This window comes from Cynocephalus volans, chromosome X (assembly GCF_027409185.1).
Source record: "Cynocephalus volans isolate mCynVol1 chromosome X, mCynVol1.pri, whole genome shotgun sequence".
Classification (NCBI taxonomy): Eukaryota; Metazoa; Chordata; class Mammalia; order Dermoptera; family Cynocephalidae; genus Cynocephalus; species Cynocephalus volans.
In genome coordinates, this window is record NC_084478.1 from 83422324 (window position 1) to 83494412 (window position 72089).

Sequence of the window (72089 nt, forward strand, 5' to 3'; positions counted from 1 at the left end):
AGGACAAATGTAAAAGGCCTTGCAGCTAATAGATTTTGGGATGTGACCTACTTGCCAATCCATAATTCTCTACCACCCCTCCATTTCAGGGCTATGCTGGCAGTTCATGTTAATTTTTCAGTGGGATCAAAGGGTGTGCAGAGTGGTGGTGACTGGAGAGCATGGGTGCTATAAATCACAGTATGTTTTCTCGAGGGTCCCACGGTGCCTCTTTGGAAGTTATGGGTAGATATTTGAGTCACCCACAAAGTTGTCAGAGTCAGGAATCTAGCCCACTCAAGTCTCTAAGCTCTGATTTATCAACTGACATTTTTACTATCTTTTTTTTTTTTCTTCTGGGGGGCTAGCCGGTGCAGGGATTCAAAGTCTTGACCTCGGTGTTCTAACACCACGCTCTAACCAACTGAGCTATAAACTGACATTTTAAAACTGGTAATAAGGCCTAAGCCAGGCCTAGTTAGTATATGAGTATGCTGGACAGTTAATTTATAAGGTATTCAAAAATAAAACATACCAATAATATATACTGAAGGGAATACCTTGGGGTGGGATGGAGGGAAAGAAAAAGAAGGGTCTCTCCAGCTTTATTTTTTTTTCCACGTTTTGACCTCAGTCTTAACAAAAAGGACAGAAAAAGGGCTTAGTCAGTGCCCACATCTGTACAAGGCCTACTAAATAGCATCTATACTAAAATGAAGCTTGGAATGTATTTCTATTTAGATTAGACTGAATGATTTTCCTGTTTAAATATGTAGATGCTACGGGTCCCCAAACTTGGAGAAAAGGGATTAACTCAGATGGTGGAGATAATAGCTTAATTATTAGGGGAAGGTTTCTTTTCCATCAGAGCAATAGGGCAGAATTTGGGATTAGTTGCCGAGTTGGTCTCTCCTTCCTAGTAACAATCCTGTACCTTCATGCTATCAGTGCATCAACACTGTTCCATTCTTTTCCTTCTCCCAGAAAAGGATAGGACAAAGGCAAAACAAAATGAATGAATAAATTTTCCTGAATTTTCACCTTTAATCTACAGGGGCTACACCCAAGAATCTGAAAAAAAATATGGGTGATGTGCTCCTCTGACTTCTTACAAGCAAGCAATCAGATTCACATGCTAGAGATAGCGTGGAGTCACCCACACTAGAAACCAATATTTGTCCTCTATTCCTAAATTGGTTTTTAGATTCTTAAATTAAAAGGCCACAGAAAATGTTACTTTACATTCACACAGAAAATACAAGTAAAGCCAAGCAAAATGAATCAGCTTTTCCCAAAACCTCAATTCCAAGGCTCTTTCTTCACAGGACTGTTAATATTTCACTCTATGTTGCCAAACAAAACAAACTTTCAGCAATGGCATCAGAGAGACCTGGTGTTGGGAAATACTTGCTTTCATGGGCTGATATCTGATCTGGTACCCTTTATTCTCATGTGGTCAACTTTTCCCCTTCAGCCCTAGGAAACTCAAATACACATATTATTGCTTACTATCTAGCTGCAAAGTGGAAACAGATTGTAAATTCAGGTTAGCCATTTCTAACAAATACCCACAATATTCAAATACAGCTATATCAGATGAACCGCTTGCCAATTAGTTATTTGTATTATTTTAACATATCAGGAACTGAATTGAGAGGCTCTATGTAAAATTTTGGGTGTTTGTTTCTGCAATAAATAAATATAGCAACTGCCATTTACTAGCTGCTACATAATGCTGCAGTTGTGATGGGCTTCCCTAACTTTTAAATCATGAGATCCTCAACCAGGTCTTTTCCTAATTCTTAAGAGACTTCAAGCATTGGTAGGGAGCATATTCTTTTAACCTCAAAAGGGGAGGAAAATCTGTTAGTTTTGTAAGCTTTGATAGACACCGTAAACCACAGCTTTGATGCACAGTTAAAAGAATGAGGCTTATTTAGTTCTGGAGTAGTGTAGATAAGCGGATAAGGTGTGCTTATGCATATCCACAGGCAAACTTGAAACTCGTCACCATTTGCATCCTACCCACTTTAGTCACTCTCCCCCATATTGTTCAGAACTGCAGTGGCCTAATACGGTAGCCACTAGCCACTTGTGGTTATTGAGAATCTGGAATGTGCCCTGTCCAAAGTGAGATGTATTGTAAGTGTAAAATATACACCAAATTTTGAAAACTCACTATATAAAAAAAACCAATGTAAATATCTAATAACTTTTATATTGATTACATGTTGAAATGATATTTACTGTGTTAAAGTATTAAGATTAATTTCTTTACACATTACCTTTTGTAATGCAGCTGATAGAAAATTAGAAATTTCATGTGACTTGCATTATATTTCTAATGGGCAGCTCTATTCTAGAACATCTGGTTCATATAATCAATGGTGAATTTTTTTAAAAAGTAGGTATACAATTCACCAGTCAACTGAGAAATTTAGCAGTATTTCACAGGCTTCAGATCGCCATCTTGCCAAAAACTAAAGGGAAGAGGAACCTTGAACTAGCACAATGCCTAGATGTAGTAGGAGCACAATACACATTTATCTCCTATTAGCTGAGGAAACAAATTCCTAATTCACATGAGCCATTGTTCACCCCATTACCCTTCACTGCTCCCCTCAAACATAACACTAGCTCTAGAAATTATGATGTATTTGAATGGAGATGGATAATTATAGTACGTACACCTCTTATGCTTTGGTAGTATTATCTATTTACAACCCCCACCACCCCAAAATGCCTGCTCCTTGTGGGTGGGGATTGTATCTTTCTCTCTGTGCTTCAAATGAGGCATGATAATCTTTTCAAATACTCACCACCAGCAGCCACTTACTTATTCTAATATGGAAATGTCTTGCTTGCGATTGCCTTTAGAGTGCATAGTACATTCTTGAATATGCTTAAGGGTGGCAAATTTACATCCACTGAGAAAAAGATAATTCTTGGAAACAGCCAAGACTCATCTCAAAGGTGGTAAATAAAATGAACAAACTGAATAGAGTTGATTCTCTCAGTGGCTCATAAAAAAAATTGTTTCTAAAAGCTATTTAAATAAGTTCCAAGTATCTTCTGAGCAATGATAACATTCTTGGAATGCCCAAGGCTACTAACTTTAAAGGGCATTCATTTGGATGCCAGTGAGCTGGCTGGCATACTAAAAGAAAAAAGGTCAAGCTGCAATTCTTTCTAGTCATTTTATAGTTCAAATCAAGTCATAATTGGGGCCAAGAGCACATGTAATAAGGGGCTTTAACCATTAAACATTAAAGATTCCCAAAACTTTTATTCCAGCCTACTTCCAGAAATTTTGGAAATAAAACACCTTGATGCTTTTGCCCTAGGGTTAATTACAAGATATTCTTAACCTTCTAAAACGAAGGTTCACATTTTTCATATGGCATATTTGGTAATGCCTGAAGTGATTTACTGAATTTACTATACATGACCTTTAATACTTCTCAGAAGAAATAATTTGCCCTTTTAAGTTTTTCTTGGCGAATCAGACCAAACTGATGTTTATTCTAAGAAATGATACCTTGTAAGCAATCTAGTCAGGTCACATAGCAACGGGACTAAGGGAAGTAAGATAAACTCTGTAATCAAAGATCTGAGTGGAAATACTCTACCAGTTACTATGTGACTCTGGGCAAATTGCTTAACGCCTATATCTCAGCTGTGTAACTTATAAAATGAGGTGCTAATACTTCCACCTCACGCTCACTGTGTAGATTAAATCATTTATATAGAGTACTTAATACAAAGCCTGACAGCAATCAGAAAAGTTTAGTTATTTTTAATATAGTCATTAGTAACACATTTGCAAGGTCTTAGATTTAAATCTTGCCTGAATAAGACCTAAATAAACTGGACCCTTTCATATTTTTTAAAATGACTGTTAAGAGTGCAGTTTACTATCCACCCAGATAAGTCATCTTATCCAGGTATGTTGGGTACTTTTCACCAATTTACACCCAAAAAGATGCCTGTGCATTGGCTTACATTGTCTAGAGCGCAAACTTTCCAGTGGTGGTGTTGAGTTTCAAAGAACAGAATCATGAACGACACTAAAATTAAAACACGGGGAAGGTTGTGAGGTGAAGAGCTGACCTCGCCAAAACCATCCCAAGAAACTGAGTTCCAACACCAATGATAGAAAGCTCTGCAGGCACCAGAGGAAATGGAACTATAATAAAATTCACCAGGAGCTAAATGAATATCAAGGGCAAGTCCCATCTAGGTATCCGAATATAACAGTCTATTTGAAACAGGGACATCTTAGTGGCTTAGGCAACATGTCTAAGAGGCTGGAGGAAGGGATGGAAGACAAAAGCTGCACAAGCACACATGCACACCTACAAAGGCTTTTGTGTATATATAGATGTCAAGTAAGGGAGTGGTCAGGGCAATGGTGAGAATACAAGAAACAGCAAAGATGCACCTATTTAAAATGTCATTTACATAAACATTCCCAGGATTCTTGTAATGGAATATACTTTAATTTTACCAAAGATTAAGCCATTCAACTACACAACACAGATAAAATGGAAGTTATATCACATAAACCAGTACCTGCCCACACTCCTATCAGTGAGAGGAATCAGTAAAGGTTGCAGTGTAATTCCACTTGATTCTAAAAATCAAGTCATTTGACACTGGTTTGAAGCAAAAAATTCTTTATCAGATTCCCCTTTTTAAAGAAAAACCCAACAAGAGATGATCAGACACAAATGTTCATTTCATGCATTTTATTGATAGTCTATATTTTAAATCTGCAGTTATGACATCTTACATAGGGAAAAAGCTTCTTCCTAAAAGATAACAATAACCAAACCAGCTTTAATATGACTGACCTTTCAAGGTCTTGTTTTGCATTAAACAACTTTTAGCAGATGTAAAGCACTGTACAAAAAAAGAAAAAGAAAGAAAAAGAAAACTGGGTACATTCTCAAAATTTAATAAAGGGCTTCCCAACCAGGAGTCTGCTGGATAGATACTGGATAAGGATATTATATTCAAGTTTAAACTGAAAGAAAATGAGAAACCAGATAAAGCAAGCCAAACAAATTCACTTCACTTTGTGCTCCTCTCTGCTTTTTTGCATCTCTCCCAGAGGTCAGGAAGCCCTGGTATAACAATCACTTAAGTCTTTACAGAACATACTTTTATGTGCTTCATGTTCAAAGATATAAAGGCAGCCTTTGTTATTGTTCCCCCTCCAAATCTCTTCAGGTTCTTATAGGCTTCAGAAGCTTTCCAAGATTGCTGCCCAGTTCTTTATATGAATCCAAGTAAACATCTATACCAAAGCAGCTCTTCCTGGGAGAAGATAAAACAGGCACAGATACATAACCAGGTCAACTGCATACCTATTCAACTTGATACCTGATCACATGGCCCTACATCTTTAAAAGCAGCACCAGGGACAAATGGAACTATCAAGAGGTAAAATCCAAACATTGGACAGTTAATACACATACAAATCAATCAGTTACAAGAATGTTAGTAGTGGAGCACTAGATACAGAGTTAAGGCTGGGCAGCTGGTTCAACCACACCTCGGTATTAGAATAAATCTGCAATATGAGGAACTGATATAAAAACCTTGAAATAACGAGGCACAGTGGTATGATGGGGTTCATTTTCACTGCATGTCTTTGACATATCTACCACTCAACCCAACTGACTACAGAGCAGCTTGTGGAACCTCAGTAAACAAATCCTAATCAAGAAAATATCACTATAATTTTAAGAGTGCTGGAGAATGTGCCTATTTCCTTCGGCTTTGAATCAAAACACCTAAACAGACATGAAAAGAATCATAAAACTGACACAACCTGTTCTGTTATTACTCTTTGAGAGTGCTAACACCCCAATAACAGCTCTATTCTATGCTGCAGACTTTTAGATTCAAACTTTTAGATACAAACTAAATGTGATCACTCACTTGGAGTATTAGATAATATTTTATAACTGTTCCAGTTAAGCATTCTTAATTTCAGAGTGCTAAAATTTTTAAAGGGCGGATACTGAACTCACAGCTGTTTTTAATTGCTTACTAAAAATCTGATTTAGAAATAAGTGAAATACTAGTTCCTCGAACCTTGCACTTTAACTTTCCAAATGAAGCATGTTATGTCAATTTACATTTTCAAATGTTTTTTTCAAAAGCACACAATTTACTAGTTAACTCAATGAATTACAACACTGTTACTGAATATTAAACATACTGAAGAATTATACTATACTTAAAAAAAAAGACAACTGACACAAACTTGTGTCTTATCAATCTCTTGCATTACTAAGATACAGAATACTTCAGAAAGTGGGAGTCAGCATAGTCTTATAAGACTAGAAAAGAATAAAAGTGCCCTGCGAACGTGGCTTCTGTGTACTTTAACATTGGTAAAACATTTGACAGGGAAGCCAGTAAGGTAAAACATAAAAAAAAAAAAAAAAAAAAAAAAAATCAAATAAGGCAGACTACAATTTTTTTCGTTCACAAAAGAACAAAGGAGAAAAGAGGGGATAATAAAAATATCCACCATTTTTAAAAGAAAAATAACAACCACCACAAGGTGCCACTGTATTCTAGCAAGCTGTAAAAATGGCCTTTTAAGAGGCATTTTGCAACATTTACCTCCCTATCACATGGGTATTTTGGGAACTGACTGAAAGTCACAGGCTAATGCTTCACCCATTTCATGTCATGGACACTTGGGAAGCAGGTGATTAAATACAAAGCATATTAAGTGATAACTCTTCATAAATATAATTTGAGACACTGACACTAGGAGAAAATAGTTGGCACGGATAGGGCGTGTTGGGGAGGAGGGGGGAAATATGACATTACTTGAGGTAACAAACATAGCTAACCAGTTTCCTAATCCTCAAGTATGGATGAACTCCAATAATCATGTTCTTAAAGATTTTGTATTTATCCTGGCGCTAAAGGTTTTCTGACAAACTGTATAATTATCTACATTCCAACACTAACGTGAACACTTTTCTCAATCCCCATCTCCATTAACACCACTGAAGTATAACTAATGTGGTCTTTTTAGAGCAAACGTTCCAAATTAACATGGTTCATCTTCTACTGTTGCTACAAATAAAGCCTGCAAACTTTTGACCCAACTTGTTCAATTTTGTTTCTAGTACTAATAAAGCTCAACCTTGCCAGCTGCTTGGAGTTGAACAACAAAACACTTAAAACATTTCAATCTAGTAAGCAAATTTTAAAAACTATCTGAAATATTTAAGGAAGTTCAGGTCTTAGTACTTTTCCCTATGTTTTGAACAATGTAATCTCCCAACATTGTTTTTTCCTTGTTTCTATTACCGCATGAAGTTCAAACCAGGTCTTAAAGACAGAACTTTTCTGTAATAAAGAAAAAGTGCAAAGATACAAATTAAACGTCAAGTCTTTTGCAAGAGAATGCTCTCTTAAGAGTAGGTGTATGGATGCTGGTGGGGAAAAAAAAGATATTTGTTCTCCATTGTACATCTGACACCTACAAATGATCTTGTCTTCAGTGTCCACAACACTAGTAAGTATATATTAGTCATGGACTTCCCAAAATAAAAACTTAAGTAGCAAATTCTTGTATTCATTCTACACAAACCAATGGAAATTAATGAGTGCTACTGAAGGTGTCCACATGCACATATCCAATATGTGCATGCTACTGAAGGCTAAAAACTTAAAATACTATTTCCAGTGTTTATGAATAGCTTCAATATCTACATTCATAACCAGCATTCTGCTTGAGTTACCTCTCATTTTAATACTTCACAAATGAGTAATACACCTTGGGAGATTAGGGAGGTACCTGTTGTCAATAGCTTTCTTTTATGCTTAGAATATGCTGCAGTTGTTTTTAAAGTATTTAAAATGAACACCTCTATACTAAGAGGAAAATGGATTTGTTTTTAGCCAATCAGGAGTACCCTGCAAATCTGAAAACCATAGATTACACTCTTAGGAAAGGAGACAAGGAGGCTCACAAATATAAAGGAATCCTGACTTTTACATGGACAATTTTTTAAAAAGATAAAATGTATTACATAAGCGCCATAAACAGTGAAATCTGCTTATATTAAAAAAAATAAGTGAAGCTTTGTTTGGACATTATTTCCTTGCAAGAGCAGTACATATCCTTAGTAAACAACTACCATATTTACAAGTTAACTTCCTTGATATTTAGGTAGGACTGAAAGCCAGAAGAAAACATGACAGAATGAGCTTTGAAATAATCTTTACAGCTAAGTTGATAACAGTGAAGGTAGCCAGATAATTCCTAATGCAGACTTCCTTATTTTGTAGAGTATTTGACTATGTCAGGGTAGTTAGCTCACTACGTTAAAGGCCAAGGATGTGTTCTATCACTCTTTTGGCCTGTCAGCTTTTCCCAGAAAAACAAATACCTGCTCCACAGTCAGACTAACCCTAACCCCAACTGGCCTCATAAGAATACTGGGGTTATCATGAATCTATTCTTACTACTAAGAAAACAACATAAAGTGCATGTCCACAGAAATGAATCAGCAGTCTTATCTTCAAATATGGGCAGCACAATTAAAATTTGAATTTCAAATAACCCAACATGGCTCACTTTCAACAAAGGATAAAAATCCCTTAATTCTTCAACTGGTCTTTAAATGTGAGATGTTAGGTCTGTTAGAGAGACAGTAATAAAATATTAACAAGTGTGCACTGGTACCTCAAATGTCAAATCTCGAAAACAACACGAATTCGAGACTGTCCTAGTAGCACACATATCTGTACCAACTGCAATTCTTATACTAAAAGTGATTTACAGTCTCTTTACTCCACCTTTTTTTTTTTTTTTTTTTTTTTTTGAGGAACAGAGTTGTAAAAACATCAATTTAACTTGTGCTAGGTGGTAGTGGTTTGTTTTTCTTAAAACAAAGCTCTGCCAAATTTGCTGACCTTCTGCTTCATCTACTCAAGTAGAATACCGGGTCACACTGCTGCTGCTCTCACTATGAAACCAGTTCATGTCTGCATTATTACTGTCTTCATGAAAACTGAACTCTTCAGAGCACTTTTCTTTATTCCTTCCATCTTTCACTTCCTGCCTAAATCCAAGTTAAAATACACAATTTCCATTGGTCTTTAATGCAGTTTGACACTGCACTGTCCTTTTCTTTGTATGTCACAGTAGCTGTTCACATACATTAAATATTATAGATATGTTCTGCTCTTGACATCTACACACTTACAAAAGCAGCTTTGTACTTTGTTTGGTGTGTTTTTTACTATGCTGGCTCACAAAAAGCAGTTTGCTCATTTCTAAGCATGGTACTTTACAATTTTTAATGCATTAATATAACAGTGCATTTGAAAAGTACTGAGCCTCTATAAAATAGCTTTACATTTTTAAACAAATGAATGTGATTTTTTCACTTACACAAGCATAGGCTTTTTATTATTTCCACAAGATAAATATCTCAATTAAACTATGAGCTCACTCTATAGTGTGCCACAGTGATGGGCTTAGGAGACAGTTACACACTTATAAGATCCTAACCTTAGTGTTATTTACACTGACATGTCCAGTATCACCTAGTCTGAAAGGTGAACAAACAATATTCAGAATGTGACTGAATTTGTGTCAACTAATAACTGGAACAGTATAGCTTTAAGTAATCACTTATGAAACACATACTATAACTTAGTCTAAACTGGGAATTTCCTTCGCCCCTCTCCTATGGAGTGGAAAATTTTAAAGATCAACATGGAACAGATAGGAGCCATTGCTAAGGCAGATCTTTTAAGATAACAAATGAGAAACTGACAAGTGTACATGATTTCAGTAACAGAGATGCTATCAATCCAACTGGTACTGAAATCAGATTTTTAGGTCCTAAAATGTTGCTTTTAAAATATTTCCTTTTATTCTGGGACAGATACTGCAGAAAGGACAATGATTCCCTCAGAAAGCAATGACTCAGTTCAGTTTTTACTTTACATTTAAGCACCACTCAAAAAGTGGACATAAAGCAAGTGATTCCTGTTTGCCCATCACTATACCAGCTACATAGCTGAGAGTTCAGATCTCAATTACACAACACTTTCTCTGTTACCAGAAGCTAAGACTGCTCTGCGACAAATAGGACAGGTAGAATTCTCAGATAACCAGCGATCGATGCAGTGGACATGGTACTCATGGGAACAAGGTAATTTACGAAGTTTGTTGCCTTCTGTATATTCTGTAATGCAAACACTACAGGTTTTTAATGCATCATTTTCACCAAAACTTCTCATTGCCAAGTTGTCAATCTGTTCTTTGGTGAGTCCTCTAGGTTGGTCATCATCATCCTCATTTAAGAGGAAAAACTGAGCCAGACTAAGGAAGGGCAAAGAGCCACTTTCATCAAATGTGACTGGGGCCCTGTGTCGACCCTCTCGCCTGGCACCTGATGAGCCTGATGATGAGCTTCCTTCATTACTGCCTTCAAACACCTCTGAGCTAGTTTCTGAACTTTCACCACTGGAACTGGAACTAGGACTCGAACTGGAACTAGGACTCGAACTGGAACCAGAACTGCTACTACCACTAGAACCCCCTCTTCCATTTCGTGACTCTGCCCTTTCCATATTTCGACTAGGAACTGAGCCACTAGGCTCTGAATCGCTATCACTGTACATAAAGTAGCTTAACTCACCAAAACCTGTCATTATCTGCCTTAACATGGTCTGAATTGCAACAGATGTAGTCTCACTTAAACCAGTATTTAAGATTCTACGAATAGGAATTCTGATGGTACTGACATAGGTTCTCACACCTGCCCGCTCAGAACGTGAAAATGTACGCCTAAAACCTCCTCGTTCACTTTCATAAGTGACAGTGTTGTTTGGCGTCTGAGACCTTGACCGAGTTCTGCTAGCTATGCTATCTCTCTGCCGATATTCTCCAGGACGAACTCTTCTCACTTGAAGATCAAGGACTATGGTTGGAGGTCTCTGTCCTGATCCTGTAGATTCACCACTGCCAGTTGTGTCTGAAGAACCTGCTCCTTGAGAGACATTTCTTGTTCCAGAAGCTGCAAAAAGACCTCTACTTAGTAACTCAGGTCCAGATATTTGCTGTCTCAATGTCACATGGTGCCGGGTTCTAGAACTTCCCTCAGTCTCACTTACCAAAGGATGCTCAAAAGTCTGAGATGAGATACTATGATGAGATCTTCGTGGAATTTCGCTCATTGGATGCAGAGGTGACCTACTTCTTTCAGCTCTTGCTCTGGTTCTCCGGTGATCTGGGCTCCTGCTTCTTGCCCTCCTCTGACCTCTGGTAGGTGGTACTTCTCCTGTAAGTGCTTCAGTTGAATTTCGTTCTGATCTAGATGGCCTTGCAGATGTCGATTCAGAACGTGGATTTTCCACTTGCCTTTGGCTATTGTTTTCCATATTCTCTCCACTAGGACGTCTTACAGATGGCTCATTCTCATTCTCTGGATTTTGGCTTCCATTATTGCGGTTAACATTTATCTCTAAACTGAATCTGAAATCACCACTGTTTGGATTAGTCCGGCTCACTGCTCTCCAAGACTGATTACCTCTTTGCCCACTTCTTGTCGTATTTCCAGTTTGTCTGACAGAGTTAAGCCAGTCTATTATAGAGTCACCATTAGACACATCATCTGAAGAGTCTCCACCTATTTAAAACAGAGGGGGGGAGGGGAGAGACAAAAAGGAACTACTAAAATTAGAACAATCATAAAATAGTGCTCTGAAACTTTGTATTAAACGTAAGAACTTAAAAATTCTGAGCAGATTTCATATTTACAGATTCTTGCAAACTACACTACAGACATTTGTAAAAGCAGGAAAATTTTAATTCCATTTGAAAAGAGGAAATTAATCCTAGAGAATTATTTTATTTTTAAAGGGAATCCGGAGAAGGTCTATTTTCAGTATCTCATCATATACAGAACCTAGCATACCAATGTGGGACTGTCAAAATACAACATTTTTTCTTTTTTTTTTTTTTTCGTGACCGGCACTCAGCTGGTGAGTACGCCGGTCAGTCCTATATAGGATCCGAACCCGCGGCGGGAGCGTCGCCGCGCTGCCAGCGCAGCACTCTACCAAGTGCGCCACGGGCTCGGCCCAAAATACAACATTTTTTCAATCCACTGCCAAAACACTAACATAATCAAACTAGGCAAACACTAGTTAAGGGACAGTGCTAGTACTCTAGTTCAAATTGCATTTCTGTCAAATTTTCGTTAGTCTACATCATAACTTCTTCTAGGCTTACGTGCCTCTGATAACACATGAGATTGTTTTAAAATAAAATACAAGACTATTATAGCCATAGCAAAAATATAAACAAGGTCTATAAATTTAAAAGCATTTGAATATTTTTTAACATTACCAAGATTTTAAAATGGCATGAAATTGAAGATTAAATCAAATGAATAGTCTGAATTTAGCATTGTACATATAATGGCAGGTTCAACCAAACTATTATTATAGTCTCTTAGGTTACACAAGGCCCCTACTTCACATTGGGAGGGAAACACCAGACCTGAAGTTAGAATAGGATTTCTCAACAGCTGTACTACTGACATTTTGAGCCAGTTACTTCTTTGTCATGAGGGCTGTGCTGAACATTATAGCATGTCGAGGTGTTTAGCAGTATCCCTGCCCTCTATCTACTAGATGTCAGTATCAAACCCCCAGTCATGTCAACCAAAAATGTCTCCAGACATTGCCAATGCCCCCTAGGGGGCAAAACTATACCCTACTGGGAACAACTGGGTTAGAGAATACAGCATTTCTTTTTGCTGGTGAAGAAGTCACATGTTTATAAAGAAAGAATTAAGTAGGAGGAAATTCCAATGGAGGTGAAAAACCAAGGGAAGAAAGTCACATTTAAATAGGCCATTTCTCACTGTGTCCCAATTAACATAAACAACCCAAAGGTGAGAGAAAAAACATGCTGACATTCTCACCAATTATCAAGAAAATGTCAGTTTTCTTTTTATGAGCAGTTACTTAGCACCAGATTATTTTGTGGCATTTCTGAATAATCACTAACTGACATTTACTATTACAAAGTTCCTATCATTCCATCCTCCACTCCCTCAGACCATTCCCCTGCTGCCAAAGCAAAATATACCTCTATTTTCATCTGAGTTTTGTGGTGGTGGGCCCTCTTTAATTTGTTGTAGCCGTCTCAGCAACTCTTCCTCAGTACTTTCACCTGAAAGTTAAAAAACGTTTGCCAAATTACAAATGATAACCAGTAACACAACACACACACACACCATGGGGCAAAGATGAAGTTAGGGGCATGACAATCAAATACTTTATCAATGACCCAAAGTGACTTGACACGTAATGATTAGGGAAAAAATATATTTTTAAAATAGTTTATAGTTAAGAACAAAATTTTTTAAAAACTGCCTTGGGTTGAACGTCCCCCCAAAACTTAGTCACCACTGTGACAGGGTAAAGAGGGTGGGAAATCCTATTATGGTAATTGAAAGGCTGAGCCTCGAAGACATGATTAGACTGTAGGACCATGCTGTAGTGATTGGATTAATAATGGCAGTGAGGGGCGTGGTTCCGGGGGTTTTAAAAGAAGAGCACATGACAGGTTAGTCTTTCTCTTGTCTGCCATTCTTGCCATGTGACATCCTGCACTGCTGTAGAATCACTTCCCTCACCAGATGTGTTCCCTGGACTTTGGACTTTCTAGCCCCTGAAACTGTAAGCAATAAATTTATTTTCTTATAAATCACCCAGTTCCAGGTATTTTGTTGTAAGCGACAGAAATGGACTAATGCAAAAACAAATTTTAAAAAAAGAAAACCAGTACCCTTTGAGATTAAAGCCAAGGAGTGAGTAAAATTCACTTCTTCGGGAACATAACATTACAACATATTTATAAAAGTATCCTTCTAATTTAGAAAGTACTTTTGTAATATGTAATATTTAAAAATTGCAACTCTGGGAGGTACTTATTGTTATATGCATTTTAAAATGAGGAAATGAGTGAGAGACTTACTTGTTAGAAGCTACACTGAATAACAGCTGGGCCAGAACTAAAGATTCAAGTCTGGTGCTATTGGCTCAAAATGTGCTCCCCCTCTCTTAAAAGTCATGCTAAAACCTTACCTTTTAAAATTTCGGTAATCACCCAAAGGTTCGTGAATTAAATATAAATGAGGAAGACAAATACTGAGTTTTAACTAGGATCAAACAGAACTTAGTAGGGTAAAAGAGAATAACTAAGCACAAAATTCTAATCGCCATTTTACCCAAGGCTAGCTCTGGAGGATTACAGTGGGGATAAATTCAGAAAATCAGAGATGACAAAATAGAATAAATATGCCTTAGGAACTGAAGTTCACATTAGCTGTTCCACTCTTGGATCCATGTCTCATAAATTAAGTAAAGTTAACTAAGAACAAAAAGATCGTTCAGCTCCATTCTTTTCAATTCAGTTTACTAAAATTTCATAACTCAATCATCTCTGAGACAGGATAATTCCAAATATGAGTGAAAAGAATCAGGTAATAAGTACAGCAGCAAATGGCATTCTATATACACTGTATTAAATAATCATATTACATAATGGCTAAAGAAACACGATTTTTAAAAGTTTTTTTTTGTTTTGTTTTGTTTTTAAAGCCCAACAAATTACATATATAAATCCTTGAATTACATGTAGCATACCTGGGGTGCCTAACAAATTGTTATCTCTCATAAGTCTATAATCTTCTTCACTCAGGTTATTTACAAATTGATAGAAAGCTTCTTCCCGATCCAATCGGTCCATCTGACTTCTGCGCTGTGCTGCAGACTGATCACCACTTCCTTTATCATTAGAATCTGAGTTTTCCATCTTGATGAACAAGTGGAAAGTTACCTAAAAGAAGAAAGGAGACCAATCTTGAAAAGAAATTCACTACATGTTCTACACAAGTTTTAATTATGTGAAAATCCAGAATGCAGGTTAAGATGTGGATTTTAAGACCTCAAATGAATGAAATTTTGAAACAGAAAAACTCCTAAAAAGCACTGTTATATTAGGAAAAGTCTATTTCAGGGGCTGACAAACTACAGCCCTGTTGTCTGCTTTTATTCTTTTTGCAATTTAATAATGGTTTTTATACTTTTAAAAGGTTAAAGAGAATATTTTGTTAAGTGTGAAATCATATGAAATTCACATTTCAGTGCTGATAAAGTTTTATTAAGACACAGCCATACACATTCATTTACATATCATCTATGACTGCTTTCATGCTATAATGGCAGAGTTGAGCAGTTGTGATAGACTGTATGTGGCACTCTCACTGCTTTGCACTGCTCCTCTACATACTGTAAACTGCAGTGATGCAGTTATAACTCAACAATATTTCAAGTGCCATGTGTATCACCATACTGTGACATTCTCTTAAATTACCGGTAGACACTCATCATGTCAAACAAAGAGAAAAGCAGACTTTGAATGTCACACTTAAAGGCACAGCAGAGGATAGATTTTTGTTATCAGTCAGATTTGATGGCAAAGATTGCATTTATTATGCAAAGACATTATAACTGTGTATACACTGACATTATTAGACTAGACACTAGTCACAATACTCCCAATTCACAAGAAAGCTAGTCTGAAAAACTAGAAAATTTAAAATAAAATACATCACAAAATATTTCTTCACACACAAAAAATGAAAATGAGGCTTCAACTAAAGTTTCCAAGTGGTTCACTTGTTGGCTAAGCAAGGAAAGCCATTTCTCAATTGTGAGTTAGTAAATTGTGTTTGAGTACAGAAGCTGAAGAAATATAGAGAGAGAAAATAGACTTGTTTAAGAACATTGGCCGTTTGGTGACTACAGTTGTAGAAAAAGTTGAGGATACTGGAAGCAATGTCACTAATCAATTGAAAAACATGGCAAATGATGGAGTGGTTTTCCCCTTGGCGCTGGATGAGTCCACAAATGTAAATGACACTATTCAGTTGTTGTTTATTCAAAGAGCCAAGTGTTGATTATTCAAGGAGCTTGAACTAACTGCAGGCATAGCCTCTACAGATAGTCTGCATGAAACAACCACAGATGAGAATATTTTCAAAGAATCTGAGACATTACTAATTCAGCACAACCCAAAGCAGAATCTGCTAAGATGTGTCACAACTGAAATGTTAAAAATGTGTGGAGTGGAAAAAGTCCTAATTAGACAAATTTATAAAGCTTATGAAAATGAGGTATTTAAAGTCTATGGTTATTCATTATATTATTCATCAGCAAGTACTTTGCAGAAAATATTTGAATCTATCATATTATTGAACCAGTATGTCAATGGTAAATGTCACTCATGGACTTTAACCATCATTAGTTCTATGAATTTTTGTTACAAATCCCGAATTTCTACCACACAGCATTTTGATGGCTTAACATTGGTACGGTTTTATTATGATCTGTTGTACTCAAGGCAAAGATGAAAGTTTTTTTCTGAGTGAGAAAAACTACCCTCAATCACTACTGTCAAACAATTAATGGCTTGGGAAATTAGCTTTTGCTGCAGACTTGATAAAGTTTCTCTTAATGAATCTAACCTAAAATAAGGCACATGATGCTTATATGTAAAACTTAAACTGTGGTAAAGTCATTTCAACAATAACACTAGTATTACAAATAATGTCAAGCTGCTTTATGCACTTCTTGTGCTATCAAAGGAATGAGAGCTCCATTCCCACACAAATTTGCAGCTCCATTCACACAAATTTGCAGCAGATATATTTTCTGAGCTCAAACTATAATTCCAGAAGCATTTTTTTGGACCCCAATGTAAGTGGCAAAGGAAATTTCCTAATTTCAAAATCCATTTAACTGTGCAACTGAGGAGCTTCCATGTAATGCTCAAATGGAAGTGATAACTCTACAGTATAATAATATGCTAAAAGGTAAATAGTAAGAGAAGAATCTAACAAAATTCTATAAATACCCTCTAAGGAATGAACATGCTTCATTAAAATCATATGCTTGGGGATTGCTTAAGACAGCAGTATCGATATGCATGAAAAGACATTTTCAAAGTAGAAATATATAAAATTTCACTACAAACCCGCAACAATAGATGAACAATTTGCAAATGACTGGTAAGGAACACTAACTTTGAAACCCAATTAAGCAAAATGTTACCCACCCCCCCAAAAGAATGTCATTCTTCTCATTAGTAAACCTATGTTACAAAACATTGTACTCGATTATTATCATCATTACATTTTGAGTTTTATCAAAAAAAACTTTGTGGAAATTTAGCTTCTCTCTTTTTATATAAGTAGTTACATAGTATGCTCAGATTTGCTTTTTGATCTGCAAAGCCTAAAATATTTACTATCTGGCCTTTTACAGAAAAAGTATACCAACCCCTGTTCTAGGTAATACATAATCTTAGCCAAAAATTCTTATTTACCATTATTTGTATAAACTTAAGGAATTAAAATATTGGCAGATTTCCACACACTCTCAACCACACTAATGAAGAACAATGGTAGTAAAGAAACATAAATAAATATCCAAACAAAAATTTTTATTCTCTAATTCTTTTCCTTCCAACCCCAGATTTACTTTAAGTTCACACTGACAAAACAAAATTTAATTCCATGAACGTATGACTATGTCTGTATCCCCCCAAAAAGTCACATGTTGAAATACTAACCCCTAAAATGATGGTATTAGGAGTTGGGGCCTTTGGAAAGCGATTAGGTCATGAGAGTGGAGTTCTCATGAATGGGATTAGTGCCCTTATAAAACAGTCTCCAGAGAGCTCATTTGCCCCTTCTGCCATGTGAGGTTGCAGTGAGAAGACAGCTCAGCTATTTATGAGGAATCAGACCCTCACAAGACACCATAACTGCTGGCACCTAGATCTTGAGTTTCCCAATCTCCAGAACTGTGAAAAATAAATTTTATTTTATAAGTCACTCAGTTTATGATATTCCATTATAGCTGCCCAAACAGACTAGGACAACATGAAAATTTGATTTGTGGAAAAAAGGTAGTTTATATTGATACTAAGATTTAACCCCACACACAACATATGAAGTACCAGAATGTTCACAATCAATCCTAAAGAGAAAAATAAAAACAAACCCTATTCCAGATATAAAAACACAAAGAAGCCTACCTTGCAAACTCTGCCTGCTTGCTGAGCCTAAATAAATTTTAATCTACACAAGAGCACATCTAGATCTCCATTCTGTTTTCCTTAAATTATTGTTCTTAGAACTATCCTATCATTGTTTAAACAAATATGATGAGCATGTTAAGGAAGGGGAGAGAGGAAGATAATATTTTCAGAAAGAGTTTTCTAATCTCATATTATTAAGATTCCTTAATCTTGGTAAGACTATAGAAGTTTCTGACAAATGCTGTTTTTATATATAATAACTTGAAACTATGAGAAGACTAGAAATCAGCAGCTTAAATAAAACACCCATAAAAGTTATATGAGCCAGGCCCCTTAAAAACAACAACAAAAGGAAGCCAAATTTTTCCACACACATCTCAAGTAATATAATTTGGTATTAGAAATTGTAAAAGCTTTCCTTCTCTAGGGAGGAAGGAAAAAAAAAAAAAGAAAAAGAAATGGTAAAAGCAGCTGATTTAAAAAAATACAGAAAAGCACAAAGGAAAAAGAAACTTCAGCCATAATTTCTCAAACCAAGGAAAACCACCAGTAACATCTGACTTATGTTTTTAAAGTAGTTAATAAAGCTTGAGCATCCCTAATCGGAAAATCTGAAATGCTTCCAAAATCTGAAACTTTTCGAGTACCAACATGATATTCAAAGGAAATCTCATTGGAGCATTTCAGATTTTCCGATTAGGGATGCTCAATAGGTATGTATTCTGAAAATATTCAAAAATCTGAGAAAATCCAAAACACTTCTGGTCCCAAGCATTTCGAGGAAAGAATACTCAACCTGTACTTTGAACAATAACATGAATGTTAGGACAAAATCCACTTCTGGAAGATCAGTAAATAGTTCTGAAAAAACTGTAGGGTTAAAAAGCTTTAAAAATATAAAGCTTCCAAAGAAGACAAAAATATCTGATAAGTTCTGAGATTTGAAGGACATGAACCAAAAATAATAGAAACTGGCAAAAATATGCTTAAGATTTAAAAAACAGAATCTAAAACAATAAAGTGGTCTTGTACCAAGTATATGGGGGGGTGGGGTTTGGTATACTAACAGAAGACAGAAGGTAGTCAGTCACTCAACGTCTATTTTGTTTCTTAATTATTCAACGAGAACCACCTTCCAACTGGCAAGAGTGGAAAAAACAAACTTTGCAGAGAGAATCAAAAGCCAAGACCGCACAACTTCTAACGATAATCTTTGAGATATCACAGAGAACAGGAGAGATGCGAATACACTGGATTTAAAGAATGATCTGATCTTTTTAAAAAATGAGGTCTACAAACTATACAACAGTAAAATCTGACAATAAACCTAAGGGAAAATTCTACAATAGACTGTCAGATATACTGCAAACATATAGAAGAAAATAAGATTGCCAGAAGTAGGGCTCACTGCCAAAGTAATCTTATTTGCTTTACATAGGGAGGTTCTCAACCTTGGCTTGCACATTAGAATCGCCTGGGGAGCCTTCTCTGGGGTTGACCAGACATGGATATTTTTAAAATTCCACAGGTAATTCTACTGTGTAGTCAGTGTTGAGAACTTTTTTGAAAGGGACATCAGAAAAACACTGCTGACTTACTTGGTTCCTGCACAGGATCTGAAGTTTCTCTTCTTATCCTGGAGACATGTAGGCTAGATAAGTGCTTCTCAAACACACGAACCATCTGGAAATCTTATTAAAACGCAGACTGATTCAGTAGGTTGTAGGTGGGGCCTGAGATTCTGCACTTTTAATAAGCCTCCAGGTGATACTGATGAACCCAGTATCACACTTTGAGCAGTAAGGAGCTTGATGACAACACAGTTTAATAGATTCAGTTGTTGAATACCACCCTCAAAGATTATGGAACAATGTTTACCTGCTAACAGTCCTATAAACTTAAGCATTTTAAAAGTGAACATGCAGAGGGAGAGAACATATCTAGGGATACAAAGGGGAGTGGGGAAAGGGGGATGGAGAGGGAGGTCGGGGATAATTGAAGGGATAATTGGGTGGGTGACACGGGGTATAATAACAATTTGTGGTAATGGACATGCTGCCAGTATGGATCTGGCCACCACACCTTAGGCACGAGTGGTGACAATTTGCTTTGTACGCCATGAATATTCATAACCAACAAAAACAAAACAAAACATTAAAAAAAAAAGTGAGCTATTTGGATGAATTTGCCAAAGACATGCTATTCAGACATCTCAATACAGACAACTCAAAGCTGGGAGTTAGTATAGAAAATGTATATAATAAATAATATTCTGAATTCTCAGTGGACTGTGAAGATAGGCTGAAATAAAAATGACAAATGTGCTACCTTGCACTTTATTAAGGGCTATCAAGGTAAAATAACCCATAGTAAAAGTACAGGGTAGGGGAAAAACCTGTCTTGGCAGTTCACATGAAAAAGACTTCAAGTTTTTAGCTAACGCGGCTCAGTTAAAAAGCCTGTTTGACTTGGCTGCTAAGAAACCTAACAAAATCACATGTTGCTTTCATAGACAACAGAGTTCAAATAAAAGCAGGTAACAGCCCCACTGAAGCCTGCTGTTAAGAATACATGTAGATTATTTGAAACATTTTTAAATACCTCCAAAAGGATACTGAGAAAGGATCTAGAATGACCAAAACAGTGAGAAGCCTGGGAACATCATAGAAGAAATGGTTGAATTACCTGCAGATATTTAGCCTGAAGAATGACTGAAAGTGGACACCTTCAAATATTTAGATATAACATGAATGAGAGCACAACCATTCGGTCAAATTAGAGCCAACAGTTAGAGAAACATGGAAGCACATAATTCTTCCTTTTAAGACAACAGTCTAACAAAATTGTTCAAAAATGGAGATGCAAGCTACCATTCGAAGCGAGCAAATATTAGAGAAGCTGAATATTAAAGAGGGGGAGTTGGAACAGACTGATTTCAAAAGCCCCTTTGGACTAAAATGTCATTAAGGATAGTTAAGTCTCTTGGTCTTCTATTCTGGGCCTATGGTCATATTAATCTACATATTCCAGTAACACAAAATGATAACACATCTTTGGCAAGACCGATCCACTCACATTGCCTCACCCCCACTCTCCAACACACCTTGTGCTTTACTACCTTTACTTTAAATGCTGTTCCTTCAGCCCCTTCTTAGTCTCTCCCTATTTCACTCACCCTTCAAGGTTCAATGAAAACCTAACTCCAGCTATTACTATCTCAGCTGGCAACATTTCCATCCATCTCTCCATATAGTGGCACTTGTCTGTGCCACTAGAGTGGCACTACCTGCCTTCCACGATGTTTTATATTTTTGAAGTGCATGTGTCTTCTCTTTCCAAGTAGTTTTTCTTTAGGGAAAAAAACAGAATTATTGTCCCTTTAACCCCTCCCCCATACTGACCAGCCACCAAACAAACAAAAAAACTCCCCCAAACGACACTAGCACAATGCCTTGCACAGTGTAGATATTTAAATGACTGAACAAAATCCAATGTGAATATTGAGTTCACTTCCCTTAATAATCTGTCCGAAGCAGCACTGTCCAAAAGAAACACAATGCAAACCACACACGTAATTTTTAAATTTCAAGTAGCTGAATGAAAAAAGTAACAGGTGAAATAAATACCTTATTTACCCAACATAACCAAAATATCACCATTTCAACATGTCATCAATATAAAAAAAGCATAGAAATGTTTTATATTCTTTTTTTAAAAAAAATATTAACTATTTGAAATCTGGTGTGGATTTTACACTTAACAGCACATATCAAGTTGGATGTTAAATTTTCAAGGGTTAAAGTAGAATGTAGTCTTACCCAAACAAAGTTGTATTTAGTGAAAAAATATTTTACAACTTTTTTTAACTTAAATTAAAATGAAAGAAAATCAAAACTTCAGTTCCATAGTTACACTAGCCACATTTCAAGCGTCCAACAGCCACATGTGGTTAAATTGTTACCATACTGGACAGCACAGCTTTGATACATTTCTTTGTAAGGTAGAGAAATCCCATATGGAAAGAGTTTCAAATGTCCCCAATATATTGTTCATGCTCTATAAACCCACTATTTATATATCCCCTTTATGTTTTTCAAAAATAAAGTAATACTGAATACTCTACAAATACACATGGCATAGATAATTCTTTCCTATGTTTATCAGTTTCAAGATTCACTCTTGACCTTTCAGAATTTCTACAATTTCCTACAGGGAAACTAGAGACAAAACAATATACATCTATTCAAAATTCTCCTGACACTGATTTTAGAGATTGTTGAATCCTAAACAGCTCCTGCCTGATGAGCTTAGATTCTATTTCCATGCAAGAGGAATTTTTATTTTGGCTTCATTTTAATTCAAAAGTTTAACGAGACACACTCACAAAACAACATACGAACAAATCCAAATTACTATTAATTCCATAATAACATGCTGCTCTCCTTTCCTCCTAACCTCCCATATATACGCCAGAAAAAATCAGGGAAAATATTTTCCCCACATATTCCTGCAACACAGAAAAATCTGATTTGCTTCCTTACTTTTGCCTAGAGCCTCTATCCTTTCTGCCTTAATTCTGCATTTCCCCTGGGCTGGGTGGGAGTGGGGGTCAAGAGATTTCAGTACTGGCAAGGTACCTCCACCCTACAGACAGTTAAGTGGTAAGTTATGGCTGCAACACCCGCAGAGGTCCCCCGCAATAGAGGGAATTATATTTTTAAAGAAAAGGAAATCCTGAATGCAAGCAATGCTCTCAGAAGTGCCTTGTAGGGCCGAGCCCGTGGTGCACTCGGGAGAGTGCGGCGCTGGGAGCACGGCGACACTCCCACCGCAGGCTCGGATCCTATATGGGAATGGCTGGTGCACTCACTGGCTGAGTGCCAGTCACGAAAAAGACAAAAAAAAAAAAAAAAAAAAAGAAGTGCCTTGTAAATTAATCTTACTCTCACACACCCAATGAGCCTGGTCTCATTTTTATCGGTCCTTTTTTTTTTTTTTTTTTGCGGCTGGCCAGTACAGGAATCGAACCCTGGACCTTGGTGTTATCAGCACCACGCTCTAACCAACTGAGTTAACTGGTCAGCCCTAGTCCTTCACTATTTAGGTGGCATAAAATGAAGAAGTATAATAAATCTAAACCACAAGGTCTGCCCCTGGTAGATGTAATGTCACTATTGTTTGGTAAATGAAAAAGAACATTTTAAAGGTTAAAGCATGGGGCCGGCCTGTGGCTCACTCGGGAGAGTATGGTGCTGATAACACCAAGTCAAGGGTTAAGATCCCCTTACCGGTCATCTTTTAAAAATAAATAAATAAATAAAAAATAAAGGTTAAAGCATGCCAAAGATGACAGGGAACCATAGTTCAAATGATCACATACAGATCTTTCTCCATTTGGGTATAAAAATATTAGTGAAGAATTATGTTAACAAAATGGGTCTTCAGATTCTACTTTATGGTGAACAACACTGAGGTACATCTTCAGTTTAACTAGTAACAGAAAACAAGAATCCCTACACACCCCTGGGCTCCCTCAATATCTCATAAAAGAGAGGATCTTAAATCAATTTATTTAGTTATCTCACTCTTCATGAGCATAAGTCAAATTCTGGCTTGAGCATATGATTATCATCAGCTATTTTTAAATTCAGATATTTCGATGAAGAAACTATCAATAAATGGGCCGGCCCGTGGCTCACTCGGTAGAGTGCGGTGCTGATAACACCAAGGCCACGGGTTCGGATCCTACATAGGGATGGCCGGTTTGCTCACTGGCTGAGCGTGGTGCTGACAACACCAAGCCAAGGGTTGAGATCCCCTTACCGGTCATCTTTTTTTTAAAAAAAAAAAAAGAAACTATCAATAAAACAGTAATTTAGAGAACAAAATATAATTGTTTTTAAATCTCTTGGGTCTCTCCCTGGTTATAAGCAATACTCATCACTCCATATTTATACAGCCTTTTCACCTATATTTCATTTAATCCTCAGCACAATCCCATGAAGTAGGAATCACCGCTTCTACTTCACAGGTGAGAAACGCAAGCCCAGAGAGGAAGTGTTTTACCAAACACCACATGACTTTTAAGTGGAAAGAGCCAGTAAATTAAATTCAGGTCTCTGGAATCCAAATCCAGTCAACTTTTCACTAAACGACAATGTCAATCTCATTATGAGCTTCTTATACCACATTCACTCTTTGTATGAAAACTTCCAAAATGACAAAACACCTTTTATAAGCAGCATGAACCCAGCAGGACTTATTGTTAAATAAGTCAACTTTTAGTGTTTTTGTTCTAAATGCAGTTGCCCCTTAGATAAATAACACTTTATTAACTATTTCTTCCAGAGCATTATGTGCCAACATATCCAATTCCATTCCTGGAAACAGGCAGTCAAATTAGAAATTTTGCCCTGTTGTTTCAAAAAACTACTTGTTTGGTCACTGAATATATATGACTGTATCAGATAAATCTAATTCTGGGGAGGAAAAGCTAGCCAGAAAACCAAACCCGAGACTTATAAAGTAATTAGCTAATTTAAAACAGATTTTATTCACCTTGAGAATTTAAAAGCATTGTTAATAATCTCAACTTCTCCTATAGTCATTATCACAATAATATAAATTATGCAAATTACTATATTTCTGGCCACTGCTAAAAGTAGCATCTCATTTAATTCTCCTAATTCATGCATACCAATCTTCTAAAAATTTAATTTTGTTATGATATTAGGGCAAAGTCACTTAAAACATATTGTTTAGTACTAATGGCTCAGGAGACCTAATGCTAAGTTTAAACACACACCTGTTATATTCGATGGACACATTACATCACAGTACCAATAATTTACTGCACATGATCAAATGTCCTCATCACAAGTGATTACTGTAATGATGAATATGCTAATTACCCTGATCTCATCATCACTCATTGTATACATGTATTGATATTCAACTCTGTACCCCACAAATATGTATAATCAATATGCTTCAATAAAAATAATTTGAAGGAAAAAAAAATTAATTTTGTTATGACATTAGGGCAAAAAGTCACTTAAAAGATATTGTTTAGTACTAATGGATCAAGAGACCTAGTGCTAAGTATAAATACACAGCTATTATATTTGATGGACACACTACATCATACATAGTACCTAGTAAAGGAGATAAGGCATCAAAAAACACTGTTAACAAAACAGACTTTCAAAACTAAATTCTGAAACATCAAGTCAAATCCTTGTGTAAATATCAATTAAAAAAAAGCCATATCAAATTTTTTTTAAAAAGCCATATCTATTGTCTGGAAGAAATTACCTTTTTAAAAACAAAGGGGAATGGGTGGGAGGAAGTAGTGTAATCTAATATCAAGCAACAACTAACGTATGTTGAGCATTTTCACCTTTTGCATACATGTTCATTTAAGCTCCATAGAACTCAATCAAGTTCTAAAGCAGGACATGCCAATTTTTAAAAAAATCATGGGTATCAACACAAAAATGTGTCACAATGGGCTGGCCAGTCAGCTCAGATGATTACAGTGCAAGCTTTTAACACCAAGGTCACGGGTTGGATCCCCATACCAGCCAGCCATCAAAAAAACCCCCAAAACAAAGAAGTGTCACACTGAAAAGAGAAGGGACAGCATCATTTTGTTTGCAACGGAGCTTCATAAAGAACTTCATAAAAGATGCCTAGCCACTGTAACTTAAAAAACAAAACAAAAACGCTCATAAAAGATATGAAAATTAATGTCATGTGATCCTTGTCGATAAAGAAAATGTTAGCTCAATAATACCATCACCAAAATAAAAATACTTTATTCTATTATAAAAAAGTTAAATCACGAAGAACTGTTGGATTTGAGGTCAGGATATAAAGTACCATCATATATGTAGACACCAAGTGTTGGAAATTCTTCATATATAGAATGTTTAATTAAAATTTTATGACATTTGTAACAGACAAATAAATGGTTGATAAAAACCAGATAGCTTTTTTACTCTATACATGGGTAGCAAGGTGGAATTTAGCTCTGTGAAAGGAAAAAAGATACTTAATTCTCATCTTGGCTATAACTTGGCTATGTGAATTTAGCCAATTCATTTAATGTCTTATCTCAGAATCTCCATCAATATTAAAGTACTAGATTAAGATTTTTTGGGGGGGGGGGGCTGGCCGGTACAGGGATCAAACCCTAGACCTTGGTATTATCAGCACCAGGCTCTAACCAACTGAGCCAAATGGACAGTCCCTTAGATTAAGATACTAATCTTATGTCTACCCAATCTTATATTAATCAATCCAGTATAAGAGTACTAAAAAAGTACTGTATTAAGAGTACCTTGCAGATAGTCTACATCTTCCAGTTCTATGAATCTGTCATTGTGAATAAGATATAATCTAGGTCACATGACAGTATTAAGTCAGAAAAATAAAGCTTAAGAAACAACATGAATAACTAAGATGTAGGCTTAGAAGCTGTGGTTTTCTCACTGCCATTTTGCCCATTATGCACTTCAATCTCTCTTTACGTGACTATCTTATTTTGAAAAGAAACATAAACCATTAAGAAAAAACAGAGCAGGGCTGATGTTTCACTGCCTTTACTTATTGCATGATACCTCTCACCAACCACACAACTTGTAGATAACTTCCAATAGCAGGCTGATGGAGGACAGACACAATCAAGGTATTCAGCACTGCTCGTAACAACTATAGCAATAACAGATTATAAAATACTATCCAAATGGCAGTGTTAACTTAGCCTTGCGTATATTCTTCTATCTTTACCACTTGAAAAGGACAGCAGAAAAAAAAACAAAAGGACTCAGAAGTATCTCTCATGTGCCTACTGACTTGCAGCTCACAATTTTGACTACAACCTTCTAAAACAGTTAAATCCAAAGAGTTCTAAGAGCTTCAGTAAATCAGACAGAAGACCATGCCAAATGCTGCCAATTTATAGGATCAAGTTAGTTTAGAAAGGAAACCATTATGATGACATTTCATCTCACTCAAGTACTTTAATTTAGACAGTGAATTTAATCTTCAATTACCCATTTCACATTCTTTTATTATCGAGCTATGTCACAAAATTAGAATTTGGTCTTATCCATAAACTCAATTTTGACTTACTTCTCTCATTATGCACAAGAAGTTAAAAAACAAAACAAAAAGACTCAAAACCCCAAAAGGTTTTTGTTTAAAAACCTTTAAAAAGTGTTTATTTAAAAAATAGTTATTATTGCAAAATAACCGATTACTGGCAATGCTGGTGTTCATCAGTAACTAAAGTACTATTTTAAGGACATGAGATTTTTCCATTAAAAAAATCAACTTTATAAAAAGAGTGAAGTCGGGCCGGCCCGTGGCTCACTCGGGAGAGTGCGGTGCTGATAACACCAAGGCCACGGGTTCGGATCCCATATACGGATGGCCGGTTCGCTCACTGGCTGAGCGTGGTGCTGACAACACCAAATCAAGGGTTAAGATCCCCTTACCGGTCATCTTTAAAAAAAAAAAAATAATAAATAAATAAAAAGAGTGAAGCCAATTTTTTAAATTAAAATCACCTGACCAAAAAAGAAAATATTATCTACACCAATCACTATTATAAATTATTTGAGGAAAACAATTTTCTATTTAAGACCAGATAAGCTAACAACTGTCCTTCTTGAACTAGTGTTCCTACACAGAAATATCACTGGGTCACCATATATCCCTGGTTGATCCATAAGAGTGATGGTTTAAACTTGTTGTGGAGTTAATTATTAATATGGCCCCCTTTCATTCTCAAAAGTGTCCCAGTTTGGATAATGTATACTGTCACCTTAGTTATAATTGACATTAAAGGGAACTATGGTCAATAAATGAAAACGGCAGTTAACTCCTTTCTTCCTACAGTCAAGCGGAGATCAGAAGGAACCTTTTCTCATGCTAGAAAAAAATGTAAAACATTAAACAAATAGCTCCCTTCTCCCCAAAAAGTATCATGTTCATCACCATGCAAACACCATTAGACTGTCAACCATTATAACAGCAGCCCAACCTGTAGTTGTAAAACTAATGCAAGAGGTCCACAAACCTACATACACGCCAAGCAGTGTCTTCAGATATTTCTATCACACATATGTAGGTGCTATTACGACTAATGAAATTAAAATCTTGGGTTGTAACATTAAAATATGAGAAAATCTAGAGCAAAAATACCAACTATATATTTCAGGAGGAAAACCACAGGTTTATAAATATGTTCCAAAAACTGAGGTATATTTAAAAATACCTCAATTGATGAAAGGAAAAATGAACTGCTTGATTATCTTGTAAACTTCCATATTCAGGGTTGAGAAGAAAATTATGAAGAAAAAAATGGACACAGAAGTATTATTGCTTTCTTACACTGGTTACCAAAACTTCAAAGTATTATATAAACTAGACACTTTTTGAAATCAATGGGCAATAAGGTTTTGGAAATCTTTGTGTTACACAAAAATGTTACAAAAGAAAAACTTGTCCCCATCCTGGGCAGTGGCCCAAAATTCTAGCACTTGATTGGTCTGGGTTTGACAGAAGACTTTTTACTTTCTAATTTGTTATCCACTCTATGGTAAATCAAGGGAACAGGAGGCAGGTCAGTGATTTGCTCTATTTCGCAATCCACAAGGGCTATGGAAAAAGTAACATACACATAATATAATTCCATAAATGCAGATGCCCCATTTGACCTACTGTATTATTTAAGGCCTCACTACATGTTCACTAACCTGAAAGACAGCCAACCAGTCCAACATTCCTAGATATTACTTCATGATTAAGCTATTTCTTAAAAACCATTTCTGATTTTAAATTAAGTTTATCAAATCATACCAACAGCACTAATAGCTGAAACAGCAACTGTAACAAAAAAGGCGGGGGGAGGATTGCTAGATAAGCCTCACTTGCTTTATAAAGCAGACTACCACTAAGTGCTAACAAAATTTTTTGATGAAACATGACCTATGGGTTTTTAATTACAACATTTCATTTTCATTGCATTTCCTATCTAATTAGACAGCAATCAAGTCTAGAGGGATTAAAGTTTAGTGACTTCAATGTCAGACAGACCTAGGATAAAATGAGGACTCCCCACCACTTACTAGCTATTCAACTGGGGACAAATTACTTAACCTCATCTCTGAGTCTCAGTTTCCTCTGTAAAACAGTTAACATTCTCATGAGGCTGTGCTGCAAAGATGATAAAATAATGCATGTAAAGTACAGGACCCAGCACATAAGCCTTCAACAGAAGTTAGTTATGAATCTAGACTAACTATCCATCCCACTTTGCCTGGGACAATCCAGGTTTGTACCTGTTGCCCAGGAATAATTATTAATAATGTCCCTTTTGCTCTTGAAAGTGTCCTGGTTAGGGCAATAAATAATGATGATGATGATGATGATGATAATGAGAGGAGTTAATATCAATTAGAGTATTATATATCAATTATGACTTTTTGAATCCTGAAGGGGAAAAAAATCAAACACCACACAAAATAATATAAGATTATATTCTTGTAAGATATTCTACTGATATTTCATTTATTCAATGAATATTTAAATGCTATTTTATTTATTTATATCCATGTCACTCTAACAATGATTTAAGATAGCAATTTTTTTTCCTTTCTATTCTACACAGGTATTGGTAAACTTCAGACATTATTTTAGAAGAGTAAAATTTACAGATAAAGCACTGGTGAGTTCCAAGTACTCAGAAATATCACCCTTTGAACTCCCAGTAAAAAGTACCCATTCTCATCATGAAGAATGCCTAACACCAACTAACATCTGTTAATGAGCCCATCCAATTACAGAGCCTGCAAAATAGAACAATAAATATTTGCAAACATGCATTCTACATATCAATCATCAGGAGACGCAACAAAAAATAAATTACCTGACAGTTATGACATAGTATTGAAATACATTAAACTGGATTTTAGTTTTCTTCACTCTCTGCTCTAGAAAAAAAAAGAATCCATTATTCTTCCTCTTTTATAAGATACGCATTTTCTTTGAAACAGACACATCTAAAAAAAAAATACACACTCTGGTATTTCAGTTACACACACACACCATAACCCACCACCCAAATTCGGTATTAGTTGTAAAGATATTTGGGTAGACCAAGAAGGTCAGAGGGATTTCCTTTAAAGGCTGACAACCAATCTACTCTTTAATATAAGCTTGCTTAAAATAGGCCTTTCCTTATCAGACCAGTAATTATTTTCGGATTCTGATAGGCACTTTCAAGGACTTATTTGGCACATTAACAAGCCTAAGGAAACTCAAATATTAAAAATCATCAGAACATCTTAAGCTAAAGAACTTTCGTAACATTTTTCAGTAAGAGGAACGTGTCCTAAAATCATATTTTAAAAAGTGGTTGGATTGTTTTTTCTGGGTACTTAACGTATATTTTTACAGTCTGGAAAACTGATGAGAGGAGGCTATAATTGTGCCTGCCTGCTCTCAAGTCCTCCAGGACGCACATAATGTATCTGATGTGGTGATATGGTTAGTTATTTTGTATATAATCCAGAACAGCTAAAGAAACGATTAGTATTAGTACATTTATTATTTTCTTCTCCCTTCAATCAGCCCAAAGAACTGCAGTTAATTCAAGAAATGCAGGTTCCTTGTTTTCAGCAAAAAAACTATTGGGGCCTTCCAAATGGAGGATGACAATCTGATATAAATGTTTCCTCTTGTCCCAAAATGAATAAATGACCTAAATAACAAGTCTGCTAGGCCTCTGATCCCCGGACTAACCTGTGGAATAAGTATGGTGAAACTGTTTAAGGAAGGAACGTGGATGTCTCCTCCATCTTGAAATTAATCAGCATAAGCGAAAAAGGGGCCGAGTATTCAGGAAACAGAAGCCCAACCGGTTAATACTAGTTACTAAACTGTGACGTTTACGTGGCAGGTACCGCCCGCAGAAGCCGAGACCCTTAGGCTTTTGGGGGTGAGGGGGCAGGGGTTGGGTTGTTGGCGGATTGAACGGAAATTAACTTGAAAATAATTTGGCCCAATACCCACCCTTACCCAAGGAAAAACAACAAACACGCAACGGCTTTTCCCTCCCTTTTGTGGGAATCCTTCCAGTGTTATCTGGCAAAGGATATGCCAGGGTTATTCAAGCAAGGCAGTAAACCACATTCGCCTCAGATCCTCAGGAAAGATGTCATCGCGGCCCCAGGGGGCGCCTAATTGGTAATGCCCTGCAGAAGGGTCTCTAAATGGGCGTTTGCAAATCCTGGGAAATCTAAAGGCCTAAGAGTTCCCAGCATCTGACTTAGAGCACCCTGATTTTTCTCCCTTTTCCCAAACCTAAGCCCGCCACGTAAAACGCAGGGAGGCGAGGGAAGCCTCCTGAGAACAGAGGAGAGAAAAACCTGAGACGCTCTAAGATTCTCACGCCTGAGGCCAAAACTCGAAAACCGCCTACCCCGAATACCTAAGGCTCTGCAGGGCCCTGACTGAGGCTCGCGCGGCCACGGAGAGGAAGTACTACCCACGTCCTTCCCCTTCTTCAAAGACCTGTCGACTGTACCACCCGAGTAAAATGGCAGCGGCGACTACGCCACAGAGCCCCCCGCAGCAACGGGCCTGGGGTCCGGGGGCGGCGCTGAGTCTCGGCCACGACGCGTCACTCGGGCCGTGTTGAGTTCTCACGGCACCAGCAGCTCTGCTGTCTCCCTCTCGCTCTACATCCATTTCTTAGGATTCCCAAGTCTTCACTTACTTGCTTTTAGACTCAGGATACTCCTCGGTCGGCTTGGCCGCCGCCGCTTCTCCCGCCTCCCCTACCGCTGCTCTGAAGCCCGCCTCCGATGAGTCGCTGGTTGAGACCCGCCTCTAACCAAGCGCCTGCTTGGAGACGTTGCTCAGGCAGCCATTATCTTCCCCATTGTTACCAAGCAGCGACCGGAAGCGACTGCCCACAACAGGAAGTGATGATGCCGCGACCCGACCCCGCAGCTCTGCTCCCAACCTGTTAACCAATCCCACTCGAGTCCTCGAAAAGGCTCGGTGGGAGGAGGAGGGGGACGGCAGACGACGCGACAAGGCGGGCGGCGGTTTGGAACAGGAGAGCTGCTATGACGCCAACCATGTGACAGGCCCCACCCTCCTCCGCCATTTTGAATTGTGGCGAGAAATTCGCATTCGGAGGATTGTGGGAACCTTCGGTTTCCCAGCTGAAGTACGTCACCGTGTGACTGCTTGAAGCCTTTTTCAGAGAGCGAGAAATGAGGTATTGGTCTAGCCTGGCATCTATTCATACAGTCAGTTCTGACCTGTCCACACAGCATCCTACGTTTTATCCAACATATACTTACTGAGCGCCAACTGTCAAGAACCGTTGTACACGCTAAGGAAATTAAAATAGATCAAAATTAAGACATAACAAATTAAATAAGAAATTAAAATAGACCAAAATCCCAGTTCTCATGGCGCTTTATAATCTATTGGGGGGGGGAATAAACTTAAAAAAATAATAAACATTATGACGTTGTTGATAAGTGCAAGGAGAAAAAGCGGGCAAGGGGGTAAGGGTGAGTATGCTGTAAAGGCAAACGGGAATTGCGATATTTGAAACAGCGGTAAGAGATGGTCTCTTTAAGGTAGTAACTCTCTGAAGTACTTGAAAAAGAGCGGTGATTGTAAAAGGGTGGGAAAATCTGATAGCGTTGGAATTTGTAAAAGGACGGCTAAGAAAAACCTTTCTTAAGTGGTAATGCCTGAAGGAATCGAGGGAATGCGCCACACAGCAGCCAACTCCCAGTGTCACAGATAAAGAAAAACAGCCTTACGCAAGTTTTTAGAGCTTTTCTGGTTTCTTTTCCCATTTTTTCTGTTTTCCAATAACACGCCAGCTAGGCTGGCTGGCATTCTTAGGATTTTTCCAGCAATGCTAACTTGTTCCCACTTCAACTACTTTACTACGCTGGAAGATTTTCCTTTCATATCTTTGTTTTCATCATCCAAGCCTCATAATTATCACCTCCCCCCAAAAGCCTTACCCGACCTCCTTATCAAAAGTAACGATTTCTCCCATCCCCTTACTCGCTTAATTTTCTGTAAAGCACTTAATCTGAAAGTATGCTATTTGTTTACCCCACCCTTAAAAAGCAGTAAAAATCTGTTTTGTTCCTTTTTATATCCCCTGCGATCACCGCATACTAGACCCTCAAATACGATTATATTTCGAGAGAATTGCCCCCTCAGCTTGATGAACGTTATATCAGCCTGGAATATAAGTAAAGTATTTTACTTCAAGCAGTTAAAACAATATCCCTCATGCTTACCTGCTCAACTTCCCAGCAGGCTTGATATTGCTATTTTTGACAGTGTGATATATGAATTAGATGCTGCGTCTCAGTTTTTCTTATTTTACATAATCATATACTAGAATGTCTACCTAAAACAAGTAAAATGAATTCTTCATGGCCTACAACTGCCATTAAACCTGATATTCAGGTCATGGCAATAACATTGGCCACTCCTTGACATATTCTTTTTTTTTTTTTTTTTTTTTTTTTTAAAGATGACCGGTAAGGGGATCTTAACCCTTGACTTGGTGTTGTCAGCACCACGCTCAGCCAGTGAGCGAACCCGCCATCCCTATATGGGATCCGAACCCGTGGCCTTGGTGTTATCAGCACCGCACTCTCCCGAGTGAGCCACGGGCCGGCCCTCCTTGACATATTCTTGAGACATATGTGGCTTAACATAAAATGTAAAATCATAAAAGAAGTGGAAGAAAATATGGGTGGATATTTCTATAGCGTTGGGAATGCAAAAGGACTTTATAAACATGACACAAAATCCATAAAGGGAAGGACTGATAAATACAACTTCACAAATAAAAGTAAGGGTTCTGGATGTCAAAGTACAAGGTTAGTAAAGGTAAAAGACAAATGACAAACTGAAAAAAAAATAATTTCAACATGGCATATAACAGCTAAGGGGTTATATCATTACGTTATAATAAAATTAAAAGACAAATTGGCAAAAATCCTACATATATGATAAACATGGCTAATATTGCTAGTTTATAAACAGCTATTATATTGATTTTTTAAAAGATAAATACTCCAATTTTAAAGTGTGCAAAGGACATGAGTGAACTATTCAAAAAAAGGAGAAAACATCTGGCTCATAAGCATACGGAAATATATGTTCAACCTCACTAGTAATCAAGACTGAAAATAAAAACTGATTTCTCTTTTTTGCATATCAGAATGTCAAAGATTATAAAATGGATGATATTAAGTGTTGATGAAGATCCTATGAAATGGGCACATTTATATGCTAGTGGTACAAATCGATGTAACCTTTTTAGACAATTTGGTAACATGTATCAAAAGCCTCAATATATCCATACTGTTTGACCAACAAGTCCATGTACAGAAAATTATTTTAAGGAAAGCAGTAGACAAGTTTGCAAAGATGTATGTAATGAATGTATAAAGATGCTACTCACAGTGTGGTTTATAATATTGAAATGTTGAAAAATCAGAAAAAATAACTATCCAGCAATAATTAGTTAAATACAGTACATGTGGCTTCCATCCCTCTACAGGCCAGCTGCCAAAAATAAGTAAGTAAATAAATAAATAAAGTTCATGTACACAATGTACTACTACATAACCATTAAAAATGAGTAGTTAGAACTGAAAATATGTTCAGGTTACATTTTTAATGAAAAAAACAATTTAAATTTATTGCATACTTTCAATTAGCTAGAAGACAGAATTTTGAATGTTCCCAACACAAAGAAATGATAAATGTTTGAGGTGATGAATAAAAAAATTTTAAATACATTAATAAAAAAATTTTTTAAAAGCAATTTACAAAAGAGCATGTACAATTCCATTTTTATGTTAAGAGATATGTATAAATAGGCCTAGAAAAAAGTCGAGATGAGTACACGGGCAAATGCAATGTGATGGGATTATTAGTTATTTTGACTTTCTTCTTTACCCCTTTCTGTATTGTCTTAAATATTTTACAATGTGCATGTATTACTTGGTATTGGAGAGAGGAGAGTCATTTCATTTTGAAAGAAAAACCTGTCTAAATTTGAAAAGGAAAAAAAAAAAAAAGAGTATCTCTCCTACCCACGTATTCCTTCCATGATTCAAATCATACACTTTGTTTCTCTTTCACGTATTCTTCCATATTCTTTTATAAGCATGGAGCTGCTTACTTCCAATATCTAGAAAATGACTTGCTTCTCTAAACAATTTATCCCATGATGGCATTCAGAGCCACTCCAGAAGCAACCACTAAATACTGAGTTTCCGTTCAGCCTAATTGCATTTCCCTCCCACGCATGTTTTATGTTTGTGTGACCTTCAAATTATTTTTACCCCTTGGTCAAGTGGCCCTTAACAGGAAAAAATAAAATAATTTCCCAATCTTTCTTCTGATCATTTTAACTTAATGTATTGATTATTTACTATATAAGAGTACTTCAAAAAGTTCGTGGAAAAAGGGAATTAAAAGACAATAGGAATAATTCCATGAACTTTTTGAAGTACCCTCAGGTGCTGATCGCTTGGAATATATCAGATCAGAAGCTACATCAGTAGCCCAGAGACAAAAAGACCCAGCCCTGTGGGAAGACACATTTAATAAATACAGTACTTATAAATGCAGTGAACATTACATAGGAAACATGAACATTACAAAGGGAAATATATAAAAGGAATATTTAACCAAGAGAAGCTGCCATTTTTTGCTGAGACCTGAAGTAAGAATGATGGTTCCAGAAAGAAGGAAGATGAGGGAAGAACCCTGGGAGAGGGAATAGCCTGTACAAATTCTCTGGGGTGAGAAAGTGGAGCCTGGGGAACTGGAAGAATAGCTTATTTGCTCTACCAAATACTCTATTTTATCAACTTCATAGCATCCATCACATCGGAATTTCTGTTGTCTATTTGTTTATTTTGTTTATTGATTTTCTCTATACGTTTATTGTCTGACGTTTATTGTCTGTCAATCTTTCCACTGGCCCGCCCCCACCCCTCGCTGTGTAAGCTCCGTGGGAATTGAGGCTTTGCCCCACCCCCTCACCGCTGTATTTTCCAAGCCTAAAATACCTAAAAGGCACTCAGTTAATATTTCTTGAATGAATCAACGAACTAGCCTGTAAATCATATTTACAGATTTTAGATCTTATCCTAAGAGCAATGGGAAGTTATTGAAGATAAGCCATGTGATCTAACATTTTTTTGTAAGGATCTTTATGGCTGCTATGTATTTGAAACTTCACTTTCCATTATAGTGAATAAGCTCACTGTTTTAAGATTCCAACACTCATTTATCTTTAAGAAACTCGATTGCTTTTATTTTAAAAGAAGACACCTACAAAATATCTATTTAGTTTAGATACTTCCTGTAATGTCTAGGGAGCTTTCTAAATTTTTTGAATAAGAATCACTAGCCAAAATCAATTTAACCAGAAAACCAATATCTGTCTCTTAGTGCTTCCGTGTTACTACAGTTATCTCCTTTAGGAGGAGTTCACAATAAAGTCCAACATATGAATGAATTCTAAATATTTTCTTCAGTTTGCCCTGAGAAAAGGGACGGCAGGATGAAGAGACAAGTGAAAGATAATCAGTGATTCATTAATTTATTCATTCAGTTAAGTCAGTCACTCAACAAATATTTATTTATTTATCCAAAATGTGTTTATTGGGATAGTGTTCCACTCATCTTGATTTCAGGGTGGTTTTAGTGCTGCTTTCTCCTGAAGGAACATCTTTCTGTAAGCCTTGCTTTTCCTCCTGTAGGCTGGCAGAGGACACTGGCGCAGCCAACACAAAAAACTACCGTTTGTGCACGGCTAAAGACTGCAGTGATTTTATATCATCCTGGGCATTCAACATCCATAAAGTAGGAATTGGGGCTCTGCACCAGGTGCTTCTTCTTATGTTTCCTCTTCTCTTCTGGAAAGGGATGGGGGAGATCCTTTGCGAGAGGCATGTTCTCGTGAGGAAGTCTTCACTGCTGGAAAAGCTCAACAAATATTTATTGGGTGCCATGGCTCTGTGCTCAGCCCTGGGGCTACAGATTTAACAGATGTAGTCTCTGTCCTGAGAACAGTCACAAACCAGGAGAAGAGAGGCATCCTGGGCAGATGTAGTTTCATCTAGTCATTTTGTAAAGATACATGGAAGCTAAAGGTTATGCGTTTGTTCCATTGCAGGGGCCCAGGTAACACTATTTAGGAAGTCAATCACAAGTTTATATTTGTAAAATGTCAGATGTCTTAAAAATAAATGAAAGAGCATAAAAGTAAAGCCTTTTATTCCTTACCATCTGTAGAAGGTATTTTTAACCTAAAAGCCTTAAAAAGAGCATATTTCATATTCGCTTTAGACTAATAGAAGAGATTACAATTGCTTTCCTTTCTAGCAGTACAATGCCCTGTTTATACTGGCATCATTATTGAAAACTTTCTAGTTGCTCTAGAACTCAGATTATCTTTGAAAAAGGTATATCGTATGCTCTGTAACTTAACTAGGGTTGTTATCCCCTAGTAAAATATACTCTAGAAATTGGAAATATTATTGCAAAATTCATAGTAGAAATAAAATATTTACTGATGCCTGGTTTATTACATTAATATCAGGGGAACTCAGAGCAGATTTACTGTCATGCCTTCTTTTCCCCCCAGCTATTACAGTAGCAGTGAAAGGTCCCTTTTCACATTCTATGCTTTCTGGGAATATGAAAGTAACCTGCCTAGTGAAGCAAAATCAAGAGCCTTACGTATTAGAACATAAAGGTTTCAGATGCTCTGGTTTAGAAAGCACAGGGCACTTTTCCAACTCATGCCAAAGCAACTAGAATGTGATCTTCCTTTAAAAATTAAGACCTCTGTAACAGGGAGAAAACAGAAGGCTTGGATTTAGAGAAGATATAGTCATCTTATCTCCAATTGGTAATCTATTTTAGTAAATAGGTTGTCTGCCATTTAATTATTTACACTGTGAAAAATAAAACGTTTAATGTAGACTAGGTTGATTATGCACTCTCTGACATGAAACAACTTCATACCAAGTTTCTCTTTGTTTTTTTGTTTTTTGTTTTTTTTTAAAAAAAGATGACCGGTAAGGGGATCTTAACCCTTGACTTGGTGTTGTCAGCACCATGCTCAGCCAGTGAGCTAACCAGCCATCCCTATATAGGATCCGAACCCGCGGCCTTGGTGTTATCAGCACCACACTCTCCCGAGTAAGCCACGGGCTGGCCCTCCAAGTTTCTCTTTGGAGAAAAGATGACTTGATCCCTGCTTCTTATCTCGGTCCTCATCAGTCACCATAAAAACCTGTAGACCTCAAGGGTTTGGGTCCCCGTACTGGCCACCAAAAAACAAACAAGCAAAAATTAAAAAAACAAAAAAAAACACACAAAAAACCAAGCCCATCTGGTCCCACACCCATCTAAACTCTCATTTCCCTAAAGGTTAGCTATAAATCCACTTCCCTCTCCACCTGCACTGTTCACCCTCCACTTTCCACTGAGCCCTCTGCGACCGCGCATTCAATAGCAACACTGCTTTCTTAGTCTCTTGTAGAAAGGTCTGTCCTTCTCGGCACTTTGACTGAAAAGCGCCCGCTTCCAAAAGACCCTTCCTCCCCACAAAGAGTCACTGAGAAAAAAATCCCAAATGCAGACTCACACCTTTCGTATTTCAAACCCGTAAGGGGAGGCGGGAGGGATGCGTAATTAGAATACGGATTCCAGGCTCCGCAGTAGGATTCTGATTCAGATGTTTTGGGATGAAACTCAAGAATTCTTTATTTTAAATAAACTTTCCAGAAGATTCACACGCAGTTTATCGGCAGAAGTGTTTGGAAGGCGGACTTTGGTTAAAACCATAATAGCTACCATTTATTGTGTGCCTACTTTGTGCCAGAAACAGGCACATTATCTCATTTAACCCTCACCAAAAAAACCTTGAACGATGTTATGAGCATTTTATAGGTGAGGAAAATGAAGCCCAAAGCAGTGAGAAACAGCAGCAAAAGCAAAATTTGTCTGTGATCACATGACTAGTAAATAACGGAGATAGGTTTGGATTCTAAGTGCATGCTGCTTCGAACAACCCAGATCTCCTAGCTCCTAAACCAGGTCTCGAGTGAATCGTACATTTAAAAAATATTTTCTTAAAGATGATTTAAGAGGTGGAAAACCTGGCTTTGCTGAGAATTTCATTCCTCAGAAGTTTTATATATCTTATAATACTAAAGATCTCGAATGGGCATGGTCTTTTCAAATGTAAGTTTTCTCTCCCTCTCCGTTTCCATCCCACCCCACCCCTCTTCTCTCTCTCTTTATTGCAGAAATCAACCAAAGTCACCATTTATTTGGCTACGTTCATTATCTTTTTCTTTTTAGCAGAATAAAAGCACTTGGAAATAACTTTAAAAAAAAAAAAAGGATGCAGTCTTTGAAAAAGCGCTGGCAGTGCTCAACTACTTCCAAGCACTCAAGATAATCCAGCTGCGAGAAAATGACTATTAACCTTCCATAACTCTAAAGTTCAAAGAGAAAATATAATGCTGTTTTTAAAACACACCTTACCTGGTACTGGCCAGTCACCAAAAAGAAAAACAACCCCAAAACACAAACAAAAAAACATACCTTACTATCTGCATATACAAGTAGATAATAAAAGTAATATTCATTGTGTATTTAAAATGTGCCAGGCTCTGTACTAAGTATCTTACTTAAGGCTCACAATAAACCTGTGGCATAGATATTATTATACTCATTTTACAGCTGGGAAAATTTAAGTTTAAAGTAACTTTATCAAGGCGATACAGCTAGTGAGAGAAGGAGCTAGGGATACAAACATCTGTCCATCTTCGCAGGCTAGACTATGTGCTTAAGCACTCTGTCAAACCTCCACCAACCAACCTTTCAGGAAAACAGCACACCTTAGACAGAAAAAGAGCTGCAAGTGGATTATTAAAGAGACACACCCACATGATTCAGAATAGGGGGTGAATCGATGGACGATTGGATAAGGAAACTGTGGTGTATATACACCATGGAATACTACTCTGCCATAAAAAAGAATGAAATTCTCCCATTTGCAACAACATGGATGAGCTTGAAGAAACTTATGTTGAGTGAAATAAGCAAAGCACAGAGGGATAAATACCGCATGTTCTCACTCATAAGTGGGAGCTAAGAGAAAAAGAAGGAAGGAAAGAAAGACCACAGTGGTGTGTTGGACTTGCAGAGAGAGAAAGCACACCTAGGGATACAAAGTGGAGTGGGGGGAAAGGGAGATGGGAGGGAGACTGGGGATAATTGGGTGGGGGACACAGGGTCCAATCGCAATTTGTGGTAATGGGCATGCTGCCAGTATGGATATGGCCTTCACATCTTGGGCACGAGGGGTGACAATCAGCTTTGTATCTTATGAATATTCATAACCAATAAAAAAAGAATGGGGGTAAATTTTATTTTTGGATGCTTTGCTTTCTCCAGGGAGCACTGGACTAACAGATGCACCCACTTCTCAAATGTTAAGTGCCCATCCCCCTTATATCCCTTTCATGTTTTTTAAAAAAATTTTTTATTTTTAATTTTTTTTGTATTTGTTCTCCCTTTCATGTTGAATGGTGTCTGACCTGCACTAATTTGAACACTGAGCAGAGAAAAGGGAATAACCTCATGTTCCTTTCACTCAGTGCACTATCTTCTCCATCATGGTCTCTCAATTAATCCCGTACTGGGAAACACACACTTTTGGGGTTTTTTTTGTTGTTGTCGTTTTTACTTATTCTTTATGCCCCTTGTCCAATCTCTCCTTATTCCCTCCTCCCTCCCCACTCCCACCTCTGATAACCCTAGATTTCTTCTCTCCTTTTCTAAAAGAGTAATGGTTACTCTCTTGATTTGTTGCCTAGATGATCTGTCCAATGCTGAAAGGTATGTTCAGGTCCCCCAATATTATCATAGAACAGATGCTTCTTCTGTCCTTCTGGAATGGGCTTTGTGGAGAGAGACATCCTCTTCTTTTCTTTGGTCTCTGCTGGTGACTCTCCTTGTGTCAATGCACTCCAGTGGCCGGTGGACCATCTGCACGGTGGTTGTGGCGTCTAGCCACTTTTGCAGCAGCCAGTGGTTACTGTGGTGGCTGTGGCGGGCCACCCACATGGAGGTGATGTTTTTGGCATGCTCCTTGCCATGGTGGTGTGCCTGGTTGTTGGGGGGGCGGGTCCGGTCCCTGGCTCCATACCCTGAGCCCACGGGTGGGGCCCCGAGGTGCTGGCGGTGTACCTGGATGGGAAAACACACACTTTTGAAGGAATGATTGTTGCTTGAATCTGCCTGATTTTGAATGTCTATGAATTCTCTTTTATGATAGAGGTGAGCCTATTTCTTGAAGAGCAAAGAGAAGTTTCTCTGATTCTGGATGTCAAAATCTTGGATTGAACTGTTCCACTTTTTTGAAGAAAATCTTCTACAAAAAGATATACAGTAACCCAAATAACCTCATACTAAGACACATAACTAGATTTCCTACCCTCTTCTTTGGTTCAGAACTTGATTCAACAAGAAGCCTAGAGTCATAAATAGAACATCAGACTTTGGCAGCAGCATAGATGGACTTGTCATTTTCCATTAATGTGGAGTTGAAATTGTACAGCTTGACATGCTGCCTGTTGAATCAATACAGTACAAGCCAATACAAGATGAGGTGGGGAACCTAAGACACACTAACATAGTTAATATTAGCTCTGACTCAATTGCCATATAGACAAAGCTTATCTTGGTTGTCCCTTCAGCATTCCTCCCTCAACTAGACTTCCGAGTATCTACCCCAGGAATCTCACTGTCAGTGTTTACCCAACTTTAGTTATTACTAACCATGTTCAAAAGTTTTGTTATATCCTCTTGCTGTCAGTGATTTTTTTCTTTAAGTTAACTCACCTTTTGAAGTGAAAATATATTTATTTAAAAGGATATTTTGTATCTCTAATAAAAATGGAAAACCAATATCACTCGACTTAAGTGGAGAATAGTCAGAAAAATCAATATATAATTATTAAAATACAGAATGTTCATCAGAATATCACCTAAGATCATGCTCAATAACATAAGTTAGGGAAACCTTGCTTATGGATTTGCTTTCCTGGCCTGGAATTCATAGTCATCCAGAGGTTACTACATAACATTCCTTCCCTTCCAAATTAAGGCAGTTTTATAGTTTTTCCTCTTAGGGTTTAAGTCTCCTTGGTGGCCTAGTCCGAAATGATAATTAGCTCAAGTTGAATAAACCAATTTCCAGTTCAGAAGACAAGATTGGAAGAGGCTCTGTCCAGGTAATACATGTGGGTTTTAACTCTTGCCATCTTGAAACAATTGCTGCCTTTCTTTTCTTCTCTTTTCTTTCTTTCTTTTTTAAAAAAAAGATCTCAATTGGGTTTATTGCGATTCTAGAATCAGGAAACACCTCATTCCATAAAATAGAATAAGTATTCCAATGAGCTGAGCAAAAGAGGTTAACTTTAAAGTCCAAAAAAAAAAAAAAAAAAAGAGCTGAAGAAAGTAGAAACAAAGAACAAAAACTGGATTGGTCATTTCAAAGTTACTTTCCTTGTAAAGTAGAGACAGGGAGGCAGAACAATAGAAAAATAACTGATTAGCTAACATCAGGTTAATTCTGGCTATTCTTTTTGTGTAAAGATTAAAGCAGAGGGAAATTTATTTTCATGTCTATTAAAGATTTAAACTGTCCTGTTTGGGGAATCGGCTGTTATCTCTCTTTCCTGAGTTCTTGGGCCAGACAGCAACTTAGTTTGGATTTGGTGATATGGAACTTTAGTAGGATGACTCCATTTTGATTTTTAGTCTGGTCTGTTGGGGCTTAGTGCAAAAACTTAGTCCAAAACAATGGCCTCCTATAATTTTTATTTAATAATTCCCCCTTTTTGGTCACACTCTCATCTAGGTGACCAAAACCTAGGCTACCATTTTTTCTTGAAACCAGTGGTCTCCAAAGCTCCAAATCACTGGTACCAGAACAAGTCTGATTCTGTAGGTCTAGGGTGGAGTGAAGACATCTCTACTTAAAAACAAACAAACAAACAAGTAATCTGAGGGTGCAACCTGTTTAGGAACTTTGGCATAACAAAAAGGGAGGTCTTTGGGGATCCATAGCAGATTGGTGGGGAAGATATTTTCAGGTGAGAGTACTTGATGAAATTAGTCAAATCATACTGTGGGCAGTTATTACAGGCAAGTTTATTCTGTAGACTTGAGTACCAAAACAAGAACTTAATTGGGAGCAGATGAGGTGTACGATTATTATTTTAAGAGAATTTCAAAGAAGTTGTGCTGGATACAAAAATGAATGGATTGTGGAGGGAAAATAGAAATCCAAATCATATACAAATATTTCAAGTAAATATCTGATAAAGACAGGATTTCAAATCAACTGAATAATAAATTATGTTTTAATCAGTGTTTTTGAGACAATTAGTTAGCTTTGAACAAAAAAAGTCCCAAAACAACATTCATATAGATAAAACCATGTTATAGAAATGAAACTCCTACAATTGGAGAAAGTGTACACTGGTCCACCCTTTTTGAAGTAAAATTTGGCGTTGTATCCCAAAAGCCTTAAAAATGTATGTGCCCTTTTACTTAGAAATTCTGCATTTGGGAAATTATCTTGAGGAAATAATCGCATCAGTGCACAAAGCTGTTTATATAAGACTGCTCATCAAAACATTGTTGTTAATAATAATACAAAACTAGAAATAATATAAATATTCAAAGATATGGTATTGGTCGCATAACTTATGGTACAATCAATTGTACAGTGAAATGTGCTGCAGAAATGAAACATGATTGTATTTGCCTATATTTATTGGTATGGAAAGATATTTATGATATGTTGTAATATGAAAATACAAGTTACAAATATAATATGCTTCTATTTTAAGTATGTGTACTAATATATCTGAAGAGAAAAAAGTCTGGATAGATATTCACCAAAATATTAATAGAGTTTATCTCTGGATGGTGAGGTTACAGGTAACTTTTATTTTCTTTTTTATATTTTTTGACATTTCCTGAAAAAATATTGCAATCATAAATTATTTTTTAAATGAGAAAAAGCAATAAAGATATTCCTATATTTGCTCAGGCTCTTTAGCTTAGCAGTTCCAATTTTAGGAATTTTTCGCGAATCAGGGATATACACATGCATAAACATAACACTCAAAGATTGTTCATTGTGGAACTATTTATAATAGCAAAAAGTTAAAACACCCTAACTCTTCAATAATAGGCTTTTTGGTTTGTTTTTCAAAGATTTTTTTTATTACTACTTTAATCATTTTTAAGTGTATAGTTCAGTAGTGTTAAGTATATTCACATTGTTGTGAATTAGGGCATTTGTTAATAAATTATTGAATGTTTTGTAATAAGATATTATAGCATTATTATATGCTTTATTTATTTATTTATTTTTTGGCAGCTGGCTGGTACAGCAATCTGAACCCTTGACCTTGGTGTTATAATACCACGCTCTAACCACCTGAGCTAACTGGCCTGCCCTTAAATGCTTTATTTTAGAAAAAAGTTTAATGATATGGAAAATGTTTGGGACATATTGTCAGATGAGAAAAATCAATTTATAAAATGATATGCATAGCATGATTGCAATTTTTTTTGCTTTTGTTTTAGTTCCAATTTTGTTTTAAAGGCATATTTTATGAGCATAGGAAAAACAGGTCTGAAGGATATATATTTATTTTTATTTTTTTGGCAGCTGGCCAGTATGGAGATCTGAACTCACAACCTTGGTGTTGTAAGGCTGCAGTCTAACCAATTGAACTAACTGGCCAGCCCTATATTTAAATCTTAATAATCTTAATATATATTTCCGGGTATTGGCATTACACGTGATTATTTTCCAAAGTTTTTGCAAGAAACATGCATTACTTTTGTACTCAGTAGAAAAAAAAAATGTTACAAAAGAGAGACTTTTATCTTTAGAGTAATTAATTTTTGCTCAACTATTGGGCGTCTCCGGTGGCCACACGGGACCTCAACAGTTTTTTCCTTTCCCTAGAGGGGCCAAAGGGATTGCCCCCAGAACGCGGGGCGAAAAGAGATTCCAAGAGATGGGTGAGCACGCTGCTGCTCTCCCATATAGGGAACAAACACACACACATGCAGCAGGGGTTCTGTCAGGCAGTTCCGTTTATTGTAACACAAAAGATCATATTTATATGCTTAGCAGGCAGGGATTTCCAAGCTTAGGCCAATTCTTGAAAAGGTCAAATGTGCACGTGCCTTGCCTCTCTATGCTTAGCCCTCCCCCTTAACTTCCCTTGGGCACCACCTTTTATCCGTTTAGGCCATCTGTTGTTTTTGCTTAGAAAAAGGGCGTGGTCCCATACTCAACTTCATCTTCCTGTGCATCACAAATTGTCCATTAGACTGTAGCTATCATGTGGGCAGAGATTAGGTTTTGTTTTGTTTTGTTTTTTTCTAATTTCCCCTGGTACTTCCTGTTACATAATGTTCTGCATTCAATAAATGTTGACTAACTGCACTCATGCATATGCATACATATGAGCCTATGTACTGATGTTGGCATGCATATTTAAATATACCAAGCTCTTTCTCATCAGTAATTATTAAAAAACTGAAAGGCAGGTTTTTGAAAAGTGCTGTGGGCCTTTCACCATATGTTGGGAAAGGAACAATGCTTTGTACTTGCCAAAGCTAAGGGTACAGAGTGAGCATTAAAGATTTGGGGTCATACCATTGAAAACAATTACTTTCTTGTACTATCTCTGGGTGAGATTGGGTCCAAATCTTCTATGGTTCTATTAATTAGTCTGTTTGAGCACTTTGATGGAAATGTTAAAATAAAAAGCCACATACTACCACAACTGGTAAATGGGCTGTCTGTACCCATTCTGGGCTCCTTGCTGCAGCCAGTGTTAAATCAGCTGAAGTGACAAGGACCTTGTCCTGTTGGGAGGCTGGCAAACAGGCACATTTGCAGGTCTTTAGTTACATTTCTGTTGGGCCCATTTTTAGGAGCAAACATTATCTGTGAGCCACATGGTGCCTATGGGTGGAGGATGAAGATGGCGCCCGCGGGAAGTAGGGGAGGCGTAACCCAAGATAGCTCCAAAAGGTTTTTATTGGTCCTCCAGTATTTCCGCACTCGTGAACCCTGCGTGATCGCTATGCTCAACATGTTACTACAAAATGCATGCCCGCGTGATCCTTTAATTGATTGGTTGGTTCATGGAAAGCTTATATAAATTGCAGTGTAATGGCAATAAAGTGGAACTGCCCTGACAGAACTCCTGCCACGTCTCAGTGTCTCTTTCGCGCGGGGTTGGGTTGGCGGGCAGCAGGCTCACTTTTCCCCGAGATCCCTCGGTCCCAACACTGGGGGTAATTTTGTCGGCTCCTTCTCCTTCTGGGTCTGCAGGAAGACCCCAGGCACGGCCCCGCACATTTCTTTTGTCATCTCCAGAATGCCATACTCTGCATCAAAACTGAGATTAGAGTATCAATTTTGTACTTCAGGATATTAGCAGGTGCCAAAGAGGGAATGAGTGTTAAAATCCCTCAAACCACTAAATTATTAAAAAGCCCTCAAACAGGCTCTTTAGAATCAACAGAGCTAGAGGGTTTACACATTTGATATCAGAAATAGGAGGGCAGGATAAAGACCCAATCTGAGCCCTAGGTTTGATTTTTTTAAATAGTTATGGTTGTGCAAGGAAGGCATGGAAAGTGGAGGACATTTTAAAGGCAGGTTGTGGCTTATCCTTAAATGTAGCTGTAGCTCAGTTGAGGAGATGGGAGGGGGCCTAATCATGGCTCTGGACTTCCCTCAGAGACACAGCAGGTAACTGGGTAGGGCTTCTTTTGCTTTCTCAGAGTCTCTGATAATTATTGATTCTGAAGCCTCCTGTAGGAAATTTTTCCACAGGAAAGTGGGGAGTTTAGAAATCTGGACAGATTGACCAATTGTGAATTTATACTGCCTCATTAGGTTAACCCATTGGAGGCTGTATTTGGGGACACACTAATGCCACTGTCTTCTTACATATGTATTGGGCTGTCAAGGTATAAAATGTCACTATTAAAGTCCAAAGCATCATGTAGCAGACCTTGGTTTAATATTCTTTTTACTGCTCACTCTGCTCAGTCATCTACCATGTGACACTCTGCATTGTTGTCACCACCCACCAACAAGGTCCTCATCAGATGTGTTCCCTGGACCTTGAACTTCCCAGCCTCTGAATATAACCCCAGGAAAAAGGCTGTTTACATCTGTTCAAATAAGGGAATCTTTGCAAGTGGAATCTTCCAAGGAACCATCAGACAGTCATTTTCCTGGGCACTTAGAGAGTCTTTCAATATGAAGAATATATAATTATGGGTCTTGACAGTATGTGTCTCATGGCAAGTTTTCAGCTCCAAGCTGGGAGGTACAGGGTTGAGGGGGCGCATCTGGTAAGGGCCGTCTTCTTGGAGAGAACTCTCTATAGACTCCCATGACGAGGGCTGAGCCAAAGTGTGTCTAAATTTTTTTTTAATCACAAAGATGAGGAAGATAAATAAATTATAAGTGTAAAAATTATATATATTCCTTCTGCTCATCAGCAAGTCCTATAAGTCTCCCAAACCAAAATCCTGGCAGCAGGATCCCCACTCTCAGCAAAGATTTAATAGTAGAGAGCACTAGTGAGTCCTCATGTGACCCATCTTCACTCCTTTTTCGAATTAACCAGAAGTGTCATTTGTAAATAGTTAAAACCCTAACCCACTTTGAGGCCCTTCAGTCACATCAGATCTTACATTGGGAGTGATATCTGCTAAAAATCCTATACTTTGTATTTTGTGGGAAGATTTTGTGATGAAGAAAACATGGGGACTGGAACAAGAGTCAGGGAGAATTCTAGGATCTCTAAGCAATACATTTACTAAAAACGAACTTTCCTGGTCCAAAAGCCAATAGCCCCACTCATACCCTTGTCGTGTGAACTTCCTATGCTATTGGCAAAGTCTGTACCCTTATCGAATATACTCAGCCTCTAATTTACTAATTCCATCTTCACTCTCATCCTTGTATATCAGGCACTAAATATATGTTCATCTGTTAGATGAATGATGAAATCTGGGATCATTTGGGCCTGTGTTAAATAACCTCTGTTACTATAAAATTCTTTCTTATATCTAAGCTCCCAAACTTACAGGCCCAAGAGACAGGGATTGTAGTCCCACTTCCACAAGTATATAGCTCTGGATTCAAAATAGTTTGTCTCTACACACAGATGTGGCGAAGATAGATAAAATTATGAAAAAGAAAGGAATCGTGTCACTCCAAAATTTAACAGCATTAGCTTTTTCTAGGACATTACTTCTAGATATTTTTCTTCAGCATCTCAACTTCTGCACTAAGCTGTTCATTTCACCTCCTTTTGTGTATCCATGTGTATTAGTGCATATCTTTTGCTTATAAAAATACCTGAAACTGGGTAATTTATGAAGAAATGAAATTTATTTCTTACAGTTTTGGAGACTAGGAAGTCCAAAGTCCAGGGAACACATCTGGTGAGGACCTTCTTTTATAGGAACACAGGGTATTACAAGGCGAGAATGGGCTGAGCAGGAGAGAGCTAACCTCCTCACTTGCTCTCCTTTTAAAACTATCAGAACCATGCCGAATACCACCCATTAAACCATTACTGGATTAATCCATTCACAAGGGTACAGTGTTCACAATCTAATCACCTCTTAAAGGCTCCACCTTTCAATTACCATAATAGGATTTCCCACCCTCTTAGCACTGTTACAATGGAGATTAAGTTCCCAGTACATGAACTTTGGGAGACACATTTAACCCCTAGCACTATTCATCAGTTGATAGGCAATTGAGTTGTTTTCACTTTTTTGAATAATGCTGCTATGAAAATTGTATACAGGTTTTGGTGTAGGGATATGTTTTAATTTCTCTTGGAATTGCTGTGTCATATGGGACCCTTATGTTTAACTTTTTGGGAAACTGCCAAATTGTTTTCAAGGTGGCTACATCATTTTATATTCCCATCAACAATTTATGAAGGTTCGTATTTTTCAAAAATTTCTACGCATCCTCACTAACACTTCTTACTGTCGTCTTTTTCTTTTTTTTTTTTTTAAGATGACTGGTAAGGGGATCTTAACCCTTGACTTGGTGTTGTCAGCACCATGCTCACCCAACGACCTAACCGGCCATCCCTATATGGGATCCAAACCCGTGGCCTTGGTGTTATCAGCACCACACTCTCCAGAGTGAGCCACAGGCCGGCCCTATTGTCGTCTTTTTAATTATAGCCATCCTAGTGGGTGGGAACTGGTATCTCATTATAGTTTTGATTAGCATTTTCTTGATGTCTAAAGATGTTGAGCATCTTTTCATGTGCTCACTGGCCATCTGTATATCTTCTTTGGAGAAATATCTATTGAGATTATTTACCTATTTTCAAACTGGGTTACCTGTTTTTTTATTGTTGAGATATTAGAGTTACTTTATATAGTCTAGATACAGTCCCTTAGCAGATATATGACTTGCAAATATCTTCTCCTATTATCTGGGTAGTTTTTTTCATTTTCTTAATGGTATCCTTTGAAGCACAAAAGTTTTTAATTTAGTTTAATTTAATTTAATTATTATTTGTTTTAAATTTTTTGGCAACTGGACAGTATGTGGATCTGAACTCAAGTTTATTTTATTTTATTTTATTTTTTCGATATACAATGTGGTTGATTATTGCGGCCCATTACCGAAACCTCTCTCCCTCCTCCCGCTCCCCCCTCCCACCCAACAATGTCCTTTCTGTTTGCTTGTAATATCAACTTCAAGGAATTATAATTGTTATGTCGTCTCCCCCCCGCCCCCCGGTTTATTTTTTCTGTGTGTGAATTTATTTATTTATTTTTAGCTCCCACCAGTAAGTGAGAACATGTGGTATATCTCTTTCTGTGCCTGACTTGTTTCACTTTATATAATTCTCTCTGGGTCCATCCATGTCGTTGCAAAGGGCAATACTTCATTCTTTTTTATAGCTGAGTAGTATTCCATCCTGTAAATATACCACATTTTCCGTATCCACTCATCCGATGATGGACATTTGGGCTGGTTCCAACTCTTGGCTATTGTAAAGAGTGCTGCGATGAACATTGGGGAACAGGTATACCTTCGACTTGATGATTTCCATTCTTCTGGGTATATTCCCAGCAGTGGGATAGCTGGGTCATATGGTAGATCTATCTGCAACTGTTTGAGGAACCTCCATACCATTTTACATAGAGGCTGCACCATTTTGCAGTCCCACCAACAATGTATGAGAGTTCCTTTTTCTCCACAACCTCGCCAGCATTTATCGTTCAGAGTCTTTTGGATTTTAGTCATCCTAACTGGGGTGAGATGGTATCTCAGTGTGGTTTTGATTTGCATTTCCCGAATGCTGAGTGATGTTGAGCATTTTTTCATATGTCTGTTGACCATTTGTCTATCTTCCTTAGAGAAATGCCCACTTAGCTCTTTTGCCCATTTTTAATTGGGTTGCTTGTTTTTTTCTTGTAAAGTTGTTTGAGTTCCTTGTATATTCTGGATATTAATCCTTTGTCAGGTATATATTTTGCAAATATTTTCTCCCACTCTGTTGGTTGTCTTTTAACTCTGTTAATTGTTTCTTTTGCTGTGCAGAAGCTCTTTTGTTTGATATAATCCCATTTGTATATTTTTCCTTTAGTTGCTCATGCTTTTGGGGTCATATTCATGAAGTCTGTGCCCAGTCCTACTTCCTAAAGTGTTTCTCCTATGTTTTCTGTAAGAAGTTTTATTGTTTCAGGGTGTATATTTAATTCTTTAATCCATTTTGAGTTGACTTTAGTGTATGGTGAAAGGTATAGGTCTAGTTTCATTCTCCTGTATATTGATATCCAGTTATCCCAGCACCATTTGCTGAAGAGGCAGTCCCTTCCCCAGTGTATAGGCTTGGTGCCTTTGTCAAAGATCAGATGGCTGTAGGTTTATGGGTTGATTTCTGGATTCTCTATTCTATTCCATTGGTCAGTGTGTCTGTTTTTATGCCAGTACCATACTGTTTTGGTTATTATAGCTTTGTAGTATAGTTTAAAGTCAGGTAGTGTTATGCCTCCAGCTTTATTTTTTTTGTTCAGCATTGCTTTGGCTATGCGTGGTCTTTTGTTATTCCATATGAATGTCTGGATAGTTCTTTCCATTTCTGAGAAAAATGTCATTAGAATTTTCATGGGGATTGCATTGAATTTGTATATCACTTTGGGTAGTATGGACATTTTCACTATGTTGATTCTTCCAATCCAAGAGCATGGGATATCTTTCCATCTTCCTGTATCCTCTCTAATTTCTCTCAGCAGTGGTTTGTAGTTCTTGTTACAGAGACTTTTCACATCCTTGGTTAACTCAATTCCTATCTATTTTATTTTTTTGGTGGCTATTGTAAATGGGCAAGGTTTCTTGATTTCTCTTTCTGCATGTTCACTATTGGAGAATAGAAATACTACTGATTTTTGTCTGTTGATTTTGTATCCTGCTACTTTGCTGAAATCATTTATCAACTCCAAGAGTTTTTTTTGTAGAGGCTTTAGGCTGTTCGATATATAGGATCATGTCATCTGCAAACAGGGACAGTTTGACTTCATCTTTTCCAATCTGGATGCCCTTTATTTTCTTCTCTTCTCTGATTGCTCTGGCTAGTACTTCCTACACTATGTTGAATAGGAGTGGTGAGAGTGGGCATCCTTGTCTAGTTCCTGTTCTTAAAGGAAAAGCTTTCAGCTTTTCCCCATTCAGGATGATATTGGCAGTGGGTTTATCATATTTGGCTTTAATTATGTTGAGATACTTTCCATCTATACCTAACTTATAGAGGGTCTTTGTCATGAATGAATGTTGAATTTTATCAAATGCTTTTTCAGCATCTATAGAGATGATCATATGGTCCTTGTGTTTGATTTTATTAATATGGTCCATCACATTTATTGATTTGCATATGTTGAACCAACCTTGCATCCCTGGGATGAATCCCACTTGGTCATTGTGTATAATTTTAAGCATGTGTTGCTGTATTCTGTTTGCTAGTATTTTAGTGAGGATTTTTGCATCTATATTGATCAAGGATATCGGCCTGTAGTTTTCTTTTTTGGTTATATCTTTACCTGGTTTTGGTATCAGGATGATATTTGCTTCATAGAATGAGTTTGGGAGATTTGTGTCTGTTTCAATTTTTGGAATAGTTTGTAAGAAATCGGTGTCAATTCCTCTTTGAATGTTTGGTAAAATTCTGCTGTGAATCCATCTGGTCCTGGGCTTTTCTTTGTTGGGAACCTTCTGATAACAGCTTCAATCTCCTTTATTGTTATTGGTTTATTTAGATTTTCTACGTCTTCATGGTTCAGTTTTGGGAGCTTGTGTGTGTCCAGAAATTTATCCATTTCCTCCAGATTTTCAAATTTATTGGTGTATAGTTGTTTATAGTAGTCTCGAATGATTCCTTGTATTTCAGATGAATCAGTTGTAATATCACCATTTTCATTTCTCATTTTTGTTATTTGAATCTTCTCTCTTCTTTTTTTTTGTTAGCCATGCTAAAGGTTTGTCAATTTTATTTATCTTTTCAAAAAACCAACTTTTTGTTTCATTGATCTTTTGTATTGTTTTTTGGGTTTCAGTTTCATTAAGTTCTGCTCTGATCTTAATGATTTCTTTCCGTGTGGTAACTTTACATTTGGATTGCTCTTGTTTTTCTAGTTCTTTAAGGTAAAGTGTTAGGTTGTTCACTTGCCATCTTTCCATTCTTCTGAGGTGAGCATTTAATGCAATAAATTTCCCCCTTAGTACTGCTTTTGCAGTAGCCCACAGGTTTTGGTATGATGTATCATTATTTTCATTAGTTTCAATAAATTTTTTGATTTCCTGCTTGATTTCTTCTTGGACCCATATGTCATTCAGTAGAATGCTATTTAATTTCCATGTGTTTGTATAGTTGCCAGAATTTTGTTTGTTACTGATTTCTAATTTTAATCCATTGTGGTCTGAGAAAATACATGGGATAATTCTAATTTTTTTGAATTTGTTAAGACTTGATTTGTGACCTAATATGTGATCTATCCTGGAGAATGATCCATGTGCTGATGAGAAGAATGAATATTCTGATGTTGTTGGATGGAATGTTCTTTAGGTATCTGCGAAGTCCAATTGGTCTAGAGTATTGTTTAGATCTTGTGTTTCTCTGCTGATTCTTTGCCTAGATGATCTGTCCAATATTGACAGTGGGGTGTTCAGGTCCCCTGCTATTATGGTATTAGTGTCTATTTCCTCCTTTAGTTCTAATAGAGTTTGTTTTATAAATCTGGCTGCTCCAACATTGGGCGCATATATATTTATGATTGTTATGTTTTCTTGATGGATCAATCCTTTTATCATTATGTACTGTCCCTCATTGTCTCTTTTTATGGTTTTTAGTTTAAAGTCTATTTTATCAGATATAAGAGTAGCTACTCCAGCTCGTTTTTCTTTTCTGTTTGCATGGTAAATCTTTTTCCATCCTTTCACTCTTAGTCTATGTGAGTCTTTATGGGTGAGGTGGGTCTCTTGAAGGCTGCATATAGTTGGGTCGTCCTTTTTAATCCAGTCAGCCAGTCTGTGTCTTTTGATTGGGGACTTTAAGCCTTTTATATTAAGAGTTGTTATTGAAAAGTGTTGATTTATTCCTAGCATTTTATTGATTATTGTTTGGTTGTCTTAGGTGTCTTTTGTTCCTTACTTTCTGATTTACTGTTTGTTTTCTGTATTTGTTGGTTCCTTGGGTTGTAGATAGCCTTTTTGTTTGATTGTTTTCTCTTCATGAATGCCATTTTTATTATACTAGTGGGTTTTGATTTTTCTTGGGTTTTTATGGCAGTGGTAGTTATTTTTCAGGAACCAAACCCAGTACTCCCTTGAGAATTTCTTGTAATGGTGGTCATGTGGTGGTGAACTCCCGCAGTTTTTTTTGTCTGAGAAATATACTATTTTCCCTTCATTTCGGAAGGATAGCCTTGCAGGGTAGAGTATTCTTGGCTGGCAATCTCTGTCTCTTAGTATTTTGAATATATCATCCCATTCCTTTCTGACTTTTAGGGTTTGTGATGAAAAGTCTGATGTTAGTCTGATTGGGGCTCCCTTATAGGTGATTTGACGCTTCTCTCTTGCAGCTTTTAAGGTTCTCTGTTTGTCTTTGAGTTTTGCCAATTTGACTATCACATGTCTTGGAGAAGACCTTTTTGGGTTGAATACGTTTGGAGATCTTTGAGCTTCCTGAATATGAAGATCTGTGATTTTTCCTATACCTGGGAAGTTTTCTGCCACTATTTTGTTGAATATGTTTTCAATGCAATCTCCTTTTTCCTCCCCTTCTGGAATACCCATGACTCGGATATTTGAGCGCTTAAGGTTGTCTGATATCTCTCTCAGATTTTCTTCAATGCCTTTGATTCTTTTTTCTTTTTTCTTTTTTGTCTGCCTGTGTTATTTCAAACAGCCCATCTTCAGGTTCAGAGGTTCTCTCTTCCACTTCCGCAAGCCTGCTGGTTAAACTCTCCATTGTGTTTTTTATTGTGCTGAATAACTTCTGCAGTTCAGAAAGTTCTGCTACATTTTTTTTCAGGGTATTGATTTACTTGTACACTTCTTCTTTCAGGTCCTGTATACTTTTCCTCATTTCATCATGTTGTCTAGCTGAGTTTTCTTATATCTCATTCAGTTTCCTCAGAATTATCACTCTAAATTCCTTGTCAGTCATTTCAAGGGCTTCTTGTTCTTTAGGAACTAGAGCTTGAGAGTTATTACCCTTTGGTGGTGTACTTTCTTGATTTTTCGTATCTCTGGTATCTTTTCTTTGATGTTTATTTATTGTGGCAGGGGGTTTCATAGTCCACAGGTTTGACACTATTGTCTCACTAAGATGTTGCTGGGGTTTCCAATTTGGTGTGGGTACCTCAGTGACTGCTCAGTTGGCCACTAGTGCCTTGTGTGTGTGGTTGCCTCGGGTTTTGGGCCTCTCTGGGGAGCCACCTCTCTGGTCGGCTTTGACTCGGCCGGGCTGCTGGGTCACGGGATCGTACCACAGGGTGTGCAGTCTCTGCTGAGTTTCCACCTCCCCTTCTGGACGTCTCCCTGTTCCACACACACTGGGCTGGGCTGCTGGGATGTGTGGAGGCACCGCAGAGCATGTGGTTTCTGTGGAGCTTCCCTTTCCCCGGCTGGATGTCTTCCTGCTCCGTGCGCGCTGGGCCGGGTTTGGGATGGAGCCAGGTGGCAGCGGTGAAGCCTACCTGCTGCTGGATCGCATGGGGGTGGCCCCCCCACAGGGTGTGTGGTCTCTATGGAGCTTCCGCCTCCCCTGCTGGACATCTCCCCACTCTGTGCGCACTGGGCTGGGCTGGGAATGGAGCTGGGTGGTGGCGGTGAAGCCTATCTGCTGGATTGCACGACGGTGGCCCCGCAGGATATGTGGTCTCCGTGGAGCTTCTGCCTCCCCCCGCTGGACGTCTCCCCATTCCGTATGCACCTGATGTTATGTTTTTATAGTTGTAAATCGGTTGATTTGTGGGAGAGAGTGAAGCTAGGGGCCATCTATTCCACCATCTTGACCGGAAGTCACCAACTACTCTTAAAGCCCCTGGCTCCTCAGCTGGCAGTCAGAGAGTTTTGGAGGCTGGGAAGTCCAAGGTCCAGAGGGCACATCTGGTGAGGGCCTTCTTGCTGGTGGGGAGTCTCTGAAGAGTTCTTCTCTCACCTGGCTTTTATCCTGGGACTTCTCTTTTACATTCACAGTCTCCATTCGATGATGTTGACATAGAAGGTGTTCGGTTTCCCTGGCTTTGGGTTCCAGGACACGCCTCTGGCTTTCCAGCCACTCCCTGAGGTCTCAGGCACCCTCCTCTGGGTTCCTCCCTCCAGCGCCATCCCGGTCACAGAGTCTTCTCAGACACTGGGCAGCACAAGCGCCAGCAGCACGACCAGTGCAGCCGCCATGTTGCCGTCCCCATTCCACCAGCTGCTGCTGCAAACCTCTGTCGTCAACGCCGCCACTGGAAGAACCATCAAGTTTTTAATTTTAACAAAGTCCAGTCTACCCATTCTTTTTCTTTTGTTACTTGTGCTTTTGGCGTAATGGCTAAGAAACCATTGTCAAACTCAAGGTTTCAAAAAATTTACTCCTATGTTTTCTTCTTAGTTTTAGCTCTTACATTTAGATCTTTGATCTACTTTGATTTAATCCTTGTGTATGGTGTGAGAAAAGGATCCAACTTCATTCTTTTGCATGTGGATATCTAGCTGTCCCAGCACATGCCTTTGTTGAAAAGACATGTTTTCCCCCACTGAATTGTCTTGGCCTTTTTGCCAAAAATCAACTGACTATGAATGTAAGGGTTTAGGAGTATTTCTTGACATTCAATTCTATTCCATTGGCCTATATGTTAACTATTATGCTAGTATCACACTATCTTGATTACTGCACTGTAGCTTTGTAGTAAGTTTTTTTTTTTTATTGAATCAAAATTGATTATACATATTTTGGGGGTTCAACGTTGAGATATGTTGATCAAATCAATATCACTAGCATATATATTGCTACAAATCATACTTATTCTTTATGTCCCTTGTCCAATCTCTCCCCATCTCCCTCTCGCTTCCTCCTCTAATTACCCTAGATTTCTTCTCTTCTTCTGAAAGAATTATAGTTACTCTGTTGATTTGTTGCCTAGATGATCTGTCCAATGCTGAAAGGTGTGATCAGGGCCCCCAATATTATCATAGAGCAGATGCTTCTTCTGTCACTCTGGAATGGGCTTTGTGGAGAGAGACATCCTCTTCTTTTCTTTATCTCTGCTGGTGACCCTCCTTGTGTCAATGCATTCCAGTGGCTGGTGGACCATCTGCATGGTGGTTGTGATGTCTAGCTGCTTTTGTGGCAGTGGTGGTTACTGTGGTGGCTGTGGTGGACCACCCACATGGAGGTGATGTTTTTGGCATGCTCCTTGGCTCTGGAGGTGTGCCTGGTTGTGGGGGGTATGGTCCCTGACTCCATCTCTCAGGTCCCCAGGTGGACCCGAGGCATTGGCAGTGTGTCTGAGCCAGAAATATTTTTTTGTCCTTTGCTTACTTCTAAAGTGGGGGAATTTCATGTTGGGACCAGTACTTGATCTCTGTGGCTTACCTAGATTGCTGCTTTGCTGCTGCTTCCCTAGGGAAGGCTTTCTGTGTAGCACAGTTATAATGGTTGACTTTATAGGTACTTCTGGGTCTCCAGAGACTTGGTTCACCTGTGTTGTGTAGTAACTCTGATCTGCGTCTGAGTCTTTTTATCAAACTGCACCCCATGCAATTCTATATTTCTGACCAGTCTCCTCTGAATGGCCGTACACTGATTGGGGTGCAGATCAGCTGTCCTTGCTGTGCCCCAGTGTTCCCCTGGTGGGCCCATCTCTCCCCCTGCCTGTGCTGCAAACACTTCCCATGGGATGGGCCATGCACCAGTCCCTTGCAATGATTCACCAGCCTCTGAGGGGCTCCATTTTTTCAGTTGTTGTGGCCCCTCACTCTTATGCCAATCCATGGGAACCCTATTAGTTGTCTTGCTGGTCTGGGGTCCACCTTCTCCCCTGCCACCTCCAAGCAACTCCATCTGAAGGCACGGCTATGGTTTTTGCTGGCTCCTGCTCTGTGTGTAAAGCAGTTCCAGCCTTAAAGTGGCTGTGGCACAAAATGGTCAAAGCAGTTTTTTCTTTCTGTCATTGTGGTTCCTCCCACCTTCATGCACTCTGTAGGTCTCTCCTCCTTTTCCCCTGAGCTCTAGCAGCTCCAGCTTGGCTGCTGTTGCTTTTATATATAGTTGTAAATTGGTTGATTTCTGGGAGAGAGAATACTGGGGACTGTCTATTCTGCCATCTTGACCAGAACCTTGCAGTAAGTTTTGAAATAGAGAAATGTGAGTTCTCCAACTTTGTTCATTTTTTCAAGATTGTATTGGCTATTTTGGATATCTTAAATATCCATATGTATTTTAGGATTAACTTGTCAATTTCTGCAAGAAGCAAACTGGGATTTTTTTTTTTTTTTAAAAGATGACCGGTAAGGGGATCTCAACCCTTGGCTTGGTGTTGTCAGCACCACACTCAGCCAGTGAGCAAACCGGCCATCCCTATATAGGATCTGAACCTGTGGCCTTGGTGTTATCAGCACCGCACTCTACCGAGTGAGCCACAGGCCGGCCTGCAAACTGGGATTTTGATGGAGATTGTGTTGAATATGTAGGTCAATTTGGGGAGTATTGCCATCTCAACAACATTTAAGTTTTTTGACCCAGGAATACAGGATATCTTTCCATTTACTTAGGTTTTCTTTAATTTCTTTCAACAATGTTTTATAGTTTTCAATGTACAAGTCTTACACTTCTTTGTTAAATTTATTCCTAAATATTTTATTCTTTTTGGTGCTATTGTGACCGAAATTATTTTCTTAATTTCATTTTCAGATTATTCATTGCTAATGTAGAGAAGTACAATTGACTTTTGTATATTGGTCTTGTATTCTACAACCTTGCTAAACTCATTTATTAGCTCTAGTAGTTTTTTGGGAGATTTAAAAATATTTCTATGTACAAGATTGTGCCATCTGCAAATAAAGATTTTTTACTTCTACCTTTTCAATTTGGATGTCTTTTATTTCATTTTCTTGCCCGATTGCTTTGACTAGATGTTGCATAGAAGTGGCAAGAGAAACATCCTTGTCTTGTTTCTGACTTTAGGGGGATATCCTTCAGTCCTTCACCATTAAGCATGATACCTGTGGGTCTATCTGTAGATGTTCTTTATCAGATTGAGTAAGTTCTCTTTCATTCCTAATGAGTTGAATGTTTTTATTATGAAAGTGTATTTGATTTTGTCAAATGCTATTCCACTTCTCTTGAGAGGACAATGTAATTTTTGTCTTTTATTCTGATAATAAGGTGCATTACATTGATTTGTTTTTATATTTAAACCAACCTCACTTTCTTGGGATAAGTCCCACGTGGTTGTGGTATATAATCCTTTCTATTCATATGTTGTTGGGTGCAGGTTGGTAGTTTTTTGTGGAGGATTTTTGTGTTTATAACCATAAGAAACCAGTTAATTTTATCTGGGGTCACTGAGCTTCAGCCTGAAGAACTTCCTTTGGTATCTCTTGTAAGGCAGGTCTGCTAGCAACAAATTCTTTCAGTTGTTGCTTATTTGAGAATGTCTTTACTTTGCCTTCATTTTTGTAAGATAGCTTTGCTGGATATAATATTCTTGATTGACTTTTTTTTTTTTTCATTCAGCAGTTTGAATATACTATCTTATTGCCTTCTGGTCTCCATGGTTTCTGGTGAGAAGTTAGCTGTTAATTTTGCTGGGGTTCTCTTGTACAAGATTCGTCATTATTTGTTTTGCTGCTTTCAAGGTTTCTCTTTGTCTTTCAACATTTTTACTATAATGTATCTTGTTGTGGATCTCTTTACACTTATCCCACTTGCAGTTTGTTGAACTTCTTAAATGTGTACATTATTATTTTTCATCTGGAAAGTTGTAGCCATTATTCATTTGAATATTTTTTCAGCTCCTTTTCTCTCTTCTTTCTTTCTGGTACTCCCTCTATGCACTTAATGTTGTCACACACATCTCTGAGGCTCTGTTCGTTTTTCTTCATTTTTTTTCTCTCTGTTCTTAAGATTGCATAATCTCTATTGATCTATCTTCAAGTTCACTGATTCTTCTGTCAGTTTAAATCTACTGTTGAGTCCCTCTAGTGTATTTTTCATTTTGGTTATTGTACTTTTTAACTCCAGAATTTTGATTTTTAAAAATAATTTTGTATCTCTTTATTGACTTTTTAAAAATTGAGACATTGCAATCATACCATCTTTTAATTCATTAAGAAAGGTCTCCTTTAGTTTTTTGAATGTATTATAATAGCTGCTTTGAAATCTTTATCTGCTAAATCTGACATCTAGGCTCTCTTACTGGCAGTTTCTGTTTTCTGCTCTTTTATTTATTTATTTATTTGCTGTGTCTGGGTCATACTTTCCTGGTTTTCTGCATGCCTTATATATTTTCTGAAAACTGAACATTTTAGATAGTATATTGTAGCAGCTATGGATATTGACCCTTATTCACCCATGGCTTGTTGTTGTTTGCTTGTTTATTTGTTTAGTGATATGGATGGACTTTCTTTTTCTTTTGTTTTTTTGTTGGCTGGCTGGTACAGGGATTGAAACCTGGACCTTGGTGTTATCAGCACCATGCTCTAACCCATTAAGCTAACTAGCCAGTCTTTGATAAATTATTTTAGTGAAGTCTGTTTCCCCCACAGTGTGAAGACTTTAATATTGTTCCTCAGAGGGCACAGCTTTGGGCATACATGCAGTCACCCTAAAATAACAGTGGCTTTAGCAGTGCTCTCTTTGTCTTTTTACCTGATCTCTCTGTTAAGCTATCTGTCAAGAGCACCATTGGTTATATGCTGTACTTTTTTCAACAATGCTCTGTGGCATCAATTGCTTCTCAGTATAATCCAATTAAATTTGGGCCCCTTTGCAAAGGTAGTTTTTGTTGCCAACCTTTGAGTTTTGTTTTGACTTCAAGAGGGCTTTTCTTAGCTGTTTCTTTCCCTGGTTCTCTCTAATAAACTGGCCTATAGTTTAACTTGTTTTTCTAGAAGAGCTACTAGTGTCTTCTTAATTGCTTACCACCAAAATCTCCATCATTTTGAGAGCACACTTTGGCTTGAACTTCCCCGCACTGTGTTCCAAACAAAGTAATTCCCTTGGGGAGAGCTTCAGAGCTTTCTGTTCTCTCATCTCACCTCTCCCCCTGGGCAAAACCAGAGCTGAGGTTGGGCTCAATGGCTTGCTTCTTTAAGAGTGACACACCTGCTTTACAAGCAGAGTGTGTCTTGCCTCTCCCAATGTGGAGACTATCCTATGAGCTACCTGGGGTGATAGTGATTCGGGCCCACTATTTTTGGCCTGCCATGCCTTGGTTAGAGCTTTCATCCTATGAATTAAGGCTGGCTGGAGGAAGGGAGCTCCAAGTCCCTCAACTGTCCTTGGTTGAAATAGAGTTTCTGTAGCATGGAGCTAGGGAAGATGAAAAATGCTGATTGCCTGCCCATCCCAGGGACAAATACCATATTCTTGACTGTACCTGCCCAGAGCAGAGCTTCTATCATTGGGCTTGAGACTCTCAGTATTTTTACTAAGATCTAGCAGATTATCTTGAATAATTGTCTCTTTATTTGCTCTATGCCCTTGGGGCAATTTCCAGAGACTTTAAACCATTGTTTTTAAAATTAATTTTCACCAGTTATGGTTGTTTCCCTGGAAAACGGGTTCGTGGAGCATTTCATGCCTCCATTCTTGAGGTGATCTCTCTGTTTAACACTTTATAAAACTGCCATACTATTTTCCTGAGTGCCTGTATGATTTTACATTCCTGTCATCAATGTCGGAGAAATAAGTTTTTCTGTAGCCTCACCAGCATTTGGCATTATCAATTTTTTTTTTTATCGTGTGAATAGGTATTATATTTGCATGGTTCAAATTTTGTTTTTTCTTTTTATTGTAACAAAGTTGATTGTACATATTTGTGGGGTACAGAGTTGAGCACCAACACCCACGTGCAATATGTGATGCTCATATCAGAATAATTATTATATTCAATAATATACACAATTATCGCTATTCATGGCCCTTTACCCATTCCATCCTTCCCCCTCCCTTCCCGCTTCTAGTAACCCCAGTTGTTCTTTTGAAAGTTCAATATGTTATTGGGAATGTTGTATCTTTCTTTCTTTCTTTCTTTTATTAATATGCTTATTATTTTAGCTCCCACTTATGAGTGAGAACATATGATATTTTTCTTTCTGTTCCTGGCTTATTTCACTTAATATGATTTTCTCTAAGTTCATCCATTATCAATATTTTTTATTTTAACCATTCTAATAGGTGTGTAACTGTCTTTACTTGCATTTCCCTGATAACAAATGATATCGAGCATCTTTGCATGTGCTTTTAGTCATTTGTACATCTTTTTGTGGTTTTAATTTGAATTTTCCTAATGGCTAGTGATGTTGAACACCTTTTCATGTGTTTGCCAACCATACATATTCTTTGGTGAAATATTTATTCAATTCTCTTCCCTATTTTTAAAAATTGGCAAGAAAACATCTTTGTTTTTTTTTTTTTTTTACTATTGAGTTTAGAAAGTTCTTTATATGATCTGAATATAAGTCTTTTGTTAAATATGTGATTTGCAAATATTTTCTGTCAATTGATTTTTGACAAAGGCACAAAGGCAAGTCAATGGAGAGCTGATAGTCTTTTCAATAAATGGTGCTAGAATAACTGGATAGCTGTATCAGAATAAATGAACTATGACTTCTATCTCATAACACACACACACAAAAAATAAAATATGCAGCAATATAAATGAGTGGATTTAAAGAAGCTAGACCTTCAGAATGGAGATTGTAGAATTCAGCAAATCCTTTCCTCTTCCAGTTTATTCCTTTTTATTGCTGTATAGGATTCCATTGAATGTATATATACAGTTTATTTATTTCATGATGTGTAAATAATACTCTGATAAAGCTGTTTTTAAAAGGCATGAATATTGATACAAACAACAATATGGACAAATCTCAAAAACTTTATTTTAAATGAAAGAAACCAGATGTAAAACAGTAGATACTGTGTAATCTTACTTACTGAAATTCCAGAAAGAACAAAACAGAAAGTGACAGAAAACAGATCGGTGTCTTCCTGGGGCTGGGAGATTAGGGAAATAGATTGACTGCTGTAAGGCATGAAGCAACTATTTGGAGTGATAGAAATGTTCTATATCTTGACTGACCATGTCAGTTACATGCGTGTATGTTTTTCAATGATCTCTGAACTGTAGACATAAAATAAAAATTTTAAGTTGAGTTTTAAAAATAGGCAGAGCAGCCCATGTCACAGGCCTCCATGAAAAGTAGAGAGTTGATCTTGCCCTTTAATGGGGAGAACCAAGGCTGCTTCATCTCAACTTGGTGAAAGATAAAAGCTCACTCAAAGAATTCTGAGGCTACCCCAGGAATTCTGTCTTCTAGGGGTGCAATGAAGGCCAACTGATTCTTTACCCACAGTAACAAGGACCTCCAAATTTAGACTGTTCATTGTCTACTTTGATATCAGATGAAGTGCAGTCAGCCTCCATGTTCATAATAACAGATAAAAACAAACTCAATTTTTTTATTCCTGGATGTCAAAGCTTTTTTGAAAATATGACTTAGTCTTGCTCTGTGATGGGAAGACATTACATTCTTATTTTACACCCTGCCATTATAAGGGCCTGGTATTCTACCAGTATCTATGATCTTTCATCAACCTGTTAAGAACTGTGTTTTGCCCTGAGAGAACACAGTGTGATTGAAAATACCTTTTTGCTAACCTGTAGACAAGTGCAATCAAGTCTGAGTGATACTATGATAGGATCTAATAACTAGTTTTGTTTTTCAGAGAATGTTCCCCCTTTGAAATAGCAACTGATTGTTTTAGAAGAAATAAAAAACAATTTAGGGACACATTGAGCTAAAGATGTTAATTAAACATACTCTTTATATGTACAGTTATCCCTCAGTATCTATGAGGGACTGGTTCCAGGACCTCCTCTAGATACCAAAATCCGTGGATGTTCAAGTCCCTGATAAAAAATGGCATAGTATTTTCATGTAATCTATGCACATCCTCCTGCATACTTTAAACCATCTCTAGATTACTTACAATACCTAGTACAATGTAAATGCTGTGTAAATAGTTGTTATACTATTGTTTTGTATTATTACAATACATTGTTTACATGACAAGGAAAAAAATCTGTATGTGTTCAGTACTGACACAATTTCTTTTTAATATTTTCCATCCATGGTTGGTTGAATCTATGGTTCCCTAACCCACAGATGCAGAGGGCTGATTGTATATATAAAACACATAAAAATGTATATTTACTAAAAATATATGATATATGCTTTATGTATTTTATGTAAAATATACATTGTATATAATTTATCATTTCATATGATGACCTTCATTCCTCATAATACAATTTCAGTATTAATCATTGTCCCCTGACTATGAATTTGATTTCTAAAGTAACACTGAAATAATGGGGAAAGGGAAGACAATCTGTGTCTCTGTCTCTGTTTCTTAATCCAATTCGTTAAATATATTGAAATTTTTTGATTTTTTAAAATTCTCCTTGATTATCAAAAAGATAAGTACACTTTATAGAAAACTGGGCAAGTATAGAAAATTATACACAGTTTATATACTGTATCAAAATGATATATATATAAAAGTATATACAGTTTATACTGTATATACAGAAACAAATCAGTCATCATCTGTCCACCACAGGCCACAAGAAACAATAGCAACAATGGCAAAGAAAGGCAACACTATTTCCAGTTATTGAGAAATCAACTCTTTGTCCCTCCATCCTTCATTGATTTTTTTTCTTTTTTTAAATTGAAACATAATTCATTGTACAATTATGTGGGATAAAGAGCTGAATATAAATACCTGTGTCCAATATATGGTGATCAAATCAGGATAATTAGCATATTCATAATTATACAATGTAATCATATTCTGTGGCCCTTTACCAATTTCTTGCTAACCTCCCCTCCACTTCCCCCTTTTCCACCTCTGGTGGCCTCAGTTCTGTTCTCTCCTTTTTAAAGTTCCACAAATTATTGTGATTGTTGTATCTTTCTTTCTGTCTTTATTTATTTTATAGTTCCCACTTATAAGTGAGGACACGTGGTATTTCTCTTTCTGTGCCTGGCTTATTTCACTTAATATAATTTTCTATAAATTCATCCACACTGCTGTGAATGGCAGAATTTCATTCTTCTTTATGGCAGAGTAGTATTCCATTGTGTATATATACCATATTTTCCTTATCCAGTCATCCATCAGTGGACATTAAGGTTAGTTCCAACTCTTGGCTATTGTAAATAGAGCTGCAATAAACATGGGAGTACAGGTGTCCCTTTAACATTATGATTTCCATTCCTTCGGGTATATACCCAACAGTGGGACGGCTGGATAATATGGCAGTTCTATCTGAAGTTGTTTGAGGAACGTCCATACTGTTTTCCACCATGGCTGCACTAATTTACAGTCCCACCAACAATGTATAAGCATTCCCCTTTCCACATCCTCGTCAGCATCTCTTATTGTTTGTCTTTTTGTTAATGGCCAGTATAACTGGTGTGAGAAGATATCTCAATGTAGTTTTGATTTGCATTTCCCTGATGCTTAGTAATGTTGAGCATTTTTTTCTATGGGCTGTTGGCCATTTGTATATCTTCCTTAAGAAATATCTGTCTAGCTCCTTTGCTAATTTTTTAATTGGGCTACTTGTTTTTTTACTCTTAAGTTGTTTGAATTCCTTATATTTTCTGGGTATTAATCCCTTGTCAGGTGAATAGTTTGTCAATATTTTCTTATGTTTTGTAGATTGTCTTTTCAATCTGTTAATTTTTTCTTTTCCTATGGAGAAGCTTTTTAGTTTGATATAATCCCATTTGTTCTTTTTTTCTTTTTGCCTGTGCATTTGAGGTCTTATTCACAGAGTCTTTACCTGGTCCTTCTTCCTGAAGTGTTTCCCCTATGTTTTCCTTTAGGAGTTTTATAGTTTGGGGTCTTATAACTAAGTCTTTAGTTCATTTTGAGTTGATTTTGGTTTATGTTGAGAGGTATGGGTCTAGTTTCATTCTTCTACATATGGATGTCCAGTTTTCCCAGCACACCTATTGAAGAGGCAGTGTTTCCCCAAAGTATGATCTTGTTGTCTTTGTCAAAGATCCATTGGCTGTAAGTCTGTGGGTTGATTTCTGGGTTCTCTATTCTGTTCCATGGTCTGAGTGTCTATTTTTATGCCAGTACCATGCTGTTTTGGTTACTATAGCTTTGAAGTATAATTTGAAGTCAGGTAGTGTTATGCCACTGGCTTTATTATTATTGTTGTTGTTGTTGTTGTTATTATTATTATTATTTTGTTCAGGATTGCTTTGGCTATTCAGGGTCTTTTGTTGTTCCATATGAATGTTAGCATTGCTTTTTCTAGTTCTGTGAAGAATGTCATTGGTATTTTGAGGGGGATTGCCTCAAATCTGTAGATGCCTTTGAGTAGTATGGATATTTTCACAATGTTAATTCTTCCAATCCAAGAGCATGAAATGTCTTTCCATCCTTTTGTGTCCTCTTTAATTTCTTTCAGCATTGGTTTGTAGTTCTCACTGTAGTGACCTTTCACTTCCTTGGTTAAATTTGTTTCTAAGTATTTTATTGTTTTGGTGATGATTATAAATGCACTTGCTTTCTTGATTTCTTTTCCTTCATTATTGGAGTATAAAATCGCTACTGATTTTTGCACATTGATTTTGTATCATGCAACTTTACTGAAATCATTTATCTGCTCCAAGAGTTTTTTTCCACAGTCTTTAGATTTTTCTTTATATGGGATCATGTCATCTGCAAACAGTGACAGTTTGACTTCATCTTTTCCAAACTAGATACCCTTTATTTATTTCTCTTGACTGATTGCTCTGTCTAGTGCTATCAATACTATGTTAAATAGGAGTGGTGAGAGTGGGCATCCTTGTCTTGTTCCTGTTCCAGGATGATATTAGCGGTGGGTTTGTTGTATATGGCTTTTATTGTATTGAGGTACTTTCCTTCTATACGTAATTTGCTGAAAGTCTTTATCACAAAGGGATATTGCATTTTGTCAAATGCTTTTTCTATGCCTATTGAGGCCATTTTGTGGTTTTTTTGTCCTTGATTTTGTCAATTTTGTTGATATGTGGTATCACATTTATTGACTTGCATATATTGAACCATGCTTGCATCCTTGGGATGATTCCCACTTGACTGTGGTGTATATATTTTTATGTGCTGCTGTATTCCATTTGTTAATATTTTGCTGAGGATTTTTGCATCTATGTTCATCTGATATATTGGTCTGAAGTTTTCTCTTTTTGTTGTATCTTTGTCTGGTTTTGGGTGATGCTGTCCTCACAGAATATGTTTTGGAGAATGGCTTCTGTGCCAATTTTTTGGAATAGTTTGAAGAGAACTGGTATTAACTCCTTTTTAGAGGTTTGGTAGATTTCAGCAGTAAAGCCATCTGGTCCTGAGCTTTTCTTTGTTGGGAGACTGCTGATAACTGCTTCAATCTCATTGCTTGTTACTAGTCTGTTCAGGTTTTCTATTTTTTCTTGGTTCAGTCTTGGTAGTTTGTATATGCCAAGAAATTTGGCCATTTTTTCTAGGTATGAAAATTTGATGGCATGTGGTTGTTTATCATAGTCTCTAATGAATCTTTTTATTTCAGTGGTATCAGTTGTAATTTCTCCTTTTTCATTTCTGATTTTTGGTATTTGGGTCTTCTCTCTTCTTTTTATAGTTAGCATAGCTAATTGTTCATCTATTTGTTTATCTTCTCAAAAAACCAACTTCTTGTTTTGCTGATCTTTATATATATATTTTGGTCTCTATTTCATTTACTTCTGCTCAAATATTAATTATTTATTTCCATCTACTAATTTTGGGATTGGATTGGTCCTGTTTTTCTAGTTGTTTGTGGTGTAACATTAGGTTTTTTTTTATTTGAAATCCTTCTCTTCTTTTGACATAAAAGTTTATTGCAATAGATTACTCTCTTAGTATGGCTTTCCAATATCCCACAGGCTATGGTATAATGTTTCTTTATTTTTGTTAGTTTCAAGAATTTTTTTTTCATTTCCTGGTTAATTTCTTGGGCCCATAGATTGTTCAGAAGCTTGTTGTTTAATTTCCATGTATTTGTATAGTTCCCAGAGTTTGCTTGTTATTCATTTCCTGTTTTAATCCATTGTGGCCTGAAAAGGTACTTGAAATGATTTTAATTTCTTTAAATTTGTTGAGACTTGATTTGTGACCTAACATGTGGTCTCTCCAGGAGAATATTCCACATGCTGAGGAGAAGAATGTATATTCTGTAGTTGTTGGGTGAAATGTTCTTTAGATATCTGCCAAATCCAATTGGTATAAAGTGTAGTTTAAATCCTGTGTTTCTTTGTTTATTTATTGCCTAGGTGATCTGTCCAATGCTGAGAGAGGGGTGTTCAGGTCCCCAACTGTTATTGCCTTGGTGTCTATCTCTTTCTTTAGGTCTAATAGTGTTAACTTTATATATCTGTGTGCTCTGGTGTTGGGTGCATATATGTTTATTATTATATCTTCTTGCTGGATACGTACCTTTATCATTAAATAGTGGCCTTCTTTTTCTCTTTTTATGGTTTTTGGTTTAAAGTCTATTTTATCTGATATAAGAATAGCTATTCCTGCTTATTTTTGGTTTTCATTTGCATGGTATATCTTTTTCCATCCCTTCACTATTAGTCTGTGTGTGTCTTACAGGTGAGAAGAGTTTCTTGAGTACGGCATATAGTTGGTTCTAGCTTTTCAATCCAATCAGTCAGTCTATGACTTTTGATTGGGGAATTCGATCCATTTACATTTAGGGTTGTAATTGAAAAGTACCATCTTACTCCTATCATTTTGTCAATTTTCTTTTGGATGTTGTAAGTATCTTTTTTTTCCTTTCTTCCCCTTTTATTGTTTGTCTTTGATGTTTGTTGTTTTTATGAGGTGGCAAAATTTAGTTTCTTTTTCTTTTTCTTTGCATTTTTGTTCAAGCAGTGGGTTTTGTTCTTTCTTGTGTATTTGTGGTAGTGATTATCATTTTTTGGATTCCAGAGGCAGGACTTCCTTAAGGATTTCATGTAGGGCAGGTTGTATGAACCCTTGCCATTTTTGTTTGTGTGGGAAATACACTATTTCTTTGTCATTTCTGAAGGATAGCCTTGCTGGGTTAGTATTCTTGGCTGGCAATTTTTTTCTTTTAGTATTTTGAATATACCATCCCATTTTCTTCTGGCTTGTAGAGTTTCTGTTGAGAAGTCTGCTGTTAGTCTGCTGGGGACTCCCTTATAGGTGGGTGTCTTGATGCTTTTCGCTTGGTGTTTTTAAGATTTTCTTTTTGTCTTAGAGCTTTTCCAGTTTGACTATAATGGGTCTCAGAGAGGACCTTTTTGGATTGAATCTATTTGGGGATCTTTGAGCCTCCTGAATCTGAAGGTCTGTGTCTCTCCATGTACCTGGGAATCTTCCCACTATTATTTCATTGAATATGTTTTCAGTGCCTTTTCCTTTCTGCTCCCTTTCTGTAACACCCATGATTCAGATGTTTGTGCACTTAAGGTTGTCTGCTAACTCTCTTAGATTTTCTTCATTTCTCTTTTCCTTTTTCTTGTTTGTTCTGCTTGTGTTATTTTGAAAAGACCATCTTCAAGACCAGAATTTTTTCTTCTGCTTATTCCAACCTGCTGCTTAAACTCCCAGTTGTGTTTTTTTATTTCACTGAAATAAATCCTTCAGTTCCAGGAGTTCTGCTACTTTCTTTCTCACAACCTGTTTGTAAATTTCCTCCTTCATATCCTGGATACATTTTCTCATTTCATTGTGTTGTCTTAGTGAGTCTTCTTTTATCTCATTTAGTTTCCTTAAGATTGTTTCTTGGAATTCCTTTCCAGTCATTTCAAGGCTTTATTGCTCTATGGGTTCTGGTACTTGAGAATTAGTGTATTCTTTTGGCAATGCCATATTTTCTTGGTTTTGTTGTTGTTGTTGTTCATTTTGGTGGTGTCGTACTTTCTTGTGTTTTCTTGTTTGTTTTAGGTTTTTTTTTTCATATTTCTAGTATCATTAGTTGATGTCTAGTCATCTGGTAGAGGAGTTGCTTCTTCTTTTACTACGGAGTGGGATTTGAGGAGAGAGATTTCCGCCTCTTTTTCCAGACTCTGCTGGTGATTCCTTTTGTGTCAATGCAGCCAAGTGATCAGCTTACTGGATGCATAGTGGCCATGGCTGCTGATGTTGTGCCAAGCCACCCTTGCAGAGGCAGTGGCTCTGGTGGTGGCTGTGGTGGATCCACTGAGTGTAAGCAGTGTTTGCAGCATTGTCAGTGGCTGAGGTCTCCAGGTGAGTTCCTTTCTTCTGTTGCAGGGGTTGCCCATGGCTCCTAGTGAGGTCCTCAGATTTGCTTCCGCCATCTGTGAGGCATGTAGCCATTCCTCACTGATTGATCTGCCTAGTAATTAGAGGCTGTCTTCATTTCCACCAGAATTTTATTCATGTGGTGCTTTCAGAGAGAGATAATAAATGGTCATAGAAGTAATGAATCAGGATGAGAAGGTTTCAATGGTAAGTTTTAACTAGAGACCAGAAAATAATTTATTACTGATGGCGGCTACAGGGAACACCCACATTTCAGCTTGTTTTTTATCTGCTACCTGATCATATCCTAATGGATGTGGTCCTCTCTGTAAGCCCTAATCCCACAAGACCTGCCTGTTAGAAACCAGGGTATGATTTTTGATGATAATAGTTTGGTATTATGGGTAGTGACTAGAGAGCAGTCACATTTTTACTTAATCTCATTACCTTTCCCATGTAAGGCTTATAACGGGGCCATACACACAAGGGACAAAGGCAGATAAATATTACAATACCACTTTGTGATTAGTGAAATTAGTGCCCAATACTCTGGTACAGGGTTCTCTAGTAAGCTAGGTTTCAGCACACAACGTGGGCTTAAGGTCCAAAAAAGGCTTCACTTTCTCTTGCCAATTTTCAGTCTTATCAGTAGCTGATTCTTGAATTGATGAGAACTACTAAGTACTTGATCAATCAAGTGAAAGAAGCAAGAAAACAAGATGGCTGGGCACCCATGAGGCTCTACCTTAGCTTTCAAACTCTCTGAATGGCAGGAAAGCACTGAAGAGAAAGCCATCTAGAGCATGCTACCTTTTAACCCACAGTGACCCTCCCAAACATACTAGTAAACTTAGTAAACGTAGCTCAAGGAATCTGAGTCAATTGCTTTATTAGGTTCTCCTTGAGGGAAGGAGTGGGAGTGAGGAAGTTGTGATCCTTTACTTTCATTCTTACTTTGTGCCTAACACCCATTCTGAGAGGGGGAACTGTACATATAGGTGGATATCTCTATAAGGGCATGCAAAGCAGATGGTCATAATTCTTTTGTAGGTGGAACATTTCTCCAAATGTATTTTAAGGTCACAAGTTTTGGACTCAGATAGCTGGGATGCACAGGCTGGCCACCTGTGTTCTTGTAGAATTTAACTATTTGTCATGGTGACCCCTCCAGACCCTTAATCCTTCCTAAGGGCCACCTCTCTCCCTTTATTATCTGTTCCACATATTTAAAATATCTTCATTTTCATTTCCCTTTGACTGCAGCATTCCCAGTAATCTAATCTACTTTCTCTCATGAGAAAGCACCCCACATTTATAACAGGCAGCCCTCCAAGTACAATTCATGGCCTAGCATCCTCAGTCTCAATCTCCTGCTCATGTCTGTATATCTGTGTTCTCAGTAAGATCCCAAGGGATTTGTTCTGTACCACAGTGACTGCTGTTGTCACTGTCTGCTGTAGGTTCTGTAGGCCTACAAAACCTGCCATTTAGGGGAGGTTCATCCTTTGCCCTCATATAATTGACCCAGTAAGTAAAGCACCCTCAACAAATCCCTGAACCTAAGCTTGTTGATGCTTCCAGAGGTTTTGCCACCCAGTGAGCACCCGTATGTTCTCAGATATGTCCTTGTTCCC

At 37.4% G+C, this 72089-nt stretch overlaps 1 protein-coding gene and 1 pseudogene across 1 annotated transcript; both read right to left on the reverse strand.

The window, feature by feature from the left end:
* Positions 1 to 4730: 4730 nt before the first annotated feature.
* Positions 4731 to 32093, reverse strand: RLIM (ring finger protein, LIM domain interacting). Its single transcript, XM_063083869.1, has 4 exons — positions 31938 to 32093; positions 14692 to 14884; positions 13130 to 13213; positions 4731 to 11660 (listed from the first exon to the last, which is right to left on the reverse strand). Exons 2-4 carry the CDS (start codon positions 14858 to 14860, stop codon positions 10066 to 10068), a joined length of 1848 nt encoding a protein of 615 aa, XP_062939939.1. The 5' UTR covers positions 14861 to 14884; positions 31938 to 32093; the 3' UTR covers positions 4731 to 10065.
* Positions 32094 to 36937: 4844 nt separating this feature from the next.
* LOC134367176 (small ribosomal subunit protein eS27-like) lies at positions 36938 to 37189 on the reverse strand (annotated as a pseudogene).
* Between the last annotated feature and the right edge of the window lie 34900 nt (positions 37190 to 72089).

What these genes read in the sequence shown, in the direction of transcription:
- RLIM (XM_063083869.1), bottom strand. Translation starts at nt 14,860, where the DNA reads ATGGAAAACTCAGATTCTAATGATAAAGGAAGTGGTGATCAGTCTGCA. An exon ending in CAATTTGTTAGGCACCCCAG is followed by an intron (nt 13,214 to 14,691) that starts GTATGCTACATG and finishes TTTAACTTTCAG; the next exon opens with GTGAAAGTACTGAGGAAGAG. An exon ending in AAACTCAGATGAAAATAGAG is followed by an intron (nt 11,661 to 13,129) that starts GTATATTTTGCT and finishes TGTTTTAAATAG; the next exon opens with GTGGAGACTCTTCAGATGAT.